This window comes from Bubalus kerabau, chromosome 21 (genome assembly GCF_029407905.1).
Source record: "Bubalus kerabau isolate K-KA32 ecotype Philippines breed swamp buffalo chromosome 21, PCC_UOA_SB_1v2, whole genome shotgun sequence".
Taxonomy (NCBI): Eukaryota; Metazoa; Chordata; class Mammalia; order Artiodactyla; family Bovidae; genus Bubalus; species Bubalus kerabau.
In genome coordinates, this window is record NC_073644.1 from 20,530,869 (window position 1) to 20,602,957 (window position 72,089).

The window sequence follows — 72,089 nt, forward strand, 5'->3', positions numbered from 1 at the left end:
AAGCCTGGCATTGGGATCAGGGGAATATCAGTAAATTTAGAGAAAGATCGTATATTATCTAAACTGACTCCATGCAAAATTTTATTTGTTAAATTGAACCACAGAATAAAGTGTTTTTTAATAAACCTCACCCTCTGCTGTAGTTATGACTATCTTTCTTTTTCACTTTTGATTAGAATTTTGAATTTCTATTTAATCCCAGTCACTCATACTATCTAAAATGCCTGGTTTGAAGGAGTTAGAATGGTAACTCACAAATGTATTCAACCCAAGGGAAATAATAGAACAATGTAGCCAATGTATTCCCTATGTTTCTTCCCATTCTTCCTACCTCTGTGTAAGTTCTTCACAAAAGCACACTGCATTTGTATTCTAAAAAATTTTTGATTATTATTACAGAGAGCTTCTCTAATGCACCCTGCTGTAACGCCCCAGCAATCCTTGATGGATTTGCTACCTTCACAATAAAATAATCTTAATAATTTTTAAAGCCAATAAGCAGAAACTAATTTTAAGAGCCTGCTTTGTGCATGCTAGATCCTAGCCATGGCACTTCGTATTTTCCACAGATAATGGAAGCATAATAGGTGTGAGAGGCTGACAATTTGGACTTTGTAGGTGGCGAGGAAAGGGTCACCGGCGAGGCCACCTGTCCTCTGTTTGTGTGCAGCGCAGCCATGTTTCAAGTAGTCCCGGGGTAAGGTTCCCTCACACTGTGCTCGCAGCAGGACGCTAGCCTGACCTGTAGAGACCACCTCGGAGAGCATGTGTAGTTCACTTTCCAGGACCGGCTCTGTCCTTGATCTCTGTGCTGTGACTGACATCAAGGTGACCAATTAGTGGGCACCGTGATGGTGCTTTCTATGATGTTCGAAGGGCGCAGAGGTCACCGTGATTCAAGCCTCGCTCACTCCCGGGAGGCTGCACAAAGCCATGTCTCTGAAGTCTGACTTCAACACAGCATCCCACAAATGAAGGTATGGCTCCTTTTTTGAACTTGACCAGGAACCTGCTCGCTGAGCAGGGTACTGAAATGCAGCTGCTCCAGCAATTTTGAATAGTAAAGATTTGCTGATTGTCAAAACTGAGCTTTACCCGGTGACAAGGTAAACCGGGTCATTCTTAAGGGGAGATGAAGGCAAGAGGACCAGGAAGGAAGAGACAGCTTACAGGATTTTAGGGCCTGGGGGACTAAAACTTTACCGTGAGTAAACCCATATCAATGTTTTCTTTCAACTTCCTATTCCATTAAACAATTTGCCAATATTTGTTTTACATCAGAGTTAACAGTCATGGAATCTTATGTCTCTTTAAAATTTGCAAAGTGCTTTGCCATTCTAGCAACATTGTGAGTTAAGGAGATTAATTGTTTGCAAGTATCTGATGAAGCAAAATAAGACTTTTCAAAACCCCGAGTCCTCTGTATTCTTTGCTTCATTTAGTTGGTGACAAGACAGGGCCAGTCCAATGAGTCCAGGATGAGGAGGTGGATGATTCCCTGCTTAGGAGGCTAAGATACCAGCAGGGCAAGCAGCCCTGAGAGAATCAGGCAGGAGGCAGCTCTGATGATCAGAGTAAGATCAGAGACCATCAGCTTGTACAACTCAAGGAGCAGCCCAGAGGTGAATGTTTCACCTGTAAACAGACCATTGCTGTGATCTGTTTTATCCTACTGGGATGTGGTTCTGGTAGGATTGGCACATTTAGCAAATAAAAATATAGGCTGTCAGTTAAGTTTGGATGTCAGATACATAACAAAAAATAATATGCACCAATATTGCATGATATATATGTGTATCTTTACTTGAAATGAAAATTTAGCTTGGTTTTCTGTGTTGCAGGCCCACACTGGGGTGGGTACCAGGGCTGGAAGGATTCTGGAACCCAGTCAGTAAAAATGTCAGCCAATGGTTGAGAGTAAGTAAAATCAGGATCCGGATATATGAAGACTCTGAAATTTCTAACTGTGCTTTAGTGACACAGTATTTTTTTTTTTTTCTTACTATGTTTTCTTCTTGGTAAAAAATATATAGAAATAAACAACCAAGCTAGTGTTGATATGGAAGCCACTTGGCTTCCTAGGTTGTCCAAGCCAGTTTAAACAACTTTTTACTTCCTGTTTGCCTCACTTTTTCCTCTCAGGACCAGAGCCCTCCTAGTTCCTTTGAATCTCAGTACCCCAACCATGTTTCGGGCATCCCTCTCCCCATCACCTCACACACACATACACACAAAGGTGTACACACTTTTGAAATCTTCCCAATGTTCCCTATCTTAATTTCCTATAATGTGACTGAAGCAAATTCTGTAGACTACGTCATGCTGTCGTAATTGATGATGATATTAATGGTTTACATTGCTAAGGCACAGGAATAAGGCCATCCAGAGGTTGATCTTGAAGCAAAGAGTCAGACTCCAGTAGCCAAATAGATGGTGTTTCAGGTTAGGGAAACTTTCCTTATTTCTGAAATCAGGCCATGTTGGAAACTTCTGGGAAGCAAGGATGGCTCTGCCTTCAAAGGATGGGAAAATCTTTGGGCTCTGCATTTACGTTTAGGCTGACTTCCAAACAGGAGTCTTTGCTTCCTAAACAGCCAATACATAGCCACCATACTCTGATCTTTTGACCTGCTTTATAAGCTCTCATCTCAAATATTTTCTCAAATTCTGATACTGCCTACCCAAATGACAATATTATAAACGACTGCCCCTCCTCACTCAAAAAAAAAAAAAAAAAAAAAGAAAAGGAAAATGAAAGAAAGAAGGAAGGAGAGAAGAAAGAAAGCACCATTTTGCCCATATGGACCCTAAGGGATGCACTTGTATCTGGTTATAATATAAAAAGAACTCCATGATATTCAGATGAGAAAGACTACAAAATGTGCAAATGCCAAGTGTCATTATAATCACAGAGTTCATCTTGCTAAAGAAGCTTATAATTTCTCAGACATTTACCACAGCTCTCTCTGCCCCCATGGAGATGAGTTATAATCAGATGCAACCACAGGCCATTGTCTCTGAGCCAGACTCAAAGGGATTCTCCATTAAAAAATACTAACATTATTCATTTGTCTTTATTTGGTGTGGTGATTATATCTGGGGACCGAGACACCAGACCAAAACATCACACTTCTCTTTGAGGCAGGGCTGCTGCTGCATTTTAATCTAACAGCCCACTGCTGCTATGATTGGCATTTGTGTGAAAAAGAAAGAATAACGGTTTACAGCTGAAAATCTCCTTATCCCTCTTGGCTATTGACTCTTTCTCTCTCTCTTTCTCCCTTCCTCACTGTTAATCTTCTCTTCCTGCACTGTCTTCCCTACCTCATCCTCTCCCTCCTCCCACTCCTCTCCCCTCCTCCTCTCCCCTTTCTCCTCCCTCCACCCCTTCCTTCAGGGCTCTAGTGCTGCGGCAGCATCTGTAATACCAGGGGACTGTCCTCTAACTGACAACCGAATTGCCCCTGTGAGTTTTCAGGGCTCCAGTTTATTTCCAGTCTGGGTTGTTTTGGGTAAGATTTCAAACTGTATTTACAAAAAGGAAGAAAATGAGCTCATTAATCTCTTCTGCTTTCTCATTCCTGCTTGCTCTATTTCTTCAAACTTTTTCTTTTTTTTCCCCCCTTTCTCTGAAATAGACTTTGAAAATAGAGTTTGGTACCAATAAAATAAATCTGATCAAGTCATGCCAACTGGAATTCTAAAATGTGAACAGCCCAATTATCACCCCAGTCCCTGTTAAGGGACTGCTCTGGCGTTTCTCTCATAGGTGAGGACCTCTGGGAAGATGAGAGGGGAGATTTTACAGGACAGCCCCCAGAGACATAGATTTCTACCCCAGCTATATGCCCTTACATTCCTGTGACTTCATATTTTGCCTTCCTCTTTGGCATTAGATCTCTTTCACTAATTTGACACTTTCATTACTGTATCACCAATTTTCTCCTTGCTTTGAGGTCATTTCCATCCATCCCAAGACACATGATATGTGATAATCTTAAAAAGCAAATAGGAACAACAACAAAATGATCCGGTTTATCCATTTACCACCCTAGTTATTGTCCTATTTCTCATCCCCATTTTCGAAGCAAAACTTCTGAAAGCATTGTCTATATTGCAAGTTTTATGTCCTTTCTGCATGTGTTTTTTGAGTAGATAGTCACCCAACACATTCAAAATTATTCTCGTCAGACTTGCAGATGACCAAGTTGCTAAATTCCAAGGTTAATACTTAAGTCTTTGATTATCTGTAGAAATGAGGTTCAGGGTTGGCAACTGGAGACTGCTGACATAAGGAATCAAACTTTTCCTAGGAAAGAAGGCTTGATTCCACATTAATGTGCCAGCCCTGGAGGCAATGAGGTAAGTTGATGAGACCAGGACTGCAGATCATACAGTTGAAAGAATCAGAAGCTAAAATAACAACTTGTCTGACATAACCACGGGATTTGGGGATGTGCTGTGGAGAAGTGGCACTAGAAACATTTTTATAAGAATAATGATGGCATCAAGGTGGCATCATTATATTGGTGATGGTTGAATATAGTCACAGGAACACTGGTGGAATTGGATTGCAGGATACAGGTTTTCTGCCGACTGCCATTTTCTAGTTAGTTATGTTATATATGGTTCTCAGTATTCCCTGTTGGTTCAGATGGTAAAGAATCTTCCTGCCACATGGGAGACCTGGGTTTGATCCCTAGGTTCGGAAGATCCCCAGAAGAAGAAAATGGCTACCCACTCCGATATTCACCTAGAGACTTCACGGACAGAGAGGATCCTGGTGGGCTACAGTCCATGGAGTCGCAAAGAGTCGGACATGACTGAGCGACTAACACTTTTACATATGACCTATCTTCTTATTCGAAGTTGACTAAATAACATATAAACCTGGTTCTTGCAAAATTGAGTATTGGCACTTCAGAAAATGTTGCTTGCTGGGCTGCTGGGCTGTGAGGTGTGTTTGCCCCATGGGAACGGCCCTAGGCTGGGAAGCTGTACTGCCTCTGCCCTTTGCTTCCTCCCCACCACTCTTATCAGGCTGTCACTTGATATTGTCAGCTTTCCTATTGCTTCTAATCTGCTGTGAACTGAGAAACCAAAAACGTGTGTGCTGAAATTGTACATAAAATAAGACCAGAGAGGGTCTCAGTGAAGACGATGAGAATGACAGGAGAAATCATGCATGTTTAGCAACTCTAGCTTTCCCAGTCTGTTTTGCTGGAGTTATGCCCCCTTCCTCAGTATTGTCCCGTGTACTTCAATGCCTGGGTGTTCCTGTCCCACTCAGAATCCTATAACTGACTAGAGATCCAGTATGTAGATTCCATCCTAACTATTAATTTCCCCTGAGTCCTACAACCCAGATTAATCTCCCATAGTCTCAGGTACTATTGCTTTACGTGTCTCCAATGTATTGGCACTCAGTATAGACCTCCTTATATCTTTATCTTTCTCTAAATTTATACAGTCCCCACAACTAATTTATGGGCTCCTTGAGGTCAGAGACCAATTGTCTTTTGTATTACTTTATTTATTTTCGGTATTTATATCTACCTTGTTCCAAAAAGGATTTTAAGTGACTCACAAAATAATACAAGATAAATGGATAAAGAAGTGGAAAATAAAGACATGGAATCTTAGTAGAAAATAAGATGAAATCAAGGATGATATTAACACACATTTATGTTTGCTGTGATGTTCTCTGTAGCATTTTAGATGGATTGTTGTGTGTCTTACCTAACAGCAAACCCAAAGATGGATTCATGATCAATTACTTAATTAATAGTAGATATAACACAGACAAACAGATAACCAACCAAACAAAAAGTCCAGTTGTTCAGGGAGAGCCTATTTATTGAAAAACAAACAAACAAAAAAATGTCTCCAGGGGTCTTTATAATCCTGAGGCTGTGTCAAGTAGTAAACAAAGTTTGTTTTTTGTTTTTTTTTTTTTTTTTAACTTATTATGTAGCATCTACACAATAAACATGAGCAAAAGAGTTTCATCTGGCAATTCTGTATAATATCCAACAGTTCTGGCTGAGGCACCCAATCAAGAATTAGGTTTTCTACATTGTTATACTCACATTGATTCAAAACCATAGATATGAACAATATTCAAAGGATAAACAAGCTGCCTTCTGCCCCTGGAAGAAGCCAGCACCAATTGAACACACACATATACGCACCCTGCAAATGTTCATTTTAGATTAGTTTGTGCTTTTATTTGGCTCTGAGAGTAAATGGGACATTTCTAATGAGTGCTCATCATTTTGGCAGCCAGACTACACAGAGATGATATGAACTGCTAACCACCAGGGACAATGTTTGCCCAGATGTGACTCTATCTTATGCTACAAAGCATTGTAAATGTCAAACCCCTGGTTGGTATGCAATTCTCCATTTACCGTACACAAAGCCTGCTGGAGAACAAAAGGGGCCAGATAGGGATGTGTAAATCATTATAATGGGACCAACAGATCAACAACATCACCCCTTAGAAATAGGATGGCCTGAGATCACGCTTCTTAGATCACTAGCCCCTTTTCAAAATGTCCTTTTTTTTGTTTGTCCTGTTTTTCAAGAGGCCTCACAGGCTTTTTGTAATTAAAGTTGTATTGATTTTGTATTTTTAAAAAAGGATTATAAAAAAACTAGCATGAACCAGAACAAAGGCAGTTAATGGATAGTAAACATGAGGAAAGATAACAGTCCAGAAATGTGCTCATAATACCTGCTCCCTAAAGTTGATTCAGATACCATTTGTTTCAAATGCCAGCCCATGTACCAACAGTTTCCAAGAGTGATCCTAGTCAGTGACTTAACATTTACTATAGCAATTATGATTATAGGCTTTCTATGCACAAGACCTTTAATTCATCTTAAGGAAATACTTGTTCCAGGGTCACAAATCAGTGGCTGAGGCCTGGGGCATGATGATAAAAAGCTACTTTAGAACTTCAGGAATCTCCTACATTTTAACACTCCTGCACACTCAGAATGCTCAGGCTGACAAGTCCTCAGGAGGCATATTAAGGTGATGATTAATTTTTTCATAATAGCAACAAAGGTAATTGGAACCATTTAAGAAGAAAAACCTGACCACTTCTATAGCTCTGTTCTCCAGAAAAGAGTTAGCGTACTTTTTGGATATTAATTTTAGGGTACACATGTAAATTCTCTAAGTGTCTTGAACCTATGCTTAGAAAATAGTTACCAGAATGAATGCATCAGAAATTTCCCCAACTCCGAATCCCTGAAAATGTCTACTGAGTTACATCTACAGTTCTGCTTAGTGTTTCAATGGTCTGCTCATTCTGCTGTGTGATGACTGCCATGTTCTTTCTGCCTTTCTTATTGTATCTCACCAGAGTCATGTTGCATGTCTGAAGAAGTCTGAAGAGCTTTACTCCTGCTGGCAAAGAGAATGCCATATCTTGGAGGACAGGGCTAGCTCTTGCCACTTTCAACATCATTAAATTGTACAGTTCTTTATCTAGACTACTTTTCAAGAGAATGAGGAGCTGTCCTTCCCCATCACACTTCATCCACATTTCCCGTCTTGACCCTCACTGGGCTGCTGGTCCTCACGTGACGCCCTGTAGCAGCAGCTCAGCTGGTAACGAGTCCGCCTGCAACGCAGGAGCCCTGGATTCAGTCCCTGGGTTGGGAGGATCCCCTGGAGAAGGGAATGGAACCCACTCCAGTGTTCTTGCCTAGAAATCTTTCCATGGACAGAGAAGCCTGGCGAGCTACAGTTCATGGGGTCTCAAAGAGCCGGACAACTGAGCACTAAGGCTTTCACTTTCACGTGACATCAATAACTTCACTGGCTGCACTCAGCCCTCAGGCCATGAGCTGAACCAAGTTCAGAGTCATGCTGCCCTGTTTTCCCTTTCCCCTGCTCCTTTACTGCAATCCCTTCCTTTATTCCTTAGGGGCCCATTCCCTCCCCATTTCAGTCAAAACCCAAATCCTTTTGCAAATCAATTTAGTTAAATGAATTGTTGTTATTCAAATCTCAGTTTGTTAGGAGATTGAAACTAAAGAGAAAATGAGATGTTAGATTAGCTGTGGTTTCCATATAGCTATTTGTTGTTTACCAGCTAGCATGCATAATGTGGATTTGACTAAGACAATCAGATGGATACCTGGAATAGTTAAACAAAAGTGATTGATGTTATACTTGTGAAAATTACACAGAAAAATGTTAGTTTCAGAGTCATGAAACCTGTGATCTAGCTACAGCTCTGTTACTAACTAGTTCTGTCACCCTGGGAAACATCATTTAATTTTCTGGGAACAGATTTCTTCTTTCTATTAAACGTAGGGAACTGTAATCTCTAAGTCAGTTCCAGTTTTCTCCTCTATTCTGGTTCTTTATTATGAAACAAGCATATATTTTCTAAATGAATATTTGAAAATTTGCTAGGTCCTAATGAGGAGGGGGAGTCCATAAGCAATCACTAAATCAATATTTAAGGAATATCCACCTTAAGTAAGAACTTATGCAAAACACACTGAAAAATTCAAAGCCTTTGAAAACATGATCTTCTCTGTAATGTGACTTTAAGAGATAAAAAAGTTGTGAATGTAAATAAAGTTAGCATATAATTTGTTAACCCAAATGTGGGACACGCAGTCACCTGAAGTCAGATGGGATGCAGCAGAAGGTTTTCTGGGATCTTGAAATGGGACACAGGGGGATTCTGGGTAGAGGAAAAGAATGAGCACATATATTGGTTGGAAAATGTCAAAAGAACAAGTTTTGTGGTTTGTAAACTGGAGGTGATTCTTTAAGAGAAGTGAGGACTGTTGGCTTGTGGTAGTTTTTGAATTCCAAGGGGAGACATTTGGAATGTATCCCATTCCATCTAATGAGCAGTTAGAGGGATCTGCTCTTTCCAGAGAGAGTGAACAACTGCATTCTCTAGATAAAGATTTCTCTGTGAAGATAGAATGTTGATTCTATATTAACCTTTAAAACCTGAGGTAAAGTTGAAAAAACAATCTGACTTAAAAGAATGACATCACCAGAATATTCTAAAAACATCTATGAATGTCTGTGTTTCGAAAGAGCTCATGGGGGGCATCTTCTGGGCAGAGAGAGACAAAGAAACAAACATGAATATAAACTCTACATTTGGTTTGTGCCTTGAAGCCATTGGCATTAATTAAGATTCTATGGCTTCCAAACAATTATGACATAATTAAAGTAAGATTCTTTCTACAGTAAAACGATAAGAAATGACTTTTAGAAACCGTGGGAACCATTAAAACACCACATCAGTATCAAAATGAGCAATATTTACTAGTATTAGCACTATTAAAATGCCTTTTGAAGACAAACTTGGGCAATTATTACTCAGAAAAACTCACATTTGGAGATGTAGAGCAGTGATAATTAAATCCCACACTCTATATATCTCTCTTTTTTGTGTTTGACAGGACAGAGTCTTTAAGAGAATCTATTTTAATGGCACTGAATTAGCAAGAAATTCAAACAGAGAAAGGGCACTTAGCAGGAGGCTGGTATTTGAGGAGACACAACACTCATTATTATTATTGTTATTTTTATTATTATTCCTACTCTTTTGGAGGTGCTAAAGCTCCATTTGTGGGATTGGTACATGCACAAATAAGTTCAGCCTCTGGCTCATAAACTTTCTCTAATGGGTAGAGCACACCCTTAATTAAAATGGACAATGTGCAGCTAAGCCGGATGATTATGCAGGTCTAATAGATAGAGCACTTGAGACTTGGGTCACTGGTTTGAATCAAATCGTGAGCCCATGTCCAACTGATGAAAAGCATGTGCAAAATAAAGTCAGGGCTTCCAGGGAATTTTGAAGTTTTTAATGTTGGACAGACAAACATGGTCAAACATGGTTTATTTTCTTTCTAGAACATCGGAGTTCCAGCACATGCACAGGAGGCATATTTGTTGGGATAGGGAGTAATTAAAGCAAGAAATAGTAGGGAGATAGTGGTCAATCGCTTTCACTTTGCTGGAATATATGATTAAATCATGGTGGCCCTGAGTGGAGTTTTAAGAAAGATAACTCAAATGTCATAAAGCACTATCTGTATACCATTTCTACCATTTTTTAAAAGACCTTATATGATGGAGCTGTTTCTGAAAGAGAAAATGAATGCATTTCCTCTGAAAACATTAATGTCCCTAAATAAATGTGAAACATATAAACATGAGAAGAAAGGACCAAGATATCATTTGAGAAGGGACCAATGTCATTCTTAAAAATTTTTACATGGAAGGAATGAGATGATATACATATAAACTAGCTTCAGTATCAAGGAGTGAAGTTTATACCTGAATTTTTCTGATTTTTAATTTTTTTTAATTTTGAATTTAGTTCAGCAAGTCCAAACTATTACATATACAATTATAATTTCTGTTATTCTACACAACATGAAAAAGAAAGCACACTTCTAGAACTATTTTCTATAATTTTGAAGAGAAATAGGACTTTTTGACTAAGACCTCAAAGTTTTAACTGTAGTAGATTTTAGATAATTGTTTTCTGTACTTTAAATGCTGTTAACAGTTATCGAAAAGATGATGAGGTTGTAGAGGAAAATCTTTGATTTTTAGAGGAAAAGGATGAAAATCAAGCAGGTGTTATGTGTCATACACAGTGCTCAGTCGGGATGTTGAGAAAAACATTTCACACTTGATATCATGAATTTCCATCCTTAGCATGCCATCTGAATGCATGTTTTTCTGTTTAATCATGTCAAAGGTAAATTAAGCCTGATACAAGTTAAAGTGGTGAGGGCAAATTTTAATCAGTAATATTGTAACAGGGACAAAGGTCCAGTGTGAGCTGTGTTCAGCTTCAGTTTGTACAGAGGTGACGGGGTGGTTTAAACAGGGAGGGGCTAGGGACTGAACCTGGGCTTCAGCCGGGGAGGGACGTGAAACATTATAAAAAGCAGGAAAGGGCTTTGGTCCATGGGAAATCCATATGGATTTTCAAATTGGGTCTAATTCAAGTTAGGTTTCTACTCTCCAATAGAGGCTGTAGATGGGGCCCTATCTTCAGGTGTTGGCTAAGAGGAACAGTAAATTCTTTTGGCAGGCTTGAATTTTCTCAGGCCAACACTTTAAGCAGGAGAACTTGAGTCATCCTTGGGATGTGGCCTCGAACTATCAGAAACTATGTTAGTGTTTATTCAAGTCTTTACAGGTCAAGGTTGAGGCCTAATTGAGAAAAGGGCTCAGAGGAGCTTGACTAGAGTTTGGTTCAGAAGAAAGGTTGTCAGCCACAAGTTCCTAGGAAACAGAGACATTTCTATGGAATTGTTTGTGTGTGGTGCTTAGGTTTGTCCGTTGACCACTTGCAGGAATCACAGGCATTACGCCATGTCTAGCCCTGTATACAGACACACCTTATGTTATTGTACTTCACTTTACTTACTTTATGGATATTGTGACTTTTACAAATTAAAGGTTGGTGGCAATCGGGCATTATTAGATGATGACTAACAATTTTTTGGCAATTAAGTATTTTTTTAATAAAGGTATGTACATTGCTTTTTAGACATAATGGGATTGCATCCTTCACAGACTACAGGAAAGTATAAACATAGCTTTTTCATGCTGAGGAAAATTTTAAAAAAATGTATTACTCCATTTATTGTAGTATTTTCTTTATTGCAGTGGTCTGGAACTAAACTCACAATGTCTCTGATGTATGCCTGTAAAAGGAACCTTTTTTTTTTTTTTTTTTTTTTTTTTTTTAACAGAGAACTATTATTACTACCGGTGGTGAAGTAAAGAAAACCCATCTTTGATTTGAAATTACTCACAGTTTATTTGGGGGAAAAGATACCTGAAAGAAATGGAGAAAAATGAAGACAGAGCAGAAGCCCTTGCCCATTTGCTTGGAATTCATACTTCACTGAACCTCACTGAAAACTCTTCTCACCGTGTATCATCTTTATTGTCTTATTTGCTTTTAGTCTTGCCTTTTCCATATCCTGAAATTATTTATTTTCTACTCTCTGCTTGTCTATTTCATCCTACTGGGAATTCTTACCTTCTTGAAGCTTTTATAACGCTTAGAATCCATACTTCACAACGAAGCATTTTAGTTGCACATTTGCCTTGCTTGCCTTCCATTTCTTTTGCATCTGTGAAGCTCACTTCCCCGGTGAGATTAACACCTCATCTATGGTGGAGTTTCTTTTATAATTCCCTTATATTGGGCACTCAATGTTTGTGACTGATAGAGTGTCATTGACTAAATACTTCTGCTGAATAACTGCAAATAAAGGGTATCAAATAGGTTATGCTAGGCTACGCTGAAATAATAAGCAACTTCTTAAATGTTAAAGATTTAAAATTACAGAGGTGCATTTCTGCTGTCCCCAGGGCAGGTATCCTTGAGGATATAGCTCAGCTTTGCACTGTCCCCAGGACCACTGAGGCCGTGGAGAGAATTATGCAGTAGAGTCTCACAAAAGCAAATATAAATTTCTGCCACTACTGCTTATATTTCACGGGTTAAGACAAATCACAGAGAGATGTCAAGACCTAGATTTAGGGAGGAACTGATCCCTTGAAGGCTCAGAAAGAAGAGAACCAGAAGAACTGACAAGTGGCTCTAATATTTATATTAGTAACAACCAGTTTCAGATCCCAATAGCAGAAAAACACAGTATTCTATAAAGAGCACTAAAAGCTAGAAAAATTGATGAAAACATACCAGAGAAAGAATTCAGAGACAAAAATATACATCATCTGATTTCAAGAAGCACAGTTGAGGAATAATATTTTTAGTACAAACGTTTTATTTCAATTTTAGAAAGCAAAATCAAATGGATTATTACATTGAGGGTGAATCAAAAATGAAGGGAAAGCATATCAAAGATACAAATAAAAAATTAAAAAATGTGTTAACATATGAAATAAGTGTGACATTTGATAAAAGCAAGGCTGGTTGCAAATTACATTCATGGGGAAAAAAGGAACACTTTATGTGGAAAAGCAAAGTTAAAAAAAAAATGGCTAATTAGGTGGTAACATAGACTTGCGATGAACAGCATCTGACAAGGAAAGATAAGCAAACACCTTGAATTATTGAGTGTATACAAATCAGCATGTCTCCACTCATTCCTGTCAAGGTTACCAGGAGCCAGACAAAGAGATGAATGACACACACCTTCATTATTTAGGCCAATTCTCCACTCTGGCTGGAGGTGATTGGGTTGCCCAGATAAACCATTTAACATTTATCCCCAGGCAATGGGTCAGATAGCAATTTATCTCATTTGGTCTCTAAAGAAACTTAGAGAAGACAGAGAACGAGACACCATGAAATTGCCAGCTCTGTTCTCCAAACATCTGAATTTTGATCTCTCACCATTAACTTGATTGAACACCCTTTGTATGTTTTAAATGTTAAAGACATTTCAATATATGCAAATTTGGTCTGAAAGAATATCTGGAGAGGAGTGAACACCATTCTGTTAGGCTACTGTATCATAATATGTTGTCCCTGGAATAGCTTACATATAAACTGTTAAAAACAGAAGTATGTATTCCTAGGAAACAAACTTAACAAAATGGTTAATACAGGATATTTCTATGGACAAGTCAGGAATGGGTGGTGTTGCTTATAGGTCATCAAATTGTGAAATAAAAGTGAATCAGACTTTAGGACATTTTGAGACATACATATTTTTGGCACCATTTAGGCTGATTATCCCAGTTGTTGCTTGAATTCCCCCTCCTCCTTTTAACCAGATATGTTGGCTTCCACTTTGTAGAAAGTGGGTTTGCCTAATAATGTTTGACCGTCTTGATAAAATTACATCCTTCAGCATGTTTATCTTCCTCTCTTTACAGCTATAATTGGTTATTGTTTTTAGATACTAATCATAGCTTCCTTTGAATTTAAGGGTATTTTGTTATAGCTTGTCTTAGTAGATGGCTCTTTCTTAATGGAGCAGAAAAATCTGGTTGGTAAGAAGCATGTTTTCTTCATGTTTGTTCCCTATTCCCAACCTAGTACCCAACACAATACCTTCTATATCATAGGTACTCCATGAAAGTGCTTATAGTACTTTGAAAGTTCCTTTTGTGCATAAAGCCACATCCTAATATTTTCATATCATATACATACCATCTTTGAACTATCTTCTCCCTGTAAGACGGATCATTTTCTCCTTCTAGGGACAACTCAAGTATCTGTTTTGAGCTCATCCCCAAAATAGAGCCCACAGAGAAATAAATGAGAATATCTCAGCCCCTGTTCTGTAGGCTGAGCAAGAATGTTTTCACACATAGAAAAAAATTACAAACCGGAAAGATGAAATTTTAAAAGCAGCAAAATGTGTGGTACCTACCATATCACAAACATTATGGTTGGTTACTTAAGAAATCCATATGAATTGAATAGGAACCTAGAATTCTTGCCAGTAAGACCCCCAATTAGAAACTGGTCTCAGGCACATGTTCATAGTTGAACGTCAATGTCTAGCCATACTCACATATGTCAAAAATAGCATCCATTAGAGTATTCAACTATGAAGGAAGAAGTGAACTAGTTTAAGATTGTGTATCTTGTTAGTGACATTGAAGGGAAAAGCAGAGAAGGCTTATTCCATCATTTCATGTGCTACTTCATGCCACATGGTTGCTTATAACTACTTTCTTTGCCAGGAATTCAGATTCTAAATGATATGTAAATGTATACAAATGAGCTCAAGAAAACTCTCTTATGGCCAAGAAGGCTAGAGAAGGAAAGCTGTTAGAAACGGTTATCACAGTCTAAACCACATATCCTGTATCAGTTGACTCTCCATCCTGCATGATGTGACCTGGTGAGTTATGCTCAGTCATGTCTGATTCTGTGACCCTCATGGACGATAGCCTGCCAAGCTTCACTGTACATGGAATTTTCCAGGCAAGAATACTGGAGTAGGTAGCCATGGAAGCCCCATGATGTAACCTAGTGAACTGTAAGTGGCAGAAAGTCTAGTCTTCCATGATGCATCATCTCAGATGTTTGAAAATTAAACATTTTTCATGTTTGCTACATTTTTTTTTTTTTTTTGCCATTTTGTTTGGCTTTTAGACAATGGAAATTTATTTCTTATTGTTATGGAGGTTGGAAGTCCAAGGTCAGGGTGCCAGCCTGGTCAAGTTCATGAAGATCCTCTTCCTAGTCCCAGATTGTTGATTTCTCTTCATAGCCTCACATGGCAGAGCAGAGTGATGACTTTGCCCTTTGAGCAGTATTAGCATAATTTATAGAATACATTTTAGAATGATTGGACTTATTGTACTCTATCCCAAATTCTCTAAAAATGAACAAACTTTGTTTAAATCACAATTTCTCTTTGTAATTAGGAAAAAGAAACAAAAACGCTGGTGCTTACAATAACATACATTTATAAACTAAGTCCACATTTCAAATGGAATAGGTACAGATAATACAAAATTTTACCTTATGTAAAATTAATATATGTCTTTCTCTTACAAAGATTTGTCATGTTTTGCATCCCTGTCACTGGCAGTGCTTTTGAGACATGTGTATTCTCCTTCCTTGATAGTAGGCGCTTTTAGGTAGGGACTGTGAATTTCCTGTAACACTATGCAATGCCATCAGCATAGCAGTACTAGGTAAATCCTAGCTGAATGAACTGATCCAAGGTGGATTGTGGCCTTGACTGATAAAGTCCTTGATCTAATTTGGTTTTTCTTCAAATACAAACAAGCAGAATGAAGGAAGCTGAAAGCACTGCTTTGAATTGAAGAATGCCTACAGCAGAGAAGACAAATTAAAAAATGAAATTATCACCTTCTTCCAGATGTTTCTTCCACACCTGTTATAAACCTTGGTTTAGAGAAGAAAAGTCAAATGGAATTTTTTCTGGGTATAACAGCTTCGCCATATTATTTTCTCCTTCCAGTTTGAGTGCTCAAGTAGAATGAGAAAACAAGTTTCTCACTGACTTGCTCTCTGGCTCTGCATTCACTTTCTTTCAGACATTAGGTTCACTAATGTGTTTCCTAGTGGTTCCTACGATAATCTCCCAGTCTGTGGCAGTTGGTTGTAGTCTCACCAGACTTCTGAGACCTGTTTTCTCTGTGGCCTTTACTTCGGCAGCACAGCTACCACTGGCCTCATTGGGTGAGCTGGCATTCAGACCTGAGATTTGTGGAATCCTGGAGAAACCCCGGTGGGTGTCTGACATGAGGTTAAAAATGCTCCTTTACCTGCTGACTCTGTGTTGAGTGGGTGCAGAACATCAGTCTCAGTCCTCTCCAACTTTCAGCAAAGCTCCAAAGCTTCAGGGATGAAGGCGGTAAAAGGCGAGTTGGCTGCAGGGGAGTGAATGAACATCCCTTTTCTTTTAGCCAGCCCTTGCAGGCTGTGGCCCCTTGCTTTGTTAAAGGTACAAGCTTCTCTGTTACTTAAGTTAGATATGCCATGCCTCCAGCCAGTTCCACGATCTGTTCTCATCCTTCAACTACTCCTTGGGTGGTTCTATTTTTTTCTTAACATGAAAACCTCGTGGAATAGTGCCTACTTTATTTTGTGTAACTTATTTGTATAACTTTTAATGAATCTAGTCCTGCATGCAAAAATGTAAAAATAGCTGGAAGGGAAAAAAAAAATGGAAATAAACAAAACAAAAAACAGCACCTACATTTTTTTTCCAATTAGAGCCAACAGTTTACTCGCATCAGAGCACATTTCTGGCACCAGCCAGCCTGTGTTTGTTTTTAATACCATTGTGCCTTGTCATATAATATAACAGCTTTTTATTTTCAATGATATTAACTGTCTGCAGGGAGAAAGAGGCAGAAGACCTCTCCAGGACCTGAGAGTCTTATAAATAAATGAGTTTTTTAACCTCTGCTGTAATACAGATATCTTTTCAATATAATATTAAGACCCTTTGTGACAGGATCTGTCATTTTAAATACAAAAAACACTATGCCCGTGGAATAAAAATACTTACTTTGCAGATGAAAAATATTTATGTTCCACTTTTACTTCCTGTGGCTGACAATACAGATTTCTTTGTTGTTGTATTCTGCCATAATCACAGGGAATAAAGGAGAAAGTAGAACATAGCCAAATCATAGTTAGGTGGGTGCCAGCCCATTGATGGTAAATCTCAGTGCCAGAAGTTTTAGTGTACCTCATTTTCTTAGGCCTGAGACTAAGTCATCTCCATCAATGAGTATAACATAGCTAGAATCTTCTGGGCTTCCCAGATGGCACTAGTAGTAAAGAACCCGCCTACCAATGCAAGAATCTTCTGGAGATATTATGAAGGTCCAGGTAGCTCCATGTAATCATGAAAATCACATTGAACATCAGTAGGATTTATGATTTATCTCATTTTGTCTTTTAGAATATTTCTAGTTAGGAGCTGAATCCTTACAAAACACTGAAAACTCCTAAAGCTCATAAACTTTAACTGACTACAGCCCTTTCTGGGGTATGGAATTTTCAACATTGAGTAATTTGGCTACTATTAATAACTACACATTTTTGGATAGCTCTGATATTCAAAGCCCTGTGCAAGACCCCATTATGGATATGAAAAGATAGCTTTGCTTCAAGGAAGCTGATACCAAAAAAAATTAAATAAAATTTAATACTCTCAAAATGTATATACTTTTCAAAATTGTACAGCTATTCAAAAAAGAATATTATATGTGTCACACACTGCTAAATGGATTTTATGAATGTGTTCTGTGGTTCAGAGTTAAGATAGCTGTGTCCTGTAATTTGTGGAAGTTTGATGATTTTTTAAAAAAACAAAAAAGCTAAATTATAAGAATTGGAGATTATATATATATATATATATATATATATATATATATATATATATATGATGACTAGTCTAGATAAGCCACTGAGGATATCCAAACATAGGAGGGCTTTCCAGGTGGTGCTAGTGGTAAAGAACTCGCCTCCCAAAGCTGGAGACACAGGAGATCCAAGTTTGATCCCTGAGTCAGGAGGATCCCCTGGAGGAGGAAATGGCAACCTACTCTAGTATTCTTGCCTGAAGAATCTCATGGGCAGAGGAGCCTGGCAGGGTACAGTCCATAGGGTTGCAAAGAGTCAGACATGAGTGAAGTGACTTAGCACACAAAACGTAATAAAGTATGTCAATATAATGATTAGCTTGAGATGGCAAAAACAGTGACAGCTTGTATCATTTTTCACTAAAACTGAAGTGTATATGGATTCAATGTCTTTTATAGTTATTATTATTCTTCATGCTATCCATGGAGACTGAGTAGGACTGATTGGAACATTATCACTAGAAAAGTGACGTAGAAGGCAGTGGCACCCCACTCTAATACTGTTGCCCAGAAAATCCCATGGATGGAGGAGCCTGGTAGGCTGAAGTCCATGCGGTCACTAAGAGTCGGACACGACTGAGCAACTTCACTTTCACCTTCCACTTTCATGCGTTGGAGAAGGAAATGGCAACCCACTCCAGTGTTCTTGCCTGGAGAATCCTAGGGACGGAGAAACCTGGTAGGCTGCAGTCCATGGGGTCGCACAGAGTCAGACACGACTGAAGTGACTTAGCAGCAGCAGCAGCAGCAGAAAACTGAAGCTAAGGTAATTTAAGGAAATCTGTCAATAATACAAATGGTGGTAGCATTTGTTCTAGAAGACATGGCTTCTGATTTCTGTCTCTCTCTCTTTTTATTTTTTTTTTTTGGTACCTAATACAGTGCTGTTCTAGATTAAGAACAAATTATTATAATAATAACAGGAGGAAAAGGAGAAAGCAGAGGGGGATGAGGAGACCAAATATCAAAATCCATTAGCTACAGTGACATTCCAGAGGAGAACACAGGAAAAAGGAACCAAGTATAATATATTTATTAGTGTTTTTTTTTCTTTTTCTGATTTTGAAGACTTGTACTGCTGATGTTAGCCCTTTTGACTAGATGTGACACCAGTCTGGGTTGGTCGGCTGCCTTTTGTTACCTTGGGAAGGAATAAACAAGAAATTGCTCTCAGTTATTCCTGCTGACTAGCAAGATGATTTGACTAGCAAGATGGTAACTCAGCTCTTTTGGCCAGGACCCCAAACCAGGAGTAGGTAAGTCAACTGCTGTTACATGTCAGTCATTTAGGCATCTGCATTTTTGTACAAAACTGTCCTCTGCTTATTGCAAATGGACAAATCTCTTGCAAATCCCCTGGATGATTTCAATTCTTATATAGAAATACTGAAAATCAAACAAAATCAAAAGCAGGAGGAACATTGCACAGATTGTATATAATTCTCACTTCTGCCCTTTCTTCATATTGATCAGCTCCCCATAAAGCATAAATCCTATCAGATCAGATCAGTTGCTCAGTCGTGTCCGACTCTTTGCGACCCCATGAATCACAGCACGCCAGGCCTCCCTGTCCATCACCAACTCCCAGAGTTCACTAACACTCACGTCCATCGAGTCAGTAATGCCATCCAACCATCTCATCCTCTGCCATCCCCTTCTCCTCCGGCCCCCAATCCCTCCCAGCATCAGGGTCTTTTCCAATGAATCAACTCTTTGCATGAGGTGGCCAAAGTACTGGACTTTCAGCTTTAGCATCATTCCTTCCAAAGAAATCCCAGGGCTGATCTCCTTCAGAATGGACTGGTTGGATCTCCTTGCAGTCCAAGGGACTCTCAAGAGTCTTCTCCAACACCACAGCTCAAAAGCATCAATTCTTCAGTGCTCAGCCTTCTTCACAGTCCAACTCTCACATCCATACATGACCACAGGAAAAACCATAGCCTTGACTAGACGAAACTTTGTTGGCAAAGTAATGTCTCTGCTTTTGAATATGCTATCTAGGTTGGTCATAACTTTCCTTCCAAGGAGTAAGCATCTTTTAATTTCATGGCTTGCCTTGAGAACCGCATGAACAGTATGAAAAGGCAAAATGATAGGATACTGAAAGAGAAACTCCCCAGGTCAGTAGGTGCCCAATATGCTACTGGAGATCAGTGGAGAAATAACTCCAGAGAGAGTGAAGGGGTGGAGCCAAAGCAAAAACAATACCCAGCTGTGGATGTGACTGGTGATAGAAGCATGGTCCGATGCTGTAAAGACCGATATTGCATAGGAACCTGGAATGTCAGGTCCATGAATCAAGGCAAATTGGAAGTGGTCAAACAGGAGATGGCAAGAGTGAATGTCGACATTCTAGGAATCAGCGAACTGAAATGGACTGGAATGGGTGAATTTAACTCAGATGACCATTATATCTACTACTGTGGGCAGGAATCCCTCAGAAGAAATGGAGTGGCCATCATTGTCAATAAAAGAGTCCGAAATGCAGTACTTGGATGCAGTCTCAAAAACGACAGAATGATCTCTGTTCGTTTCCAAGGTAAACCATTCAATATCACAGTAATCCAAGTCTATGCCCCAACCAGTAACGCTGAAGAAGCTGAACGGTTGTATGGAGACCTACAAGACCTTTTAGAACTTACACCCAAAAAAGATGTCCTTTTCATTATAGGGGACTGGAATGCAAAAGTAGGAAGTCAAGAAACACCTGGAGTAACAGGCAAATTTGGCCTTGGAATACGGAATGAAGCAGGACAAAGACTAATAGAATTTTGCCAAGAAAATGCACTGGTCATAGCAAACACCCCCTTCCAACAACACAAGAGAAGACTCTATACATGGACATCACCAGATATTCAATACCGAAATCAGACTGATTATATTCTTTGCAGCCAAAGATGGAGAAGCTCTATACAGTCAGCAAAAACAAGACCGGGAGCTGACTGTGGCTCAGATCATGAACTCCTTATTACCAAATTCAGACTTAAATTGAAGAAAGTAGGGAAAACCACAAGACCATTCAGGTATGACCTAAATCAAATCCCTTATGATTATACAGTGGATGTGAGAAATAGATTTAAGGGCCTAGATCTGATAGATAGAGTGCCTGATGAACTATGGAATGAGGTTCGTGACATTGTACAGGAGACAGGGATCAAGACCATTCCCATAGAAAAGAAATGCAAAAAAGCAAAATGGCTGTCTGGGGAGGCCTTGCAAATAGCTGTGAAAAGAAGAGAAGCAAAAAGCAAAGGAGAAAAGGAAAGATATAAACATCTGAATGCAGAGTTCCAAAGAATAGCAAGAAGAGATAAGAAAGCCTTCCTCAGCGATCAATGCAAAGAAATAGAGGAAAACAACAGAATGGGAAAGACTAGGGATCTCTTCAAGAAAATCAGAGATACCAAAGGAACATTTCATGCAAAGATGAGCTCGATAAAGGACAGAAATGGTATGGACCTAACAGAAGCAGAATATATTAAGAAGAGATGGCAAGAATATACAGAAGAACTGTACAAAAAAGATCTTCACGACCCAGATAATCACGATGGTGTGATCACTGACGTAGAGACAGACATCCTAGAATGTGAAGTCAAGTGGGCCTTTGAAAGCATCACTACGAACAAAGCTAGTGGAGGTGATGGAATTCCAGTTGAGCTATTCCAAATCCTGAAAAATGATGCTGTGAAAGTGCTGCACTCAATATGCCAGCAAATTTAGAAAACTCAGCAGTGGCCACAGGACTGGAAAGGTCAGTTTTCATTCCAATCCCAAAGAAAGGCAATGCCAAACAATGTTCAAACTACCGCACAATTGCACTCATCTCACACACTAGTAAAGTAATGCTCAAAATTCTCCAAGCCAGGCTTCAGCAATATGTGAACTGTGAACTTCCTGATGTTCAAGCTGGTTTTAGAAAAGGCAGAGGAACCAGAGATCAAATTGCCAACATCCCCTGGATCATGGAAAAAGCAAGAGAGTTCCAGAAAAACATCTATTTCTGCTTTATTGACTATGCCAAAGCCTTTGACTGTGTGGATCACAATAAACTGTGGAAAATTCTGAAAGAGATGGGAATACCAGACCACCTGATTTGCCTCTTGAGAAATTTGTATGCAGGTCAGGAAGCAACAGTTAGAACTGGACATGGAACAACAGACTGGTTCCAAATAGAAAAAGGAGTATGTCAAGGCTGTATATTGTCACCCTGTTTATTTAACTTATATGCAGAGTATGTCATGAGAAATGCTGGACTGGAAGAAACACAAGCTGGAATCAAGATTGCTGGGGAGAAATATCAATAACCTCAGATATGCAGATGACACCACCCTTATGGCAGAAAGTGAAGAGGAACTAAAAAGCCTCTTGATGAAAGTGAAATTGGAGAGTGAAAAAGTTGGCTTAAAGCTCAACATTCAGAAAATGAAGATCATGGCATCCGGTCCCACCACTCCATGGGAAATAAATGGGCAAACAGTGAAAACAGTGTCAGACTTTATTTTTCTGGGCTCCAAAATCACTACAGATGGTGACTGCAGCCATCAAATTAAATCCTATAGTGAAGTGAAATTCCCTGTTTTCTATAGCCTGTGGTGTATGCTAGGTATACATTCAGAGTCAGAATCATGTTATCTGAGTTCTTTTTCTGGTATCACCTCCTATCTAAGTGGTGGCATTGGGAACATTATTTTACATCTATATGCTTCAATTTTCTCACCAGTTAATTGTGAATAATTACAGTGTTCTTGTTGCAGGGACAGTTAAGGATATAAAGGATGTGATGCATGGACAACAATAAGAATGCTTTGTATTTTGTGCTATTGCTGTTTGATCTTTTGAACACAACTATTTCAACAAGAGGGGGCTCCCAGGTAGCGCTAGTGGTAAAGAACCCAGTGCAGGAGACCAAAGAGATGCGGGTTCCATCCCTGGGTTAGGAAGATCCCTTGGAGGAAGGCCTTTCAACCCCATACAGTATTCTTGCCTAGAGAATCCCATGGACAAAGGAGCTGGCAGGCTGCACTCCATAGGGTTGGAAAGAGTTGGACAGAACTGAAGTGACGGCACAGCACAGCACATTGCAACAAGAAGATAATGGGATTAGAGTAAAAAAGCCTGAGACCTCCAAAGTCTCTGTTTCCTCATCCATAACCAAAATAGGAATAATATTTATTTTCTTGATCTATTGGTCAGGGTAGACAATGCAAAGATTGTGTTAATCCCCAAGCCTCAGGGGTTTAACACAATACAAGCTCATTTCTTGCTCCTCTGAGTTCAGTGAGGGTGTTTGATGGGAAGCTTTCCTTGCTGATTCATAGCTCACGATACCTCCATCCTCTCGTTCTGCTTGCCTTCATCCCTTCCACATCCTCTCAGTTCTGTCTATGGGCAGGAACGAGGAAATGGACAGATAGATTTTTGCAGAGGGGAAGTTTGCAGCATAGGTGATAAACAGGACTCAGAAGACAAGTGTTCAGCCACTTCTCCATATGGCTGAGACACAGACTCAACACAACACCCATGTTAATCTCTGTGGCTGTGGGCTTCTTAGGACCACAGTAAAAATAAGAAGAGGATGAGGTCAACTCTGGGAAACTTAGCTCTTCCTTAGCCTGATCACACTAAACAAGGCTATTCTTGGAGGAAGGATGATTTTTAAGCACCCTGAAGAATTCTTTCTTTACTTTAAGGTAATATTTAACTAAATTATTAGAGTTGGAAGGACCCATAAACCAAGCACCCTGCTACAGCCACCATGACAGATGGACCTCCAGGTCTGACAGATGGACATGCAGGTATGCCCTTTCATTTTGCAACAGTTTTCATTGCTAGTCCATCTTTTTGCACGGTTATGGTAATAGTGGCTCATATGTACTGCACACCCTCTGAGTAGTTTGGAAGTTTAAGCCCATTCAGTGTTTAGGACAGCACTCTAAGGTGTACTACCGTGTGCATACTTACTTCACAGAAAATACTGGCTAGAGAGGCACATGGGTGTATCCAGAGCTACACAGAACTTAAGGGTCAAGCTGGGGATTAGGCAGCCCAAGATCTTGATTCCTCTACCTCATGGTAACATCAGCTACTTATCCTAGTTAGAATCTTAGAATATAGACAGGAAAAAGGCCTTTCTTTATTGATCCCTTAAATTTCAAAATCCTTATTAAGTAGAAGTAAATAGTCTTTCACCAATGGTTCTGCTGAATCCTTACACCTTACCTTTCTCCTCCATGTCTTCTCTTCTCCATGTCAACCTTCCCAAATCTTTCAACCACATTTCAGAGGAGATCACCATACTCTCACTCCCTAGTTGTCAATGTCTCTTGAAAGGTTGTGCCAAAAATGGAAAAATAAAAATAAAATTCTGTGGTCTAATCAGACCATAATGATATGAGACTCTGATCTTTATGGATATGTTCACTAAATCTCCTTCTCTTCAGCTTCATAATGTATTTTTTTCCAGTAACTAAGGAGCACTAAATCTGTGGTTTCTTTTATAGTCTGGGAACTTTCTGGAGACATTATTCTTATCCTCTGTCCTTCCAGCCTTCTCTTACCCACTCTTGTTTCAAACATTTACTTCACTGAAGAAACACATCAGATTTAAAATTTTAACTTTGGAAAGAAGGCCTTCCATGTCAGGCTCTATTTTACATGCTGAAAAGTGGAAGTGTTAGTCACTCAGTCGTGTTTGACTCTTTGCAACCCTGTGGACTGTAGCTTGCCAGGCTCCTCTGTCCATGGGATTTTCTAGGCAAGGATATTGGAGTGGAGTGAATTGCCATTTGCTTCTTTGGGGGATCTTCCTGACAAAGGAATCAAACCTGGGTCTCCTGCATTGCAGGAAGATTCTTTACCATCAAGCCACCAGGGAAGAATTTTACATCCTATGCTTATATAAATGCCTAAATGTTTCTTTTATTGAAAGGATCTTTCTAAGCTTTTAGTTTATTAAAACAGGTTTAAATAACTCTTTTAGTTACTGTATTCAAATACAAGGTTAAGTCCAAGCTTATTTTCATCAGCTAAATTAGAAAGATGTTTTAAGCATGTTAAATTTGGCCTTTAAAAAATAAGACAAAAAAAGACAATCTGCCAGATTTCTATTATTCTGGGCCCTGGATTGAATTGGCATTTTAAATCAAGTGTCCTGAAATGTCATCACAGGGAGATGCTAGAACATCTGGCTCCATGGCACCCTGGGTTACTCCTTTGTCATTCAGGTGAGAGGTAAGGTGGGTTTTGAAATGTGTTAACCTATTATAACATTCATCTATTACACAAACCCTGATAGATGGTGCGGATTGGAGCTCTGTGAAACCCTGTATAATCACCCTCTACACTTTGTCTCGATTGGATTACAGCTTCAAAGTTGACTTCTGGTCTGTGGAAACAAAATCCCTCTATTTATAAAACACAAACAAATAAGCAAGGTGGAGCACAGCAGCAGAATGAGTTTTTCTGGCAGCCCCTGTAAGACACCAGGATATCTTGCCCCCAGCTTCATTTCCTGCCCTGGTTTGGCATCATCACACTCAACAGACTTTCCATGTTAATGTTGTTACTCTCCCTTGAGAATGATCTCTTCTTGCAAGGATGGGGATCGAAGTCTCATGTAAAGTCATCATCAGGCATTCACCTGCCTATTTGCCCCCTAATTGTCAGTGCCTCCTTAAAATGTGCCCATGCCTCTCAAAAAGAAATAAAAATGCTCTAGAAGTAGCTAATTCACCTAGAATAGCATGTGTTTATTGTTTACATAGGTCTTTTCACTGAATTTCTCTTATTTCAGTGAAAAAGTATAACTCAATTTTTAGTGCTTGCCAGACACCGAGTTTGTGGCTTATATTATAAATTGGGGACTTTCTGGAAGCATCACTGTTCATCTTCTTCCCCTCCTCACCATGCTCTTACTAGAAAAATTAGGTTTCCAAATCCATACGGAAGCTTTATTTTTTCTTGTATCGCCACTCTGTTCTGAGCAGGCCATAGGTCTCTGCTGAATGTGAGCTTCAAATCCTAGTACCTGGGAATTCTCCCTCCACAAGTTAGAATGAAAGCTCTGCCAATCATGTTCCCACTGATGGTCAATGAATTCCTAACTTCCTAAATCTCTGGACTCAAACAATGTTGGATTTAAAAACTCCTGCCCCTCAGTGGGTCAAAACTGGCCTTGGCACAGGTAACATCAACAGGGCCATCCCTGACCACAGGTCCTCACCGAGTGTGGGTTGTATTATGGACATTATCTCCCTTGACTGGCAGGCGACTCCCCTCCTCCACTTTCTCATCCACCAGAACAAAGCGTGCATGCAACAAGCCCCAGTGTTTGCACAGCACTTCCAGAGTTTCCATAACACAAGCTCCCGTTTTCATTTGCAGTAATGAGAAAAGCTCACAACAACAGTTCTCGCAGCTTCCCTCCTTATTGTTCTTGTTTGGAAATGGGCTATAAAACTTTACCACCTCATCATTATAGATCACTTTACAAAAATAAAATAAAATAAAATCTAATTTACATTTTGTTCCAACTGGTTTTCTTGACTGACAGTTGTCCACAGCTCAGTGGCTGCTCTGTTCAGTGTACTTTAATTTTGAGCTTTCAAGTATTTCGGAAGCCCATTCAGAAGTAAATTCTCAGAGAAAATTGAGCTCTGTCATGGATGGATTAGTACTATAATAGTTGGTCACATATCTTGCATGAAACCTTTCAGAAGCAAGGCAAATGAGAAGGAAATGAAATTCATTTCATACTTCTTCAAGCACGCTAAGAGACTTTCTCTCCAAGTAATCTGTGAAGTAGCACTGGTTTATTGGAGGTTCGCATAACTACCATTACATTATACCTTGTCACAATCTCATGTGTTGGGTGACTGCTTTTTCTGAACGGATGGTACCTGCAAAGTGCTCTCTGAAGGCACTGAATAGCGAATGTCGTTTCTTTGATCAAAATGTATAGGTCTAAGGAATAGCATAAATAAAGGTACTTGAGCTAAATTGGAACATTACAGGTCAGAGGTGAGTGATATCTGAAAAGCAGATATATGGAGGAGTCATCATATTTGCTTTTTGATATATTGATGAAGCAAAAGACCAAAAAGGGAGGGTAACTGGAGTAAGGGAAGAGAGAGTAAGAGAGGGAGAGAGAGAGAGAATTGTTATTAGATATACCTTATGGGAAAAGCAAAAGCTTTATTGATTTTAGCAATACCACAATGTGGTATTTGGTTATTTTTCAAATTGCAATAATGCTTACATTTCATTGGAAAGTATGTGTGTTGCATATAATTTTAGCATGTGAAAAACTCTTTCCATTATCTCACAAAGACATATGTAAAATATTATTTGGAGGAGGAGCTGAAAGCCTTCATGTGAATTTTTTTTTTTAATCACTCTTTACTTTTCAGTAACATTATTTCTTTAAGGACAACAAAAATATACAAAAAGTAAGAAAGGTCAATTACTATGGCTTTATTTTATAAACAATGACAAAAACAAAAAATAGTATGATTGATATTTTTTCTCGCTGCTAGAATCGATTGGCTCTTTAGTTTCTCTAAAACTTGCTGCCTCACTGTGGTTAAGGCAACAGAACTGAAAAGTTTGACTTGGCAGCTCCTATGGGACACAACTCACTCACAGTACCGAAAGCAAGGAGCAGAGATGAGAACTGTTCTAATCCTGTCCCGTCCTGGCCTTATAGATGAATTGCTGTGAATCCCAGGGCAATCTGATTAGAAGTAAGATGGAATAGAAACAGAACTGGTTTGGCCATCAATCTAAGGATCTAAATGCAGACAGGGAAGTGGCATCTGTGTTGGGTGGTTTGGGAGTCTGAAAGGTGATATGTAATCCTTTAGTGGCCATCACTGGGTTCACATCCCATCGTTAGAGAATCTATCATTTCAGTTTTAAAGGCTGTCAGAGAACTGGGAAAGTGCCTGGGATTGAAATGTATAGGTCTAGAAAGAAGAAGGGTTTTGAAAGGTAAATGAGTGAACATTAAAAGTAAATCTTAATTTTGAAAACAAACTTATGGTTACCAGAAGGGAAATGATGGGGTTAGGGGGAGAGACAAACATAAGCTTGGGATTAACATACACATAGTTCTCTATATCAGATAGATAACCAACAAGGATCAACTGTATAGCACAGGGAAATCTACTCAATATTCTGTTGTAACTTACATGAGAAATTAATCTGAAAAAGAATGAATATATATATAACCCAGTAACTTTGCTACACACCTGAAACTAACACAACATTGTAAATCAACTGTACTCCAATAATTTTTTTAAAGTAATTTTTATTACTCACATTTCAAGTTCCTGTCTTGTGGAAACCAGTTAATTAATTAGTCAGCTAATTAATTAATTTTAAAAATCTGCTGAGTTTTATTCCACTGACGTTTGCCTAATTTAAAATTCTTTGGTGACAGTGCTTTATGGAGCTGGGAGAAGGATAAGACCTGGATTATACTCACCAGGCTGTTCCTTGTAGTGGCCACTCTGTTGCCATCTTTATTTTCAAATTTCCCATTTCTTTCAGACATAGAAGCCTTTCTGTGAAGTTCCATCACCTACCATCATCTTTTCCTTTAATCTGGGCTGTCTGTCCAGATCTCTGCTTCTGTTGCCATTGTCCCAGGTTAAAAGAATACTTATGCATATATCAGATAACATAAACAAATAAACCCCAGAGATATTTAGGGAAGAAGTTCCTAGAAACAGGTAATTTGAAGTACCTGTTAAATGTAATTATTAGGTCCCAATATTCTGATTCTAAAGTACCTTCCCATGTTAGAGCTTTAGACTATGGTGCACTGGGACGACCCAGAGGGATGGTGTGGGGAGGGAGGAGGGAGGAGGGTTCAGGATGGGGAGCGTATGTATACCTGTGGCGGATTCGTTTTGATGTTTGGCAAAACTAATACAGTGTTTCAGGTTTAAAAATAAAATAAAATTAAAAAAAAAAAAAAAGCCTTCAGTGATTCTGACACCAAGAATTTTTAGACTCCCTCTAGAGTGACAATCAATTATGATTCCTGATAGGAGGCAGGAACCTAGAATTCTAATTTGTAAACTCTGTAATTCTCAGTTTATCCATAGGAAAAAAAATGGGGTAAACTATTCTTGGCATTTTCCAGGGTTGTATGATTAATTAAAGCACACAGAAAATTAAAATACATAGTCACTATATTTGTTTTGAGTGAATGCTACATAAATTAATATTATTGCAGCTTCCCTGGTGGTCTACTGATTAAGACTCTGTGCTTCCAGTGCAGGAGGTGTGGGTTTGATCCTTGGTTGGGGAACTAGGATCCCGCACATCATGGGGCACAGTCAAAATAATAATAATAATAATAATTCCAACAGAAGGAAGCTGTTACTACTGAGTACGTACTATTGCTAATATGCAAAAAGTCAGGTGTTTATATCAACTATTCACTGCAGTGTTAAGATATTTAAGGTTTTACTTGTGTGTTCTAAGAAAATTGCCACAATAAGGATGGTGGGTAACTTACATTTTCTGCTTATTCTCCCACATGCCTCAAGGATTGGATGAATGGTATATTCAGTTCATCATAAATCATCTAATATAGCTGGTCATGAATGGAAAATAATCCTGTCATAATTTTAAAGAAATAACAAAAATATAAATTAAAGAAATGAAAGGGCACTAAAAAAATAAAAAATTTCTGAGCTTAATTGATTTGAATCTTCAGGCAAACTCTGGGAGAAGGTGAGGGACAGGGAGACCTAACAAGCTACAGTTCATGGAGTTGCAAAGAGTCTCACACAACTTGGCGACTGAACAACAACAAAAATGTTTGAAAATGCCAGTGGAAACCTAACATGTAGGCTTCCCATATCCTCTTAGACTTTAATGGGCAACTGATTTTCAGCTGTAACTTACCAGTTGGCCAAGATATGTAGTAGTTAAGTCTGTAGTGCAATTTTTGTAGTCATTTATATGACTTTTGCTACCCTTCAGGAAGGAAGTTGCTGTCACATGTCTCTTTACTATCGCAAAGTCATCCTTAGCAATGCAAAGTCTCTTCTGGAGGAAATGTTGCAAAAGTCTATTCACAGAACAAGCTTCCACTAAGAAATATTTTATTCATTTTTGAGAATATAGGCCCAAGCTAGTTTTTAAAAACACATTAGAATGTACTAGTATCCACCAAAAAAGTTATTTTTTTGCAAATACTTGGGAATTTGTGCAAGTATTCTTTCCAGCTAGGAAATGTCACTGCAGCTGAATTTTAAATCAAGTGTTCATATTTCTTTGGGGAGTTTCAGATCAGCAAAAGAAATGGAATATTTACAATTTGGTGCATAATTCATTTTCTGTGTGTAACTTCTTTTTTTTTTTTTTTTTCAGGCTGAATTGTGCTGCATTTTAGACAAAAATGGAGATCATAAATTATTAAGAATCATTCCAGAAGCTGGAATAAGTAGATTATTATTAGCATCATTATCATTGTGGCTAATAAAAGAACTTAGCAGGAAGGGGAAAAAAATAATAGGATCTAAGATTGCTGACAAAGGTGGCTTAATGTTTTAGTGCTTGCATATTTATCAGAACCCATGTGGGACAGGATTTTCTTGAATCACCACTCTGATCTATGTCTTTTCCAGCTGCAAAACCCAGAGCACATTTCAGGGCTGTCATCCTGCTCTCCTTCTGGCCTATCTCCTTTAGAGAGCTGGCAGGGTGATAACATCTCTTAGCAGGTGGGTGTGAAATCAAGGCAGGTTTTCATAAAGACTCCCATTCAGTGGGGATTTGAATCCACCAGCAAACACTGGACTCCCATAATCCCTCCAGGGGGTCAATGAGGTGTGTTGACATGTGAGGTAAAAAGGATTAAACATCTCTGTAGTTGACTTTGCCTTGATATTTCTCATTCATTTTCCTTCTGTTCCAAAACTTTTCCAGCCCCAGTGGATATCCCCACCTAAAATCCAATCATTAGTCATTCATTCCTTTAAGTAGAAGTCTATTCCTTATAAAAATGCTAACCTCCTGCCAGGGAGCACCCACTGGGCTCCTTTTTCTGATAACCAGGCCCGAGTTGCTGCTGGCAGTGGTCTGAACTCATGTTTGTCTCTGCTGTGCCTGCTGTAAGGGAGATCCTCTGGTGAGTGGTGAAGAGGTAAGGCAGGCCTCATTTCCCTGTGTGTCAACACACCCCCAACCCCTGTCTTCCATTCCCTGCATTTTCCTTTAGAGACTCCATGGAAAGCTGTACAGTATAGCAGCTTTCTTTAATGAAAGAAAAAGACATTGCAACTAAAAGAAATGAAAATCTCTGAGGAAGAGAAGTATGCTTGATTTACAATGTTCTGTTAATTTCTGCTGTATAGCAAAGTGATTCAGTTATATATACATATGATTCTTTTTTATATTTTTTCTATTATGGTTTATTATAGGATATTGAAAATAGTTCACTGTGCTATACAGTAGGACCTTATTGCTTATCTGTTTTATGTATAGTAGTTTCTATCTGCTAATCCCCAATTCCTAACTTATCCCTCCCCAACCCCTACCTGTGGTAACCATATGTTTGCTTTCTATGTCTGTGAGCCTGTTTCCGTTTCATAAATAAGTTAATTTGTGTCGTATTTTAGGTTTCACATATAAGGGGTATCATATGGTATATGTCTTTCTTTTTCTGACTTAGGAAGAGACTTTTAAAATGTCTACTGACAGAAAAAAAACATGTCCAAGATTTGGAAATAGATGGAAGAATTTCTGTATTTCTTTCAGCTGGTTGCTAGACATTGTTTAGCAGATGTTCAGGTGAATCTATAAGAGTGTTCACCTTTGATTGTCTTTATATTGAAGAATTTCTGCAGGGGAAGAATGTGGAGTATATACAATCTATTATTGTTTAAATCATATTTTTAGCATAAGCTTCATATGTTTTAAATTTTGCCTCATTGGTCCAATCAGAAGTAGGAAATAAAACTACTTGTGGCTTATATGAATTTTGATTCTCTCTTAGCCATACAAAGCCCACAATAAATTTGTGAAGTGACACTCAATCAAGTTTGGAATCAAGTCACCATTTTCTCTTTAATCTCTTGATATGGGCTTCCCAAATGGCACTAGCAGTAAAGAATCCACTGCCAATGCAGGAGACTCAAGAGAGCCGGGTTCAATCCCTGTGTTGGAAAGATCCTCTAGAGTACGAAATGGCAACCTGCTCCAATATTCTTGTCTGGAAAAATCCCACAGACAGAGGAGCCTGACAGGCTACAGTCTATGGGATTGCAGAGAGCTGGACATTACTGAGCACACACACAGAAAGCAGACAATTTTATCCTTCCAGTTACATAACAAAAGACCTTAAGGTAAATATTTTAAAAACTAGGGCATGGGAGACAAGTCAGTAATAAACATTTTTATGGTTGAACTTGAGGGGAAAGAAAAACTGGAGATGTATCACTGTGTTTTGTTGTTGTGAGTGCTATAGATTGTAAGTTAATTCAGTGTTACTCAAAGTGAGGTCCTTGGACCTCAGAAGCATCAGAAGCATCTGAGAGCTCGTTTGAAGAACAAATCTTTGGGCTTCATTGTTGTTGTTCAGTCACCCAGTCGTGTCTGATTCTTTGCAACTCTGTGGACTGCAGCATGCCAGGACTCCCTGTCCCTCATCCTCTCCCAGAGTTTGCCCAAGTTCATGTCCATTGCATCGGTGATGCCATCCAACCATCTCATCCTCTGATGTCCACTTCTTTTTCTGCCCTCAATCTTCTCCAGCATCAGGGACTTTTCCAATGAATCAGCTGTTCACATTAGATGGCAAAAATACTGGAGCTTCAGTTTCAAAAGCAGATCTTTTGATGAGTATTCAGGGTTAATTTCCTTTGAGATTGACTGGTTTGATGTTATCATTGGCCAAGGGACTCTCAGAAGTCTTCTCCAACACCACAATTCTAAGGCATTAAATCTTTGGCACACTGCCTTATTTATGGTCCAGCTCTCACAGCCCTATGTGACCACTGGGAAGACTATAGCCTTGAACATATGAATTTTTGTCAGTAGAGTGATGTATCTGCTTTTCAACACACCATTAAAGTTTGTCATGGCTTTCCTGCCAAGAAGCAATTGCCTTCTGATTTCATGTCTGCAGAGCCCAAGAAGAGGAAATCTGTCACTGTTCCACCTTTTCCCCTTCTATTTGCCAGGAAGTAATGGTGCCAAATGCTATGATCTTAGGTTTTTAATGTTTTGTTTTTAGCCAGGTTTTTCACTCTCTTCCTTCGCCCTCATCAAGAGGTTCTTTAGTTCCTCTTCACTTTCTGCCATTAGAGTGGTATCATCTGCATATCTGAGGTTGTTGATATTTCTCCCTCCTATTTTGAGTCCAGCTTGTGAGTCATCCAACCCATTATTTCTCATGATGTGCTCAGCATTTAATTTAAAGACAAAGTGTGACAACAGACAACCTGTCATACTTGTTCCTCAATCCTAAATCTATCTGTTGTTCCATACATGGTTCTGATTGTTGCTTCCTGACCCACATATAGATTTCTTAGGCAACAGGTAAGATGGGTTGGCATTGCATCTCTTTAAGAGCTTTCCACAGTGTGTTATGATCCATACAGTCAAAAGCTTTAGCATAGTCGATGAAACAGAGGCAGATGCTTTTTCTGGAATTTCCTTGCTTTCTCTTTGATTCAGCTAATGTTGGCACTCTGATCTCTGATTTCTCTGTCTTTTCTAAAGCCAGCCTGGACACTGGGAGTTCTTGGTTCACATAATGCTGAAGCCTAACATGCAAAATTTTAAGCATCACCTTACTAGCATGGGAGATGAGTACAATTGTCTAATGGTTTGAATATTCTTTAATACTGCCCCTTTTGCGAACTGGGATGAGGATTGACCTTTTCCAGTCCTGTGGCCACAGCTGAGTCTTCCAGATTTGCTGACATATTGAGTGCAACACTTTGACAGCATCATCTTTTAGGGTTTTGAATAGCTCTACTGGAATTCCATCACATCCACTAGCTTTATTAACAGCAGTGCTTCCTAAGGCCCACCTGAATTCACATTCCAGGATGTCTGACTCTGGAAGACTGATCATACCATCATGATTATCTGGTTCATTAATATTTTTCTTTTTTTTTTTTTTGGTACAGTTCTTCTGTGTATTCTTTCTATCTCTTCTTTATCACTACAGCATGTACTATGTCTATACCTTTTCTGTCCTTTATTGGGACCATTTTTGGGCAAAATATTCCCTTGATAGTTCCAATTTTCCTGAAGAGATATCTAGTTTCTCCCCTTCTGTTGTTTTCCTCTATTTTTAAGCATTGTTCATTGAAGAAGATCTTTTTCTCTCTCCTTGCTATTCTTTGGAAGTCTGCATTTAGTTGGATGTACTTTTCCCTTTCTCCCTTACTTTTTGCTTCTCTTCCTCCTTCAGCTATTTGCAAGGCTTTCTCAGATAATCACTTTGCCTTTTTGCTTTTATTTTTCTTTTGGATTGTTTTGTTTGCTGCTCCCTGTACCATATTATCGACCTCCATTTATAATTCTTCAGGCACACTGTTTACTAGATTTAATCCCTGGAATCTATTCACCACCTCCACTGCACATTCATAGAGGATTTGATTTAAGTCATACCTGGCTGGTCTAGTAGTGTTTCCCACTTTCTTTAGTTTAAGCCTGAATTTTGCTCTGAGAACCTGATTATTTGAGCCACAGTCAGCTCCAGTTCTTGCTTTTGCTGACTGTATACAGCTTCTCTGACCTTCCCTGGTAGCTCAGTTGGTAAAGAATCTGCCTGCAATGCAGGAGACCCTGGTTCGATTCCTGGGTCTGGAAGATAACCTGAACAAGGGATGGGCTACCCACTCCAACATTCTTGGGCTTCCCTGGTGGCTCAAATGGTAAGGAATACACCTGAATGTGGGAGACCTGGGTTCAATCCCTGGATTGGAAAGATCCCCTGGAGAAGGGAATGGCTACCCAGTCCAGTATTCTTGCCTAGAGAATTCCATGGACAGAGGAGCCTGGTGGGCTACAGTCTATGAGGCCACAAAGAATTGGACATGACTGAGTGATTTTCACTCACTATACAATTTCTCAATCTTTGGCAACAAAGAGTGTAATCAATTTGGTTTCGGTATTGACCATTTGGTGATATCCATGTGTAATATTGTCTCCCATATTGTTGAAAAGGGTGTGTGCTATGACCAGTGCATTCTCTTGGCAGAATTCAGTTAACCTTTGCCCTGCTTCATTTTGTACACAAGGCCAAACTTCCCTGTTACTCCAGGTATCTCTTGACTTCCTACTTTTGTATTCCAGCACCCAGTGATTAATAGAACCTTTTTTTTTTTTTTTTGGTCTCTAGGTCTTCATGTTGCTGCTGCTATTGCTAAGTCGCTTCAGTTGTGTCTGACTCTGTGCGACCCCATAGACGGCAGCTCACGAGGCTCCCCCGTCCCTGGGATTCTCCAGGCAAGAACACTAGAGTGGGTTGCCATTGCCTTCTCCACTAGGTCTTCACAGAAGTGATCAACTTCAGCTTCTTCTGCACTGGTGCTAGAAGCATTGACTTGAATTACTGTGATGTTGAATGACATGCCTTGGTAATGAACTAAGATCATTCTGTCGTTTTTGAGGTCGCACCCAAGTATTGCGCTTTGGACTTTTTTGTTGACTATGAGGGCTACTCCGTTTCCTCTATAAGATTCTTGCCCACGGTAGTAGATATAATGGTCATCTTAATTAAATTCACCCATTCCCGTCCACTTTTGTTCACTGATTCCTAAGGTATCAATGTTTATTCTTACCATCTCCTGTTTGATCATGTTCAATTTTCCTTGATTTATGGACCTAGTATTCCAGGTTCCTATATGATACTGTTCTTTGCGCATCGGATTTTACCTTCATCACCAGACACATCCAGAGCTGAGCATCCATTCTGCTTTGGCTCAGCCACTACATTGTTTCTAGGGCTATTAGTAGCTGTCCCCTGCTCTTCTCTAGTAGCATATTGGACAGTTTCAAACCTGAGGGACTCATCTTTCTGTGTCATATCTTTTTGTGTTTTCATACAATTCATGCAGTTCTCACAGCAAGTATAATGGGATGGTTTGCCAATTTCTCCTCCAATGGACCACATTTTGTCAGAACTGTCCAGTATGACCCATCTGTCTTGGGTAGCCCTACATGGCAAGGCTTATAGCTTCATTGAGTTATGCAAACCCCTTCACTATGACAAGGCAGTGATCTGTGAAGGGGGTTTGGACTTCACCCAAGGTCAACTTGACCAGAATCTCGGGAGATGAGTACAGGAATTTGGACTTTAGCAAGCATTCCATTTGTGGTGATGCATGCTCAGACAGAATTCTAGAGTGGGTAGGGCTATAGACTTACATCCATTTCCTTACCTACCACTTGCTCTCATAAGTTTAAGTCCTTGTCAGTGGTATACATGCAATCTCTAGTTAGGATTTGCTTTGAATGTGAGCTCCTATGCTAAAAAAAGAAGAAAAAATGGACTTTCTCATTTTGTAATGAGATTTAATGATTACAGATCTTCTTTCAAATTTATTTTTGAAACAGTCATGTACCTTACATATGGAGAGAAAACAGATGCCATAGTAGAAAGCAGAAAGAGTTGACTAAGAGGAGGTCTTGTTTAGTTCCCATTACATCCTCATAGTCACTCTTTTTGTGTGATTTTTTTTTCATATTTGTAGTAATATGTTAAAATATATTAAGAAAAATGCAACAGTGTTTGAGAACACATTATAAAAAGACAAAATAACAAGATAAAGAAAGGGATAAAAATAAACAAGATTAACTGGCTAAATGAAAATTACAAGTAAATAAGATACATTGAGACAAGGTAAGACAATAAAAATAAATAAGAAAATAATTAAATACACTCATCATAGTACAATAAAAAACAAAGAATTGTCAACCTGCATTAATTTAGCAAAAATTACACATTTAAAATTGGAAAACTGATATTATTCTCTTTAGTAGTAATATAAAAATTGAAGGCTAAAAGCTATAGGCAGAGAAGCAATAATACTTATAGTTGATAACATGGTTTGATGTTAGATAACTACATGTTCAAATTCTACCTTCAAGTATTGTACTCTGATAATAGAAGTTTTTTTTTTTCAATGTCTCTAAGATCATTTACATAATTGATATGGTAACAATAATTGTGGAATGCATTCTTGATTTGAATGAGACAACATGAGAAAACACAGCACAGAATCAGACTCTTACTAAATATTTAATTATTATTGTTATTTTTTAAAAGAAGAGGTCTTTTATTCTTTTTCACCACCTCTCTCTTTCCCTTTCAATCCCTTCCCTTCCCACAACTTAGTTCTAAAGCTATCAAGTGGAAAGAATAAAGTGAGCATAAACACATGAGTTGAGAAGTGGCCTTTATGGTTCACATAGGGTTAGCAGTGCATTCACGAGAGAAGGAAGATGACTGTAGGGAGTCAGAGGCCCAGTAAAGAGAGAAGGAGGTCAGTATGTGCTGGTGCCCTGACGTGGGTGTCAGGTTATTAGCCGGTGGGAAGGGCACCCACACAGAGGAACATCTCAGAATGTGTGTCAGAGTCCACGTACGGTGATTAGAGAATCCTCAGTGTTGGATTCGAAGTAGAACTCAAGGTGGGACAGCCCAGCAAGATGTTAAAGCCCAAGCAGAAGGCCCAATGGCTGCAGGTTCATATAAGGTGCCAGAGCCTGAATGGAATGACATGGGCTTCAGAATAGGGTGGGAAGAATGGCAGTGATAAAAAGATATTAATGAAAATATAAACCAGGTTTCTCACAGACTCAGAAGTGTATTTATTTACGTGAAGAATAGTTTGATACACTGGTTAATAAAAATGTTTATAAAGCTTTTTCCATAATATGAGGCAACATTAAAAATACATGAAGTATGGATTGAACTCTTTCTAGAAGACTGCTCCAAAATATCAGTAGTAGTTATTTTAGTGTCATGAGATTAATGATTTCATAATCACATTTCTTTCCTTATTGTTATTTTTACCTACAATATTCATGCTTATTCAGTTATTAAACATCTACTATGTTTCAGAAAGATTCTTATGATAGATACATGAATATTATCTTCTTTATCTTTGAAGAGTGCAGTAGCTAGGTATTATGAGGTCTAAAATAAGAGATGCCTTAATAATTATTTTTAACAGTATATGCTCAGACTGACTTAACATTCTTGCCATCAGATTCTCACAGACTTGCCATCAGATAAGCCAAGGCAAAATGTAAAATACTTTTCATTGACAAGTAGAGGCATTTGTATATAACTGGTCAGATGGACTCTGACTGAGATATTTAAACCAATCGTAGAGTTCATACAATGCAGAACAGGAGTAATGGTAATACAAAGGAAATGTACATTCTGAAACACCTAAGGGAAATACATATAATAATAATCTATTATCAGCTATTTTTGACACTTCCAGACTTCAATAACTTTTTTGTAAATATGTGATTACTTTGAAAGTTGAATGCATTTTTCTACAAATAGGTAGGTTGGCATGCACAGGCTATAACAGGTAGAATCACCTTTGGTTATGTCTATAAGACATAAAGTAAAGTGGAGATTTGGGAGTTATTAGGGTCTAATTTGATCTATGTAGATAACCAATCCAGATAATAAGTCCTTTGGGTGAATTATTCATACTGAATTATCTGGTTTGACTGTCTACATGTAAACATAGATCAAATTAATAGGATAATTGTCAAACTTGTTTTTCACCTTGTGGTATGTGGACTTCTCTCAGGACGTAATTGGCACTCTGGGAGAGTCTAGCACAACACTGAGTAAATGGTAACAATAACTAATGGAGACTCTGCTGAGTCTAGTAGAAAAAACAACTTGTTATAGTTCTAACCAGAAATTGGGTTTTTGAAACCAGATATTCAGAATTGTTAAGGGTAGTCTGTATTCAATGATATATATCTTGAAAAAGTTGACTAATTCTAACTCCGTTTCTCAAAATGAAACATGGAAATATCAAATTAAATTCTGATCTATAGAGGAAAGGATAATGAAAACAATTTTTAAAATGCACTAGTAAAAAATAAATGGGCACTAGAGAGAGGTCAGTTAAAACACAATATTAAATAGTTTAAATTTATTTGTTATTAGATAATTGCCCTTCTTAAGCCTGACAGACAAAAAAAAAATGGGTTTATGAAAAGACTAATACATGAACACAGTAATCATGTCCTCAAAAAATGACATTTATCAGCATTCAAACCTCATGTATTCTCAGCAAAACACAAAAATAATAGAGACTGTACAAATAATAAGGTAAAGGCAACATTTTCCATTACAGAAAATTTAGACTATTCAGATTGTTTCTGAGGGAACGGTGTATATATTAACCAATATTAGATAGATCTTAATTGTTAGATAAGACAATACAAATATCTACATATGCAAACCTCCATTTCTACATGGTACTCTAGTTCATACACAATAGCTGCTTTGGGTGTGGTTGTTGAAGAGTTGGGAAAGGGTCAGCCACTGAGTCATCAGTAAATCAGTCCACCAATCAACCTGGCAAGTAAAATGCACTTTCTAGATGCCTACTGTTAGCTGCCATAATGTATTAGTAGTTGTGAGAAAGTGTAAGGAATAAAAGATATATATCCCTTGGGTTCAAGGGACAAAAATGACTAAGTAGGAAACTGGGTCAAAAGGAGCCATTGGATCATTGGAAGGAATGATGCCGAAGCTGAAACTCCAGTACTTTGGCCACCTGATGTGAAGAACTGATTCTTTAGAAAAGACTCTGATGCTGGGAAAGATTGAAGGCAGGAGGAGAAGGGGATGACGGAGGATGAGATGGTTGGATGATTACCAGTTTGATGGACATGAGTTTGAGCAAGCCCTAGGAGTTACTGATGGACAGGGAAGCCTGGTGTGCTGCAGTCCATGGGGTCACAGAGTTGGTCATTACTGAGCAACTGAACTGACTGAGGGAACTGGATATATGAAGTGGGAACATTAGCTAAGACCAAGGGGTTATGTTTGGCAAGTTCTGAAGGTGTGCTGTGGGATGGGCAGTGATGACCAGTAAGGACCCTGGATTGGTAGCATCAGGATAACCTAGGAATCTGGTAAAGTGCAAATACCCAGGACCCAACCCAGATACTAAAATTTAAACTTTGAGAATAGATCTTTGTACTTTTTCTCTTAACAGACTCTTCAAATACAGCATACAAATCATGGAATAGTCTAAGTAAGAAGGGGTCTTTGTGTATATACGGTTATGGAGGAGAAGGATAAATCTGACCTGAAGTCTGAAAGATGAACATTAGAGTTTAGGAGCCTGGAAAGGAAGAGAAGGCATTCCAGGCAGAGGTAAAAGAGAATAACAGTAGAAATTCATTCATATTCCTGCTGGAGAAGTCATCTGTTAAATTTTATGTATATTTTCACCTATTTTTGTCCTCAAATGCACTGTAAAATTTCTAAGGGCAGAGACCTAATTTAAATCATTCTCTTGTTTCAGTGCTTCACACATAAGTGCTCAGAAAACATGAAAAAAGGAGGAGAAAGTAGATCAGAGAGAAGAAAGACAAGGAAGAAGAAGAAAAAAAAAAAAAATATATATATATATATATATAGGCTTTGTGAGAGAGTGAAAGGCCATTAGATTTAGAGCCAAAAATAATGTTTAATTAATATATTTGAAATTTACCATATTACCTTTGGGCTTCCCAGGTGGCACCATGGTAAAGAATCTACCTGTCAATGTAGGAGACACAGGAGACATGGGTTTGATCCTTGGGTAGGAAAGATCCCCTGCAGGAGGAAATGGCAACCCACTCCAGTATTCTTGCCTGAAAAATTCCATGGACAGAGGAGCTTGGCAGTCTACAGTCCATGGGGTTGCAAAGAGTTGGTCATGACTGAGCCTGCAGGCACACATATTACAAATAGCATTCTTTTACTCTAGGTTTTGTTTTTACATCAACACAATGGCAATGCAAATTTCACCTCAATGATGTTGGTGCAAAATTGACTCCTTGATGTAATTTATCTGGCACTGTGTCTAGGCTGTGATTGTCATTGTTGTTTTGCCGCTAAGAAGTTTCCGACTCTTTGCAAACCCCTGGACTATAGCCCGCCAGGTTCCTCTGTCCATGGGATTTTCCAGGCAAGAATACTGGAATAGGCTGCCATTTCCCTCTCCAAGCAATCTTCCCAACCCAAAGGTCAAAACTGTGTCTCCTGCATTGGCAGGCAGATTCTGTATTGCTGAGCCACCAGGGAAACTTTAGTGTGTGATGTTGCTCAATAAATACTTGTTGATACTGAAATAGTGACTTTTCTGTGAATGATCAAGAGCATGGTGTCTTCTGGATTCTCTTCCTTATTTCTTATTCCTGTAGTCTTTCCCATTCCTTTAGAAGTCTTTCTTTTTTTCATTTATAATCCTTGATATATGGCATTGAAAGGGCTAAATATTTTTGCATGGATGATATTGTATAAAAATCACAACATGATAGGAATTTTAACTGTTTTTTAATTTGTAGACAGAATCCAGGATTTCAGAAAGATTCAAATAAGATTTCTATCAACACATGGATAACAAGTGCAAGGTAAAGTTTGAGCCCCAGTGGTTTTGAGCTTCACAACAAAGACATTACTACATCAGGCTGCTTCTTCAGTCCCACAAGCATCTCACTATGCTCAACTCTCTAGTAAGACAAAAACAAAAGTTCATTAGAAATGACATCAAACTATTTAAACCATCTACTTAAAGAATGCCCTTTGGTTTATGTTGCTTTGCACCTGGAGGGTTTATGTAAAAACCTGACAAGTCTTTTGATTAATAGCTTACAGTATTCTTAGGTGTCCCCTGTCATCCTTATGAAGAAAACAAGGAAGTGTTACCTGAATGTGGTTGACTGTCCAGGTAGTAGTTTCTGGGTCACCTTTACTTAGCAAAATATGTGCTTGTTTGTTAATGAAGAGAGATATCAAAAATGCAATCACACCTACATACTTCATGTATGAAAGTGAAAGCGAAAGTGAAGTCACTCAGTTGTGTCTGACTCTGCGACACCATGGACTGTAGCCTACCAGGTTCCACCATCCATGGGATTTTCCAGGCAAGAATACTGGAGTGGGTTGCCATTTCCTTCTCCAGAATATCTTCCCGACCCAGGGATTGAACCCGGGTCTCCCACATGGTAGGCATTGTAGGCAGACACTTTACCATCTGAGACACCAGGGAAGATACTTCATGTTTATATACCTATACAAATACATACATTCGTATATGTAAAAGTAGACGTGTAGGTCACTCAGTCGTGTCTGACTCTTTGGAACCTCCTAGATTGTAGCTCACCAAGCTCCTTGGTCCAAGGGATTCTCCATGCAAGAATATTGAAGTGGGTAGCCAGCCATTCCTTTTTCCAGGGCATCTTCTTGACTCAGGGACTGAACCCATGTCTCCTGCATTGGCAGGCAGATTCTTTGCCATCTGAGCTACCAGGGAAGCCCACCTATATATATTTATATATATAATGTGCTACTAATATATGCTATGCTATGCTAAGTCACTTCAGTCGTGTCCGACTCTGTGTGACCCCATAGATGGTAGCCTACCAGGCTCCCCCATCCCTGGGATTCTCCAGGCAAGAACACTGGAGTGGGTTGCCATTGCCTTCTCCAATGCATGAAAGTGAAAAGTGAAAGTGAAGTCTCTCAGTCGTGTCCGACTCTTAGCGACCCCATGGACTGCAGCCAACCAGGCTCCTCCGTCCATGGGATTTTCCAGGCAAGAGTACTGGAGTGGGGTGCCATTGCCTTCTCCGACTAATATATAAATTAATAACATTTTAAATAAGATATCAGCTCACAATGAATGCATTTTTAAAATAAGACATTTTATGTTTAAATGGTAAGTTTCAGTGTTCTGGAAAATGCACTTATTTGTAACTCTTCTTTCCCAAACAATGCTCAATAAATAACAAATTGTGCACATCCCTTTTTTGTGGGTCTGTTGCCTCAATTATGTGTACAATCACTTCATTTCGCAACTTCACTTTGCCTGTGTAGGGCATTGCCCTGGTTGGTAATTGTGTGGCCTATTGTTTGCAGCACATGGATAATTATTATGCTGTGAACATCAATTCGTCGTATTGTGCCGAATGGCACCGCTTCCCAAGGGACATGATGATAGCTGTGATTCTCCTCAGTAGGGGGTGGGATGTTGCTCAGGGCTAGAGCTCTGCCCAGTAATTCCCTCTTTACAAGTAAGACTATACATAGTACATCCTAGAAGTCCTTCATTATAGCATTTGTTTTCTGCTTGTTAACATCATTTCACGCTGGATGGGCACTAGTGTAATTTTCCATTTTGTTTCATCAAATTAAGGGAAGAAAGGAGACTGTCTTGCAAGTCTTTTATTTTACAGACAGTTGGTCATTTCATTAACACTTTTCATATTCTTGTTTGTCATGATGACTGACGATAGTAAAAAGATTTTCTCCCCATTAACTTATGAGAGAACAGCACTTTTATTTATTTATTTATTTGGGGGCTGAGAAGTATTGATCGACCAAAGAGGACATTTATTAAAATGTAACCAGCATCTTGGCACTTGCAAGTGGCGCACACTTTAACCGATTAAATAGTCATGAAGAAAGAAATCAATACATCTTGGATTCCTCTACTCTGGTCTCTGCCAGCAAAGTGGCCTCACAAATTAAGAATGAAATAAACAAATGTGTTTACGCTGAATGTTTAAAGCACTTTGCACTTTAATCAGGAAGTAAAAGGACATTACTAATATTGGTTGGGTAGGTGGTTTGAATGTGGTTACTTTTGTACAATCGTGGTGATAAATAAGAAATTTACTACTGAAGTTCCCAACCACAACAGAACTAAACTGTGTCCATGGGACTAAGGCATTTGTGACTGGTTGTCCTAGGAAATGGAGGGGTAAGGTCATTGGAAGTTCATTGGGGTTAATGCTTATCCAGTATTCATTGTTTTTGTTTTTTGGTAATCCCTGTTTACATAGTCAAAGTTATCCAAGTCTTTCAGCCCCAGGGTTGTATAGTTTGGTGACTTGGAAAAGATGCTGCTTATGTGGGCACAAAAGAAACTAATGATATTAATGGTTTCAGTAGTCAGTCGTAGTTGATTTCCCATCAAATTCTAGAGTCTTAGCACAAAATCCTGTGAGTATCTTCTAACATGTTTGGATATTTTCAGAGATGCAGTGCTCATAATCAACAAATTTTGATGTCATAGATATTTTTGAAACTTTGTGACTGTTTCAAGCCATCTATTTCAGGTCTCTTAAGAACCCACTAACTTCCATGCCTTTTCTTGCCAAATTTTGTCATCTCAATTTTCATTTATCACTCTAGGCTACATGTGATGGTCAATATCCCTGCCAGGCTTATATCACATAAGCCTTTGAAGAGTACTTCCAAACATCAACAGACTGATAGAACACCAAGAACAGCTTCACTGAATCCCAGTGTAAGGGCTCACTCACAATTAGATTTTGCTCAAAGCTTTTCTGATTTTACCATATACTTTCATCATCCTTGATAAATGCATTTTTCCAAGGTAAGTCCATGCTTTATATCTTTTTAAAAAGAATAAAGACTTCTACTTTACAATTCAAATTCATGTATACAAATGTATAGAGCAGTTGATCCAGCACTCAGTGTATTTATTTATATTGTTCTTAATCTGAGGAGGAGATTATGAAGATGTTTTGTTGGAGTTGGAAGATATTAGAAATATCCGTTTTTAAAACATCACCTTCTCAGTTACACAGGGTGTCAATGGTGCCTTTACTCTTCATGAGTGCCTACAAAAGTGCTCCTCTGTTCCTCAGGGATGAAGCACTCTGTATCAAACAAGAAGATATTATATTAGTACAGTTGAAATGGACATGGTATATAATTGTTTGATCTCGTATCTACTTAACTTTAAAAAAAACCCCAACATTAATTGTGATTTTAAAGTGTTTAGCTGTAAGATAGTTCATGAGAGTTAAGTTTCTTAATCTTGGCTTTGCAGAGGTATTGAAGTCAAGTGTTATATCTTAGTTGTAATTATTAACTTTTTCTTGCCAATTATGTCTACAAAAGGCATTAACAGGCTAGAGGTATCCATAGAATACCTTCCTCATACAGCCATGCCCCACATGCCTCCTTGCTGCTGCTGCTGCTAAGGCGCTTCCGTCGTGTCCGACTCTGTGCGACCCCATAGACGGCAGCCCACCAGACTCTGCCCTCCCTGGGCTTCTCCAGGCAAGAACACTTGAGTGGCTTGCCATTTCCTTCTCCAGTGCATGAAAAGTGAAAAGTGAAAGTGAAGTCGTGTCCGACTCTATGCGACCCCATAGACAGCAGTCCACCAGGCTCCTCCGTCCATGGGATTTTCTAGGCAAGAGTACTAGAGTGGGGTGCCATTGCATGCCTCCTTAACTTCCTACAATTACTTCCTTCTCAGTGCTGTCCTGTGAGATAATCTCTGTCCTCTCTGACTTCCATGACATAAATAACCTCCACTGCACATTTCCCACTTATTTATATTTCTCTTAGATTACTTTTCTACTTGATTCATGTTTTTAAATCTTGATTCTCTACCTTGATCATAAGATCTTTTATGGGCAAGGATAATAAATGGTGATTATATATTATTCTTTGATACACTTAGCATGGCTTCCCTGGTGACTCAGTAGTAAAGAATATACCTGTCAATGCAGAAGACACAGGAGGCCCTGGTTCAATCTCTGGTCAGAAAGATCCCCTGGAGAAGGAAATGGCAACCCACTTCAGTATTTTTGCCTGGGAAATCCCATGGACAGGGAACCTGGTGGGATATAGTTGCAAAGAGTCAGACACGACTTAGCAACTAAACAACAACAACACTTAGCACATTTCTAGGCATATAGCATATGTTTTTACATTTGGATTCAGTTGACTCATATATTTAAGTGCTGAGTCTTCATCCAAATCCTTATCCAGGCAAGGTCTTTGATAGTCAGAAATTACACAGTGACTTCACTTAGTTTGGTTTCACTTCAGTTATCTTCTAATGCTAGAATTGTAAGCCATCTTGGTACTTCTTTCCCTGTATCATTATTTTACTGGTTGGTAATTTTGTTAAGACTGACCTTAGAGATTTGGCTAACTCACTGACTTGTGACATGAAAAGAGCTATATATTCTGAAACAGAGGTTTATTCCAAAAAAGCATTTCCTCATATGAAATAGTAACACTTGTAATGTATTGACAAGGATGAATGATGTATAATCTCACTGGTGAGGAAACAAGATGTGCGGTAGCTATATGCTGCCAGATTAATTCAAAGCTATCTCATACAAAGGAGACCCATCCATATAGGTCTTTGTTAAAAGAAGCTACATTTTGGATGGGAAGGAAAATAGATATAAGGAATCACTAAATGGACAAAACAACCTATGAATATAAATTTCAGATGTTCTTAGTTTCTAAAGGAAAGTTGAACTAACAAAGGAGGAAAATAAAATTCCTATATGCTTTGGACACATTTTTAAGTCAACCGGTTAACAATGAACAAAAAAAGGCCTCAAAGAAGAAAAAAAAGTACCAACTCCTGAAATCAGTAAAGATCTCATAACCCAAAGAGATACAAAGAAGCAAAATAAAGCAAGAAATAAAGTCATTAAATTCAAAGAACAAGCTAAGACACAAGGACTGTGGAGATAAAGGGAAAATATGTACAGAGTGAGGATCTTATCTCACTTAAGCAGAGGAACAATGGAAGCAGGCTACCTCCCTTTTCCTCTAGATACAGTTGAGGGTGTACTGCAAAGAGAGTTGGGGGAGGGGCAAGGCTGAAAAAAAGTTTTCACAGTTAGGATTCATATAAAGGCTTTTTCATGCCAAAGTAAGTGATGTGTGTGTGTGTGTGTGTGTGTGTGTGTGTGTGTGTGCCTGCGCATGCGTATATGTGAGCTCATTCTCTAACACTGAGTAGCATTTAGTATTGCATTTTCTAGAAAGTCATACAAACCAATTATACATTACAGTATACCTCATAGGAATGTGTGTGTGTATGTTGGTTGCTCAGTCATGTCCAACTCTCTGCAACCCTATGGACTGTAGCTTGTCAGGTTCCTGTGTCCATGGGGTTCTCCAGGTGAGAATACTGGAGTGGATTGCCATTCCCTTCTCCATCATAGGAATCTACAGGGCAGAAAATGGCTGTGTTGGTTTGGTTTAACCTAACTGCTACTTTCTACTTTTAGTCTACTTTATTTCCTTTAAAGTGGTTTTCCATTTGAATGATTATGCAAATATCATTATAATATGTAATAGAATATACATAAGCATTATACATAATATATGGCATCATATATGCCATAATATATAGCATATATTTTGCATGTGCTATCATATATTACATATATATACATATATATATACACATATATATCATATATTACATATATATATGATTCTTCATCAGTGAGGCTGATTCTCGTTGCTTTGTCTATATCCTTCTGAGCTGGTTCTATAAGAATAATACTCTCATCTTAAGGTGCACAAGTCTCTGCTTTATTTAGTACATTCCAAATGTTGAATGACCCTGCTTCTTTTACACAAAGTTCCATGTCAATAGATTTCTAGTACTTTAGAAATTCAAGAATGATTTTACTACTTATTCAATGACAGACAAGACTCTTGAAGAGACACAATATATTCCCAGTACATCAGATGAGTATGTTGAAAAGAGTCTTGTGAACTGGACTCAGGTTAGCTCCTGTGCTAACTCTCCTTCCAGGTGTAGGTGGAGGCTTTTATCATGTCTAGGACTGGAAGCCAGGCCCACCCATATGCACTTATTCAGACACTGTCACGAGTGGAGTGGTGACTAATCGGCAACTAAATGATTATTTGCAAAATTTCTCTTGAGTTATATTTGAATGTAACTACTCAACATATACTCCAATGCAGTAATATTTCCTGTTTGTTATTTTGTCTTTTGTGCTGGTTGCTGAGGGAGTAACAAAGAACTGTTGGACATATTTCCTGCACAAAATTAGACTACATTATCAGGAGGGAAATATCTAACTAAGTGTAGATGACTGTGCAATAGAATTTAGAGAAAAAAATCCTGCTTAAAGGGGTTTAATGGTCTTCTGAAGACCTTAGTCATGGATGCTTACTACCCTTGCTTATATATATATATATATTTAATTTAACTTCCTGTCTTTTACTTTTCCAATAATTCAATCTTTTTAAAGTGTTGGATGTGTACCACTAACACTATGCAATATGAGTTCCAGTGCAAAGTTCCTACTCATTCCTATGGCTTATGCATGAAGTATTAAATGTCACTGAATCACATAATGAGAGATTTATTCCCTTTCAATTCTCTTTCAATGGTACTGATTGTGTGAAAACAGAAGTCTCATTTGGGGGTTAGGAGGTCCCTCTATTTGAGCTAATATCCCTTTTTAACAAAATGGGAGTAGGCATTAGATTTAGGGCCTTAGACTGTCAATGTGTAAAAGCTCTAATTTCAAAATATTGCTTCAGTTTTGTTGTCTTTATCTTAACTCTTGCTGGTTTAACAGCTTAAATTCAGGGAAAAAAATTGTATACAAATATGTGTGTGTGGGGGTGGTGTGTACATGCTCAGTCATGTTCAACTGTTTGTGACCGCATGGTTCTTATGTCCATGGAATTTTCCAGGCAAGAATATTGGAGTGTGTTGCTATTGCCTACTCCAGGGAATCTTCTGGACCCAGGGATTGAACCTATGTCTTTTGGGTCTCCTGCATTGGCAGGTGTATTCCTTACTACTGTGCCAACTGTGAAGCCATATATATGTGTATATATGTATTTATACAAACCTCATATATGCAGATGATACCACTTCAATGGCAGAAATTGAACTCAAGAACCTCTTGATGAGGTTGAAAGAGGAGAGTTAAAAAGCTGGGTTAATGCTTAACATTCAGAAAACTAAGATCATGGCACCCAGTTCCATCACTTCATAGCAAATAGAAGGGGAAAAAGCAGAAGAAGTGACAAATTTTATTTTCTTGGGCTCCAAAATCACTGCTGATGGGGTCTTCAGCCATGAATTTAAGACACTTACTTCCTGGAAGAAAAGCTATGATAAACCTAGACACCATATTAAAAAGCAGTCATCACTTTGTCAGCAAGGGTCTGTATAGTCAAACATATGGTTTATACAGTAGTCATGTATGGATGTGAGAGTTGGACTATAAAGAAGGCTAAGTGCCAAAGAATTGATGCTTTTAAACGGTGGTACTGGAGAAGATTCTTGAGAGGCCCTTGGACTGCAAGATCAAACTAGTCAATTCTAAAGGAAATCAATTCTGAAGTTTCATTGAAAGGATTGATGATGAAGTTGAGCTCTAATACTATGGCCACCTGATGGGAAGAGCCAACTCTTTGGAAAAGATCTTGATGGTGAGAAATATTGAAGGCAAAAGGAGAAGAGGTTGACAGAGGATGAGATGATTTGATAGCATCACTGACTCAATGGACATAAATTTGAACAAACTCTGGGAGATAGTGGAGGACAGGGAAGCCTGGAATACTTCAGTCCATGGGGTCACAAAGAGTTGGACATGACTTAGCAACTGAACAAAAAGTAATTTATTTCAGGAATATAAAGTTTCCTGAATAAACTGATTTAAATTTAAATATAATTTTTATTAATAGAAAATAAATACACCTGTAGGTGGCAGCTTTAAATTTGGAAAAACTCACATTAACCCAAAACCCCTACAATTCAAATGTCTCCTGTTCTGGTGTCCTCCTGTGATAATATGGAGGCTTGGTTGTCTTCTTTATCTTTATTCTTAGCCTTTTAATGGTTTTCCCTTGTGGCTCAGCTGGTAAAGAATCTGCCTGCAATGCGGGAGAGCTGGGTTCAATGCCTCGGTTGGAAAGGTCCCATGGAGAAGGGAAAGGCTACCCACTTCAGTATTCTGGCCTGGAGAATTCCATGGACTGTATAGTTCATGGGGTGATAAAGAGTTGGACATGACTGAGTGACTTTCATTTCACTTCACTCAGCCTTTTAATGCTATGTGACTTCAGTGGAGTCTGACTTTTGCGACCCTATGGACTATAGACAGCCAGGCTCCTCTATTCATGGGATTCTCCAGGCAAGAATACTGGAGTGGGTTTTCATTTCCTTCTCCAAGGGATCTTCCCAATCCAAGGATTGAACCTCAGTCACTTAAGTTGCCTGCATTGGCAGACAGGTTCTTTACAAATAGTGCCACCTGGGAAGCCCCTCAGTTCAGTTCAGTTGCTCAGTTGTGTCCAACTCTTTGCAACCCCACGAATTGCAGCACGCCAGGCCTCCCTGTACATCACCAACTCCCAGAGTTCACTCAAACTCACGTCCATCAAGTCTAGCCTTATAATATGTCCCTGCAATCATGCCTAGCAAATGAGATAGATGTTCATGTGATACAAATTGATTGACTGAGGTAACAATTAACCTAGGTAGTCAAAGTGAAAAGGAATAGGTGCTGGAGAGTAGAAAGCATGGCATTCGGATAAGTGAAAGGGGAGCACCAAAGGCCCAGATACCAATCTGAGTTGATACAACACCACAAAAAACCTGGTCCACCATGCTCTTAAAAGAATCAGTTCAGTCAGTTCAGTCACTCAGTCATGTCTGACTGTAACCCCAAGGACTGCAGCACGCCAGGCTTCCCTGTCCATCACCAAATCCTGGAGCTTACTCAAACTCATGTCCATTAAGTCAGTGATGTGATCCAACCATCTCATCCCCTGTTGTCCCCTTCTCCTCCTGCCTTCAATCTTTCCCAGCATCAGGGTCTTTTCAAAAGTCAGTTCTTCACATCAGGTGGCCAGAGTATTGAAGCTTCATCTTCAGCATCTGTCTTTCAAATGAAAATTCAGGGTTGATATCCTTTAGGAATGACTGGTTTGATCTCCTTGCAGTCCAAGGTACTCTCAAGAGTCTTCTCCAACACCACACTTCAAAAGCATCAATTCTTCGGCGCTCAGCTTTCTTTACCATTGAACTCTCACATCCATACATGGCTACTGGAAAAACCATAGCTTCGTCTAGATGGACCTTTGTTGGCAAAGCAATGTCTTTGCTTTTTGATATGCTGTCTATGTTGGTCATAGCTTTTCATCCAAGGAGCAAGCATCTTTTGATTGCATGGTTGCAATCACCATCTGCAGTGATTTGGGAGATCAAGAAAATAGTCTGTCACTGTTTCCATCCTTTCCCAATCTATTTTCCATGAAGTGATAGGACTGGATGACATGATCTTCATTTTCTGAATATTGAGTTTTAAGCCAGCTTTTTCACTCTCCTCTTTCACTTTCATCAAGAGGCTCTTCAATTCCTCTTAGCTTCCTGCCACAAGGGTGGTGTCATTTGCATATCTGAGGTTATTGATATTTCTCCAAGCAATCTTGATTCCAGCTTGCGCTTCATCCAGCCCAGCATTTCACTTGATGTTCTCTGCATGTAAGTTAAATAAACAGTTAAATAAACAGTATACAGCTTTGATGTATTCCTGTCCCAATTTGGAACCAGTCCATTGCTCCATATCCAGTTCCAACTGTTGCTTCTTGATCTGTATACAGATTTCTCAGGAGATAGGTGAGGTGGTCTGGTATTCCCATTGCTTGAAGAATTTTCCAAAGTTTGTTGCGATCCACACAGTCAAAGGCTTTGGTGTAGTCAATAAAGCAGAAGTAGATGTTTTTCTGGTACTCTCTTGCTTTTTTGATGATCGTACAGAGTTTGGCAATTTGATCTCTGGTTCCTCTGCCTTTTCTAAATCCAGCTTGAACATCTGGAAGTTCTTGGTTCACATATTGTTAAAGCCTCACTTGGAGAATTTTAAGCATTATTTTGCTAGACTGAGATGAGTGCAATTGTGTGGTAGTTGGAACATTCTTTGGCACTGCCTTTCTTTGGGATTGGAATGAAAACTGACCATTTCCAGTCCTGTGACCACTACTGAGTTTTCCAAATTTGCTGGCACATTGGGTGCACCACTTTACCAGCTTCATGTTTTAGGATTTGAAATAGCTCAGCTGGAATTCCATGACCACCACTAGCTTTGTTCATAGGGATGCCTCCTAAGACCCACTTGACTTTGGACTCCAGGATGTCTGACTTTAGGTGAGTGATCACACCATCATGATTTTATGGGTCATGAAGATCTTTTTTCTATAATTCTGTGTATTCTTGCCACCTCTTCTTAATATCTTTTGCTTATGTTAGGTCCATACAATTTCTGTCCTTTATTGTGCCCACCTGTGCATGAAATGTTCCCTTGGTATCTCTGGTTTTCTTGAAGATATCTCTAGTCTTTCCCTTTCTTTTTTTCCCTCTACTTCTTTGCATTGATCACTAAGGAAGGCTTTCTTGCCTCTGCTTGCTATTCTTTGGAACTCTGCATTCAAATCGGTATATCTTTCCTTTTCTCCTTTGCCTTTAGCTTCTCTTCTTTTCTTAGCTATTAGTAAGCCTCCTCAGATAACCATTTTGCCTTTTTATTTCCCCCTGGGGAATGGTCTTGATCACTGCCTCCTGTACAATGCCACATACCTCTGTCCATAGTTCTTTAGGCACTCTGTCTATCCAATCTAATCCCTTGAATCTGTTTGTCACTTCCACGGTATAGTTGTAAGGGATTTTATTTAGGTCATACCAGAATGGTCTAGTGGTTTCCCCTACTTTCTTCAATTTAAGTCTGAATTTGGCAATAAGGGGTTCATGATCTGAGCCACAGTCTGCTCCTTGTATTGTTTTTACTGACTGTATAGAGCTTCTTCATCTTCGACTGCAAAGCATATAAGCAATCTGATTTTGATGTTGACCATCTGGTGATTCCCATCTGTAGCATCATCCTTTATGTTGTTGGAAGTGGGTGTTTACTATGACCAGTGTGTTCTCTTGGCAAAACTCTGTTAGCCTTTGCTCTGCTTCTTTTTGTACTCCAAGACCAAACTTGCCTGTTACTCCAGGTATCTCTTGACTTCCTACTTTTGCATTCCAGTCCCCTTTGAATGCTATTTTTAAAAGAATGGCAGGAAATAAAATAAATATATGACTAGTGCTCTGAATAATTTGCTTAGTGCATGTTGCTTTCCACTGGACTTGCACTGGACTTCTAAACCTCATCACACACATTCTGCCCAGTCATGATTCAACAAGGCTCCCATTGACCACAGAGCCGCAATTAACCACCACTTAGATTTTAATATTATTTATTCCATCTGCTCAAGCAGTGTTTTCTCCTTTTCTTTCTTTTTTTTTTTTTTTGTAAGCCTCCAAATTCACAGAAAGACTATGTCTTGATATTAAATCCAAATTTTAATAGGTTCTAAAATTACATTCATCAATTTTCCTTAAAGTATACCTGGTTATTTTCCATGATCTAACCTAATCCTCAGAGCAGCAAGTAAAGATAATGCAAGGAGTCTCTTTAGTAATAGTTACTATCCTATTTTGCATCACCATGATTTGTCCAATGTTCAGCATAATGTGAAAATCTTAACAAAACAAGTGATAAGAGGAGAAACCATACAACCAGTAAAAGCCCCATGCTTGGAGGATGTGTTTAATAGTTCTAACATGTATAACATTAAAATTTTATCAACAAATCAGGGAAAGGACATTTTGTACACCGAAATCAATTTACCCAGCAACTATCTGTGAGACTTGCTTGTAATTTATTTTGCCTCAAAGAATACACTGCTTTTAAGCCTCATTCTGTTGCATTTGAGACTGTATGAAGAGAAAGGTATGTGAACATTTCTGTCCAAAACATAAGTGAAAGAGCCAGAACACTTCCAAGTACTACAGACAAAATCAAGTACTTTGGTAAAGGAAAATAAAATTCTGTGGTACCAGCTTTCCTGTGTGTTTGAGCCTTTGCTTAAAAATTTCCTCCATGTACATAAGCTGTTCTGTTTCTTTGACTAATGAGCCAATCTATCTATGAAAGGAAAGCAAGAAAGTCACAGGCTAAACTAGCTGTAGGGAAACCAAACGCAGGGGCTGAGGAGATTATGAACCAGTAGTGCAAAATAGATCACAAGGTTTCAAGTCACATAAACCTGAGTTTGGGCATCAGTTTTAATGCTCACTGGCTGACTTTGACTAAGTTACTTCTAAATAAACTCCCATTTCATTATCCGTAGAATATGGATAATTTGTTTTTTTGTAATAAATGTAGTTGTTGTGAGGCTTACATTATAAAACAATTCAAAGCTCCTGACATAGTGTCCAGACCATGGGGGAACTTAGCAGTCCCCAGCTGCCTTCTTGACCTTGCTCCATATTGGAGGCACTTCAGACAAGATGACATCCAGAAGCGTCACTGCTGATGAGATCTGGGCCATCGCTGTGTCCTTAGAGCAGGAGTCGTATCTGGCTCTCTCACTACCATAGTAGTCTTACACAAAGAACTGTCACCCCATCAAGGAGGTTCAAGACCTAAATGCAACACATCTGAACATAGCAAGTCCACATATTGTGGCCCAGCCAGCCATTCCGATGCTTCCTCCCCTTTGCGTGCACTTGCTCTGTTCTCAGAGCTGCCAGGCTTCTAGTTTTGCTCTTTCATTTTCCAGAGGACACCATCAAAGCTATGAAAGAAAAGCCAGTAGAAGGCTTGCCTAAAGTGTCACAATAGGGAAGTGGAAGATCAATAATAAACCCACAGTTTACCGACAGCCTTTTATTTATACAATGTCTGCTGAGGCCTTCAGGATGAAGAAAGTGTCTCAGTCTTCAAGCAACTCAGGATTTGAAAGAGAGCCAAGGTGCAAAGAGTTAGGCATCTTAGGTAAGTGTACTTAAAAATGGAAACCCACAGCGCTTCAGGCCAGGAAATCTCTGGAGAAAGGGACTCCGGAAGCTGAAGTCGATCACAGGGATCGACAGGAGGCTTCAGATGCTGAGTGGACCCTGGATTACCTCCCTCGATTTGGTCAAAGAGGCCTGAGGGGCCTGGTGCACACTCACAGAGGAGAGGACAGTGAACCAGCTGTGCATGTGAGGACCAGACACGAGTGCCAAGAAGAAAAAAACTTGAGAAAGGATTCTCTGATGCAATTATTTGTTTCAATTAGAAATTGTTATTGTTAAAAGTTAAACAGCTCAATTAATTTAGCTAAAATATTAAAATTGGTGTAATCTTGTAGTATTTTACCTCTATATAAATGGTTCTATTTTAGCCTAATGCTAAATATTTCAGCCTTATTGCTCTTTTCATAAAGTTACAAACACTCGTGCACATGCACGCACACACACACACCCCTTATGTGTGAACATGGATACACATGTATGCACATATATGAATATGTGTATATATACACACACACACACGGGATGCTTTGCACTGCATTTGATTTTACATGTCAAAAACTTATGTTAATGAAATAAATTGCATTTTCCTATGTGTATACTTCTTCCTTACACTATTCCTTAATAAATAAGCTGTATAAATGGAATGGGAAAGCGTGGGTGACTTTAGGCAAGTCTGCTGCTTGCTTTTCTATCAGAGCTTTGATGGTCTCCTCCGGAAAATGAAAGAGCAAAACTAGAAGTCTGGACAGCTCTTAATATTTGCCCTCTGTGTCCTAACTGTGAAACAGCAATAACAGAAAGAGCCGTGTCCTATGTTTGTTGTGTTAAATTAGCTGATATATATCAAGTGCTCAAATAGGATTATCTATAAAGATCCAAATAAGCACTAATTCAATAAACATTGACTATTAGCTGCTGTAACTTGCTATGATAGGTGTGATATTATTATTCCGGTTTTATTAATAAAAAGCCTGATTAAAATCCAGTTTATTAAGTTCTTGGTCACTTGACAATATATGACTATTTGGATGAGGAACGTAAAAGTGAGCACCTTATAGAAAAACATTTGAAGTGATAAAAGAAATAAAAAGTCATTTCTATGTTGAAATTATAATATCTATGGGTAAGTTCAACTGCTAACTATTGGATTTAAAAATCAAACTACTTATGGTACATCTTGGAATTCTTAGCTTTCTCTGGTCTAGCAGGAGTTTTCATAGCTGGAAAGGGCAGTACCATGCTCAACACTGCTCCACAGAAATTCCCTTAGCCCAGCTCCCTGAACCTCACTGCTATCTGGGAGGCAGGACAGGTTCTCAGAACAATGGGATTTGGTTCTGAATAATTAGCTAGTAAAACTAGCACTAATGAAAAGAGTAAAACTGCACTAATGAAAAGCGAGTCTGACCACTGGCTAGCATGCACAGGCCAACCTAGAGGGTAATGCATGGTGGAGAGCCAGCTCAGAAGTCCCTCCTCAATCACCACCTGCTCTGTGCCTTGGAGTACCTCCAAGAACTAAAATTTGGAAGCATAACTGAGAAGGCTAAAAAATGTGTTGTCATCTCTATTTTTTAAGATATAGTTGGAAATCACTAAGTCCTGGAAGTACACATTTTCATCTAAACAATTTAGTCAAGCTCAGAAATGACTGCATTTGGAGACACAACAGGTTTTTTGTTTGTTTTGTTGAATTTTTGTTTAATTTTACAAAAGTATTATACTTTCTGTTCCCATTGATTATTTTGTTATTTTATAAATTAATATTTCCAAAATTTTGTTTTAGGTAACATGAATTTGTTATCAAAATATTTCTATGACAAATTTGCATGGTTAATACCAAGTTCAACAAAAATGAATACATCTGTTTCCTAAAGCATTTCTGTCAGGTAATATAAATATATTTGATCTTTGTTCCCAATTCTTGGCACAGAGTTTCTAAAGTCCTTGAGATGTTTTTTATAGGAGTGTCATTATGCTAGTGAGATAACTCTTAAGGTCCCTAGTTGGCTGCAGGATGGGAGTTGATAGCCAAAAAAAATCAACTACTTGATTAGATGGTTAGAACTTTTAGTCCTACGCCAGACCTGTAGGGAGATAAAAAGGGCTAGAGACTAAGCTCAATCACCAATAGCCCAATAATTTAATCAATTTTGCCCACATAATGAAGCCTCAGTAAAAACTTGAGCCACGAGTTTTGGGGATTTTCTGAGTTAGTGAATATCAGAGTCCTGGGATGATGGAGCTCTTGGAAAGGACATGGAAACTCTGTGCCCTTTCCTTTTACATTGTGCTTTTCATCTTCCATTTGACTGTTTGAGTGTTGTATTATTGAGAATAAAACTATAATTGAAGTATAGGACCTTCCTGAATTCTGTGAGTGGCTCTACAGAATTGGTGGAGTGTCATGCTAAGTCACTTCAGTCGGGTCCGACTCTGTGCGACCCCATAGACGGCAGCCCACCAGGCTCCCGTCCCTGGGATTCTCCAGGCAAGTGTCATGGGAACCCCCAAATTTGTAGTCTCTTGAGCAGAAGTACACATAACCTGAAAATACCCAGCATATGTGGCTAATGTCTAAAGTAAGAGAAATCTTGTGGGACTGAACCCTAATTCACCAGGTCTCCATTCACTCTCAGTGTTTAGTGTTAGAACCGAGTTAAGCTGTAGGATGTACAGTTGGTGACAGAGAACTGACTGTTGTTGGAAAAGATGCAACTTCTAAGATATATTAAAATGCATTCAAAATGAAGGACACACACTTTTCAGAATTATTGTTTTTCTCTGAGACTCTTTACTTAGAAAACATAGCAGAGCCTTTTAATGTTTGAAACACACTTAGAAAATAATTTTATAGAAACTGCTTTAAGGTATTTAGCAGAGTAATCTGCATCTACCTTTGTGTCAAACACTGTAACTAGAGCAAAGTGAGAGTAATAAACCATTTAAATGCAAGTGATTTTTATTGTTCTAATTTACTATCCAAGAAAACCTCCTCTGCTTGCTTCTATTTCTACTTAAAATGTGAGTTCCTGGTTCTTCTTTAGAAAATTAGTTCCAAAATACCTGGGTTGGCAAAACTTATGATGAACCTCAAGCAAGAATCAATGGTTTCTAAGTAGGTATAAGAGGGTGTTGGACCTAAATGGAAAGAAACGTGGGTGATCTTGAAATGAACCCAGGGCCTCAATCAAGTTTGGCAAACCAAAGTCAGCAGCACCAGTCAGTTAACATAAAATAAAGAAGCAATCTGCGGAGTAAATGTGTGCACCTCAAGAAGAGAATTGTTCTTCAGCTTCTGTTAGTTCTTGCCATCCAGCAAATCCATGCCCAGTGTTGACAATTCTTCTGATTTTTCAAGAGAGGCAGAAATCTGAATCTTCAAATTTTTCAACTAATCTTAATTTAAAAAATACTGTGTGGGCAATATAAAAGTACATCTGTTATCTGAATTTGGGCCACCATCTGTGATCTACAAAGATCTTCTCTTGGAATATAAGATTATTCATGATCTAGCCTCAGACTACCATATTGCTAATAGTCCTACTTATTTATACTCTTGATCATACTGAATTACATATACTTTCTCCTAATTTTTAAAATTTCTTTCTTTGCCTAGAAAGCTTGTTGAATTCTCATAACACCAGCTAATCTACTACTGCTTTTGAAAAAGAATTTGCTCAAACATCGTTTCCTTTGTTAATGTTCCCTAACACACTTCTCTTTTGCGTGTGTGGTAGATTTGCCATGTTCTCTGTATACCAGCAATGCATTAAAGTGCTTTCATCACAGCCCCACAGTTTGTGTTGAAAGCATAGTTTTATATATATACTTGTATCAGATATTTAATCTGCAGTGTTTATATATCCTGCATATCTGCTAGTCAGATGGATTCAGAAAGGTAGATCTTTTGCTTTATGTAACTCCTCTACTCCTGAAGATCATAGGTATAATCATTTTTTACTTGGTTTCTTCACTCTGTTTATCAATATGTATCTATGTTCTGTGAACATTCTAAGATAGTATTAAGACCAGGTCAATTTACTATTGACTGTTAGATATGATTACTGCTAGAGTCACAGGCCATACTCCACCCAAATATGTCCCTCACTAGGCTCTCCTCTGCTTCACCTAGTTACTTCCATGTCTGACAGGGATGTACACTCTCTCTTATCATGTGCACCTCCAACTGTGTTCCCACACCCAGAGTCTGAGTTCCCCACTTCTTACTTCACTGAGCACCGGTGATAAGGGGGGAAAAAAATTACACTTTGCCAACCCACCTTTTTCTTTGCTCTCAATCCCTTTCTTGATCTCTCACAAGGAGAAGCAAATCTTTTCTATTTTTTTTTATGCTTAATATGCCATGCTTTATTTTGTTCTTTGTTTCTTTTAGGTTTATTGAGATATAATTGACATACATCACTGTGTAAGTTTAAGGTGTACTGAATAATGATTTGGTTTACCTCATCACTTAGAACAAAATCGAAGAAAAAAAAATACTTGCAATGAGAACTCTCAGGATTTACCCTCTTAACAAATTTTATGTATAACATAAGCTGTATAAATTGTATTTAACATGTTGTATATTACATCTCTAGTAGTTATTTTATTTTATAACTGGAGGCTTGTACGTTTTTAATACCTTTGACTAATTTTCTGTACATTTTTTTACTGATGTTTTACTACTTCTTTTCCAGAAATTTGAAGTTGATTCTTCTTTCCATACATAAAAGACTCATTTAAGTTGCTTACCATTCATCTTACTAAACCAGGGGGAATAAGTCAAGTTCATAGATGACTCTAAACCCTTACTTAGAGGAAGTAAAAAGTTACGACAGGTGTAACTAGCAATTTTAGCCGCATCTTAACTGACCACCTCTCTGTCAGTTCAGATCATAAGCCTTATAAAACATCAGAGTTCAGATTTATTTATCAGGCCTCATTAAATTCCCATAACCTGTATTTGAAAGGGCGAGACAATCAATTACAGATCTGAATTTCTGAGGAAAGAAGAATGTGTCAACTAATGTTTAATACTATATGAAAATAAAAGTTCTAATATTGCTAGAGATGTGAGAAAGTTGAAACAATATATATATATATATATATTTTCGCTTCAGTGATTTTAGGTACCATACCTAAACATGATCTCCAGGGAGAATATGATTTCAAATACACCATCAATGATTTCCTCATTTAACCCACTTGCAAATTAAAAATAAGGTACTGACTGGAGTTGAATCCTCAAATATTCCAGTAAGAAACTTTATCTTAGACTACATTTGATGTATCAAACTATTTAAAAGTAATTGACGTAGGCAGTGAACCATCCAGCCACAGGCTCATGAATAACACAGATAGGGAAATGAATGTGCGGGTGAGTTTTCTCCAAGGCAGTCACTCTAGGTCAAATGCTGCTCTGTAGTTTCTAGTTACAGTTCTTAATTTCTGAAGGTTCAAACTCTGTTAACTTCCTAACTTCCTATTTCTAGACAATGGGCTAAATGGCTCTGGAAATGGCATTCTAATGACACTGGAAATAGTAGCTATTTATATATATTTGCATGTTATTCATGGAAAAACTAATAGAAACATGATGAGCAGTTACAAATAATCATAATACAATGTGACATTATTACTATATCATAAAATTTTATCATATTGTTGATTTGTACATCTTATCTTTGACAGTGAATACTAAACATTATGTGATATAAAATCAGTAGCATAGTTAGCTGTACTCAGTATATTAAAATACAGGACTTGCAGCAAAATTAAAGAAATACCTGCTTTTTCCAACATTACTTCTCCGCAATAGTTGTAAAATCTTTACACTAAAATACAAATATGGGTGTCACTAGGTCACAAAAAAAATCTTACTAGGAGGAAGCATACAGAAATTGCATTCCTCTTTCATATATATATATATATATATATATATATATAATATACTTTACATTCAGAATAAAGCCCTAACTATTTATTTATTTTGGCCATGCCACAGGGCATGTATGATCTTAGTTCCCCAATTGGGAACTGAACTCATGCCCCATGCAAATGGAAGCAAAGAGTCTTAACCATTAAGGCACCAGGGAAGTCCCATAAAATGTTTTCTCATTATAAAAAATAACCTGTTTTCCTAGGAAACCAAGAAAAATTTGTAAATACCAAAAGAAATTCTAGAAGTAATCAATGTTAAAAAATTGATACTTTATTACAATAATATTTATGCTTTATTGTTTGCATTTGAGAATACACTGAATATTTTGTTTGATAACAGGCAATTCATAGAGAAGACTTTGCATGAGAAGCTATCTATATATGGTTATTATTCTATTTTTTTGAATCATAGAATGCCCTAGGTCATTCGATATGTATTTTTTAAATCTCTAAAGCAATTTAATTCTTCAACATTTGTGGAGGAAAAACATTTTTTTTTGTTTCTTTGGAATTTTCCTGATAAAAGAATCACATTTCTGATTATGAAAAAGTGTAAAAAAGATTAACCTGAAGTGTCACTTTTCCCTGGTTCTATAGAAATCAACCTATAATCTATAGTATAATTCAAGTGAAATTCTGAGCCAAGAATCATGAAAATTACAAACAGATATGTAAAATTTATCCCTCAACTGCCTTGATCCTAAATTCTCAATCTTGTTTCATTTTCATTCAACTTAATAATCATTGAGCAACATTTAAAAAACATTTGTATTCTTAGCCTTTAATCATCTTATAATATTTATCTATTATCTTATAATTTTGAAATAAAAAGTTGTCCCAAATTGATGAATTGTAATATTTATTCTGTTGTCTTCCAGATTTTGATGTTGAAGAGGAGAAGTCTGAGGCAAAGCCATTTTTCCCTTTTGATATTCCTTTTTTTTTTTTATCTGTAAGTCTGTTTGTACAAACATTTTAATATTGTTACAACTCATATCATTGTCAGAATCCATGAAAGAATGGTTTCTTGTCATTGATTTCTTGGACTTATGGTTAAAACTCTTTGATCTAAATCTAGAAATTCAGTCCCTTTGCTCTGATTCAGGGGAATTTTTTTCATTTGAAAAAGAAAAGTTTTTTGTAGTCTATTTCTCTGTGGTGGTGATTTAGTTCCTAAGTCATGTCTGACTCTTGCAACTCCATGGACTATATTCTGCCAGGCTCCTCTGTCCATGGGATTCTCCAGGCAAGAATACTGGAGTGGGTTGTGATTACCGTAACCATGGGATCTTTCTGACCCAGGAATCAAACTGAGGTCTCCTAAACTGCACACAGATTCTTTACTGACTGAGCTACGAGAGAAGCACATTTGTTTCTTTGCTTTATATTTTATTGTATATTGTGAGAGAGATTTTCAAGTTCATCGTATTCATGAATTACATTCTTATATGAATGTTTTATTTTTTTCTTACATGGCTTGTTCATTTTATACCTTTAAAACACCTTTTTCTTTTAATTTGATTTTATTCCAGCTTCTTTTAATCCCAAGAGTTGTTTTCTTATACATTTTGTTTATATTTCATAGAGTCCAAATAATCTTACAATCTTTTGAAATTTTTGGAGTTTTCTACAATTTTTCTGATTCCCGTAATAGATCAGTTTAGGGGTCTGCTTTCATTAACCACAGTATATTGAAACCACCTCAAAACTTACTGAATCAAACAAAAATGCTTCATCATCATTCATGTGTCTGTGGGTTTCCTGTGGGTATTGGCTGATCTAGACTAAGATCAACTGGGTTAGCTTGGACTGAGAGGCTCTGCTGTTCTTATCCTTCATCTTATTTCTGATCAGCTTGCTAGGTCAGACATTCTTTTGCTCCTGGCAATGATGAATATGCACAAGGATAAGCCAAAGGACCCAAGCCCTTATAGGTGTAAGCTCAGAACTGGCACATTGTCACGTTTACCTCATTTTACCAACCAAATCAAGGGATGGGGAATATACTTTGACCCAGATCGAAGTCAAGGTTTAGGGAAACATATTCTATTTTTGTCAAAAGAATACTAAAATCATATGGCAATGACATGTAGACAAGTAGAGGTGAAAAAACTGGGGTCAATAATACAATTCATCAAGGCCTGCTATTTTCCAAGTGTGATTCTATGTGATTCTTCTATCTTTATAGTAAAGTACATCTTATATCACTCTTCCTTTTCTTATTTAGCTCATATTTGAGCAAACAACTATAATGTAAATGGTGTCAGTGATTATCAACAGAAAAATTGTATGGATTTGCCTTAGTCATGTTATGCCATTTTGTGTCTTGGTAAAATCCCATTCTCTTATTTATTGAAGGATTTTGGATTGAAAGCTACAATCTAATGCTCAATTACTGGTGTCTATCAGGCATGGATGTATGTGATTTTGTGAAACTAAATTGCAATGATCCCCATCCTTCTATTACCTAGGTCTCTGACTTGGAATTCTTAAGATATTGCAGTACTCAGAATACTCTGCCTCAAGAACTTTCTTCATTTCTATCCTCTAAACTGTTGTTAGGGACACATCTTCCAGAATGTAATATACCCCTCACTTCTCTATGTTTCATGTTCATCACATTATCACATGCTCTTTTGTTTTCCATGATTTCCATTTTAAAGCAGTAAATCTTCATGGCCTTAGATATGGCAATGGATTGTTAGATATGACACTAAAAAACAAACAAACAAAAGCAACAAAAGAAAAATTGATAAATAGAATTTAATCAGTTGGACTTCATTAAATCTAAAAACTTGTTCACCAAAGGCCTTTATAAAGAAAAGGAAAAGACAACTAACAGAATAGGAGAAAATAGTTGCAAATCATAAGTCAGTAAGGATTTATTCAAAATATATAAAGAAATCCTACAACTAAACAATAAAAGAAACTAACAATGCAATTAAAAAATACAATAAAGGGTAGATATTTCTCCAAATAAAACATACAAATTACCAATAAGCATACACAAAAAAATGTTCCAGATCACTAATTACCAGAGAAATGCAGATTAAAAGTACAATAAGAAACCATTTTACACATACTAGGATGGCTATAATAAAGGAAATAAAAAGGAAAATAACAAGTGTTGGCAAGGATATGGAGATGCTGGGATATTTGTGCATTGCTGATAAGAATGTAAAATGATGCTACCACTGAATACAAGTTCAGTAGTTCCTGAAGAATGGAATCATGGAATTATCATACGAGCCAACAATTTCATTCTATACCTCCAAAGAATTGTAAATAGAAATTCAAGCAGATACTTGTATATCAACATCCACTGTACCATAGTTAAAATATCAAAACAACCTAAGAGATCACCAACAGATGAATAGATTAAAAAAAAAAGTGGTACATAGGTACAATAGAATAGTATTCATTCACAGAAAGAAATTAAGTTCTGATACATGCTATTACATTGATGAAACTTTAAAAATATTTTGCGATTATACTATGTGAAAAAAAAAGTAGACACAAAAGAAAAATGTTGCATGATTCTACTTACACAGGCAAATTTATAGATACAAAATCAGATTAGAGGTTACCAGGAATGGGATGTGGGGATGGGAAGCAGAGTTTTGTTTGGGGCAAGTGAAAAAGTCTGGAATTAGGTATTATTAGTGCTGCCTTAACATTACAAGTAGAATTAATGGCACTGAATTATATACGTAAAAATAGTTAAAATATTTTGTTCTTATATATGTTTCACCACCATTTAAAAAGCAAAAGATGCAGGGAGCATGATAGCCTCTAAACTTTTGCCCAAGCTTAGACTTGAAGCATAACCATGAATGTTTCTTGTCTCTTCATTTTAAGAGGAGCTAACAATAGAAATGAATCTCTTTCTTTCCTTAACTCTGCTTCCACTGTTTTATGCATGTATTTAAATGAAATTACTTATTAGATTTAATTGTAATAATTTGCCATTTTACTTTACAGAGTAGATACTACTTGATAACAAGAATCTTACAAAGTGGCTGGTTCAAGAAAGGTCATGAGTTTGATAAATGTAAATTAGCAATTGTCCAGTTGTTAAATAAGTGAATTGCTCTCAGTTTGTGGCAATTAAGATAGTTCTACTGAAGGGAAGCAGGTAGAGCTATATGGGTGGCTGGTGTATAGCAGTATAAAGACTGAATCTGATACCATGCATTTTGTAAATTTGACTTAGCTATATTTGAAAGTTAAATTATAGTGTGATAGTTTGCAATATTATATAATATGCATATTCTAGAACTGAACAATGCAGATATTAATGCATTATGTTCTTAACCTGATAATATTAATCATAAGACACTATACTAACATGTTTTCCATACTTCTTTGTAAGAAACTTTCACATATTTATCTAATACAACCCTACAAATAGTTAAATTGTATTGTTGTTTTTCAGTCATTAACTCCTGCCTGACTCTTTGCAACCCCATGGACTGAAGTACTCTAGGTTTCCCTGTCCTTCACTATCTCCCAGAGTTTGCTCAAATTCATGTCCACTGAGTCAATGATACCATCCAACTATCTCATCCTCTGTCATCCCCTTCTCCTTTTGCCGTCAGTCTTTCCCAGCATCAGGGTCTTTTCCAATGAGTTGACTTCTCGTATCAGGTGGCTAAAGTATTGGAGCTTCAGCTTCGGTATTAGTCTTTCCAGTGAATATTCATGATTGGTTTCCTTTAGGATTGACTGGTTTGAACTCTTTGCTGTTCAAAGGACTCTCAAGAGTCTTCTCCAGCACCACAATTTGAAAACATCAATTCTTCAGTGCTCAGCCTTCTTTAGAGTCTACCTCTTACATCCATACATGGCTATTGGAAAAATCATAGCTTTGACTATATAGACCTTTGCAGCAAAGTGGTGTCTCTGCTTTTTAAGATGCTATCTGGGTTTGTCATAGTTTGTCTTCCATAGAGCAAGTCATCTTTTAATTTTGTGGCTGCAGTCATTGTCCACAGTGATTTTGGAGCCCAAGAAAATATAGTCTGTCACTGTTTCCATTTCCTCCCCATCTATTTGCCTTATGGCAGAAAGTGAAGAGGAACTAAAAAGCCTCTTGATGAAAGTGAAAGAGGAGAGTGAAAAAGTTGGCTTAAAGCTCAACATTCAGAAAACGAAGATCATGGCATCTGGTCCCATCACTTCATGGGAAATAGAAGGGGAAACAGTAGAAACAGTGGCAGACTTTATTTTTGGGGCTCCAAAATCACTGAAGATGGTGATTGCATCCCTAAAATTAAAAGATGCTTACTCCTTGGAAGAAAAGTTATGACCAACCTAGATAGCATATTGAAAAGCAGAGACATTAATTTGCCTACAAAGGTCCATCTAGTCAAGGCTATGGTTTTTTCTGTGGTCATGTATGGATGTGAGAGTTGGACTGTGAAGAAAGCTGAGCACCGAAGAATTGATGCTTTTAAACTGTGGTGTTGGAGAAGACTCTTGAGAGTCCCTTGGACTGCAAGGAGATCCAACCAGTCCATCCTAAAGTAGATCAGCCCTGGGTGTTCTTTGAAAGGAATGATGCTAAAGCTGAAACTCCAGTACTTTGGCCACCTCATGTGAAGAGTTGACTCATTGGAAAAGACTCTGATGCTGGGAGGGATTGGGGGCAAGAGGAGAAGGGGATGACAGAGGATGAAATGCCTGGATGGCATCACTGACTTGATGGACGTGAGTCTGAGTGAACTCCAGGAGATGGTGATGGACAGGGAGGCCTGGCGTGCTGTGATTCATGGGGTCACAAAGAGTCGGACACGACTGAGTGACTGGACTGAACTGAACTGAATGGAACCAGATGCCATGATTTTCATTTTTTGAATATTGAGTTTTAAGCCAGCTATTTCAGTCTCCTCTTTCACCTTCACCAAAAGGGCCTTTATTTCTCTTTGTTTTCTGTCATTAGAGTGGCATCATCTGCATATCTGAGTTTGTTGGTATTTCTCTCAGCAATCTTGATTCCAGCTTGTGATTCATGCAGCTGGGCATTCCGCATGATGTACTCTGCATATAAGTTATCCATTGTATTTGTAGATTATGAATTATTTCACCCATCCAAAATAGAAATGTCCTAAACTCAGGATAAATTCAGTGATTTATCAAATTTATTCACTGCATTAATGGCAGAGCTAGTGCAAAAGCTCATATAGTTGACATTAAGATAACATATTATGAGTTTCTATATTTCAACAGAGATATTGGAATGTTTTTGCTGATAAAGTTGCCATGAGAGGAAAGACTTTACTGTGTATGCAGACCCTCTCTCTAAGGAGCTACCTGTGAATGATCTGTGCAGCTATCAGGTAAAAGAACAATCAAGGAATGGCCATGGCATGCAGCACATGTGGAGCATAGACACAGCAGGCTTCTCTGAAGCTGACATCAATTACAATGAAAAGTAGGATATTATTTGGTGTTCCCTGACATCTAATGCTCCTCTTTGATATCTGAGGCATATCTAGAAAGAGGAGACATAAAAAAGAGCAATGTGAATGTAACATCCACTGGGGAAATCAAAGGAAAGTTGTACAAAATGGTTTCCAAGTTCTTGGGTTTAAGGTAAAGAAATCTGTTCAACTCTCAGTTTCAGTTTCAGTTCAGTCGCTCAGTCATGTCCAACTCTTTACGACCCCATGAATCACAGCACACCAGGCCTCCCTGTCCATCACCAACTCCCGGAGTTCACTCAGACTCACGACCATTGAGTCAGTGATGCCATCCAGCCATCTCATCCTCTGTCGTCCCCTTCTCCTCCTGCCCCCAATCCCTCCCAGCATCAGAGTCTTTTCCAATGAGTCAACTCTTCACATGAGGTGGCCAAAGTACTGGAGTTTCAGCTTTAGCATCATTCCTTCCAAAGAAATCCCAGGGCTGATCTCCTTCAGAATGGACTGGTTGGATCTCCTTGCAGTCCAAGGGACTCTCAAGAGTCTTCTCCAACACCACAGTTCAAAAGCATCAATTCTTCGGCACTCAGCCTTCTTCACAGTCCAACTCTCACATCCATACATGACCACAGCAAAAACCATAGCCTTGACTAGACGTACCTTTGTTGGCAAAGTAATGTCTCTGCTTTTCAATATGCTATCTAGGTTGGTCATAACTTTCCTTCCAAGGAGTAAGCATCTTTTAATTTCATGGCTGCAGTCACCATCTGCAGTGATTTTGGAGCCCAAAAAAATAAAAAGTCTGCCACTGTTTCCACTGTTTCCCCATCTATTTCCCATGAAGTAATGGGACCGGATGCCATGATCTTCATTTTCTGAATGTTGAGCTTTAGGCCAGCTTTTTCACTCTCCACTTTGACTTTCATCAAGAGGCTTTTTAGTTCCTCTTCACTTTCTGCCATAAGGGTGGTATCATCTGCATATCTGAGGTTATTGATATTTCTCCCGGCAATGTTGATTCCAGCTTGTGTTCAACTCTAGAGTATACAGATTATGCCAGGATGGAGCTTTAGGAACTTCATCTTCATCTCATATTCTATTCACTAGATCAAGGAACAGAGCCTGTTATTAAACCATAACAATTTCAGAAACCAATCTGATAGGATTCCATGTTGCCCCAAAGGATTGACAATGGCAGGAACAACTGGTCTCTTTCAATGTCATTAGTATTTGACTCCTTGCTCTTCTTGTTTTTACTCGCCCAAATCCTGTCTTTTAAAATCATGCAGCCCCAGCAGCAATCTTCTTCCACTGTGTTTTATTTCCTTCATTTTCCCTTCACTCTTCCAAAGACAAAGCCACACAACTCTCTCTTGCCTGGGTCATACTTTCAGCTTTAACTCAAATCCATCATCCAGTGTCTCATGACAATTGATCTTTCTTTCCACTTTTGCACACCAGTGTTGTTGCATACAGAAAAGGCAATGGCACCTCACTCCAGTGCCCTTGCCTGGAGAATCCCATGGATGGAGGAGCCTGGTAGGCTGCAGTCCATGGGGTCACGAAGAGTCGGAAACGACTGAACGACGTCCCTTTCGCTTTTCACTTTCATGCATTGGAGAAGGAAGTGGCAACCCACTCCAGTGTTGTTGCCTGGAGAATCCCAGGGACAGGGGAGCCTGGTGGACTGCAGTCGATGGGGTCACACAGAGTCGGACACGACTGAAACAACTTAGCAGCAGTAACAGCAGTTGTGGCATACATTCTGAACATTTACATTGGGATTATATACCAATGAATATGCTTCTTTTCATATGGCCAGGAGTATTTGGAACAACAAGTAAAAGCAAATAAAAACAAAAAACAAAATATTTTAATGTACCTGTATATTATGTCCTAGTATGAGATTGCTTATAACCTGATGGCCATTGTTGTTTCAGTTCAGTTCAGTTCAGTCGCTCAGTCATAACCGACTCTTTGTGACCCTATGAATAGCAGCACGCCAGGCCTCCTTGTCCATCACCAACTCCCGGAGTTCACCCAGACTCATGTCCATTGAGTCAGTGATGCCATCCAGCCATCTCATCCTCTGTCGTCCCCTTCTCCTCCTGCCCCCAATCCCTCCCAGCATCAGAGTCTTTTCCAATGAGTCAACTCTTCTCATGAGGTGGCCAAAGTACTGGAGTTTCAGTTTTAGCATCATCCCTTCCAAAGAAATCCCAGGGCTGATCTCCTTCAGAATGGACTGGTTGGATCTCCTTGCAGTCCAAGGGACTCTCAAGAGTCTTCTCCAACACCACAGTTCAAAAGCATCAGTTCTTTGGTGCTCAGTTTTCTTCACAGTCCAACTGTCACATCCATACATGACCATTGGAAAAACCATAGCCTTGACTAGATGGACCTTTGTTGGCAAAGTAATGTCTCTGCTTTTCAATATGCTATCTAGGTTGGTCATAACTTTCCTTCCAAGGAGTAAGAGACTTTTAATTTCATGGCTGCAGTCACCATCTGCAGTGATTTTGGAGCCCAGAAAAATAGTCTGTCACTGTTTCCCCATCTATTTCCCATGAAGTGATGGGACCAGATGCCATGATCTTCATTTTCTGAATGTTGAGCTTTAAGCCAACTTTTTCACTCTCCTCTTTCACTTTCATCAAGAGGCTTTTTAGTTCCTCTTCACTTTCTGCCATAAGGGTGGTGTCATCTGCATATCTGAGGTTATTGATATTTATCCAGGCAATCTTGATTCCAGCTTGTGTTTCTTCCAGTCCAGCATTTCTCATGATGTACTCTGCATAGAAGTTAAATAATCAGGGTGACAATATACAGCCTTGACGTACTCCTTTTCCTATTGGAACCAGTCTGTTATTCCATGTCCAGTTCTAAATGTTGTTTCCTGACCTGCATACAAATTTTTCAAGAGGCAGATCAGGTGGTCTGGTATTCCCATCTCTTGAAGAATTTTCCACAATTTATTGTGATCCACACAGTCAAAGTCTTTGGCATAGTCAATGAAGCAGAAATAGATGTTTTTCTGGAACTCTCTTGCTTTTTCCATGATTCAGCGGATGTTGGCGATTTGATCTCTGGTTCCTCTGCCTTTTCTAAAACCAGCTTGAACATCAGGAAGTTCATGGCTCACATATTGCTGAAGACTGGCTTGGAGAATTTTGAGCATTACTTTACTAGCGTGTGAGATGAGTGCAATTGTGCGGTAGTTTGAACATTCTTTGGCATTGCCTTTCTTTGGGATTGGAATCTCACAGAGCCGTAGGCTAAATTGTCATTTGCTTCTCTCTCCAAAATGTTGCCTGCTAACTATTCTAATATTAATATCAAATTATAGAAAAGATTGTCTAAACCTAGTCCCATAGGAAGAAGGCATTTCTTGAATATGAAACTGGAATATGCAGAATTAATGACACTGAAATGTCCCTCTGATGATACTATACTAAGATATAATAAGTAGTAGAAGGGATACAGCTAGGAAGAGCACATCTGGGTTTAGGGTTCTTTTCTTTAGTCAGTTTCCTCACAATTTAACGGTATAAGTTACAGGAAGAAGCTGCCACTCTCTAGGTTTTGGTTTTAGCATCTGTAAAAGAAGATAACTAGCTCAAGGGTCTCTGTACTGTGCTTGTATGGTGCCAGTGTTTCTCAAGGGTGCCTCAAGATGCCAGGGTGAGTGAAAGGAGGGAGATAGGGTACAGGTATGCAACTAAAAACCAAACCAAGTTACACTGCAATCCACCAGAGTGGATTTTATATATTCTAGTCCCCAATAAAATCTCCTCTGAGAAGGATTGCTATATAGGAAAGTTTGTACACCTAAGGCAAAATAGTTCATGGAGTCTCCCTCAACTATATGAACTGAAATAAATTATTTTATGTTAAAATGTTAATTTATATTCTTATTTCAAAAGGTGCTACCAGGTGTTCCTTTTGTCTGCAATATTCCAGAGCGTTAAACCTGGGGGTGACTATCTCCCTTTACTTCACTTCCCTCTCTGGCCTGTGTTCAGGTTTATTATGAAAGAGAAAGATAAACCAATTCCAATCCCTCTATCCCAATCCTATTCACGGCCAAGCAATAACAATTATCTCTGTCTTTACATTTTCTCCCATCTCTCGCTATTTCTTGTACAGTAATGAATTGTAACAGCTACTTCTTGCTGACTTCTCTCCCATATAATTAATGTCCTAAGATATTCTATTTACTGGTGAAGCAGTTTGAATCAAGAAGTGATTACTTTTAGAGTAAACAGAGCTGCTAAACCCTCTCCACAAACAAAGCTGACAGCAGCTTTATTTTTAAAATAATCAAATTGAAATCCCCAAAAGCTTCAATTTTGGGACTTCTTATTTATTATATGTATGTAGATATTTTGTATGTGAAAAGTTTATTAATATTTAGAACAGAAGATAGGAACGTGCATAGATTTAAGGGGATTAAAAAAAAAAAAAACTGATAACAATGTCATCAGCCTGTTTCCCTGTTTGGCCTAAACCATAAGCCTTCATATCAGGTAAAAGTAACAGAGAAGAATAGCTGTTTATTTAAGAATATACATTCATTCCTAGAAAACATCAAAATTAGACATTGGGCTTTCTGAATTCAAAATTCTAATAATGACTGAATAGAAAGGAAGACAAAGAAAAATGCTTTTGCCATCAATGTCACAGTGTGGATTTTTCAGTTTCAGTGTTTGTGGTGATTCTTGCATTTTTGTAATATTTTAAAATGTTGTACTGTGGACTCAGGCTTCCTTTCACATTGAAAGGAGTATTATCCACAATTAACAATGGATTAATACATGCCCGAGTACAGGTAGATTGACCTGAACACCTTCACATCTTAAAGTCTAGCCCTCATCTCTGCAAGCACTATAGGATGCCAATCCCAGCCGCTACCATAATCTATGCCACAGCTTCAACAAATTTTCG